The sequence below is a fragment of the Sparus aurata genome, chromosome 16, assembly GCF_900880675.1.
Source record: "Sparus aurata chromosome 16, fSpaAur1.1, whole genome shotgun sequence".
In the NCBI taxonomy this organism is placed as follows: Eukaryota; Metazoa; Chordata; class Actinopteri; order Spariformes; family Sparidae; genus Sparus; species Sparus aurata.
Genome location: NC_044202.1, coordinates 12954291 through 13026379, shown reverse-complemented (window position 1 = coordinate 13026379; position 72089 = coordinate 12954291). Strand labels below are relative to the sequence as shown.

The 72089-nt window shown below is 42.9% G+C and overlaps 1 protein-coding gene across 8 annotated transcripts; it reads left to right on the top strand.

Moving 5' to 3' along the window:
* Positions 1–20768: 20768 nt before the first annotated feature.
* esrrb (estrogen-related receptor beta) lies at positions 20769–68038 on the top strand. 8 transcript variants are annotated; one of them, XM_030392303.1, is made up of 9 exons: positions 20769–20969; positions 24665–24701; positions 28339–28407; positions 38287–38696; positions 44651–44776; positions 50765–50875; positions 51380–51541; positions 60842–61111; positions 64763–68038. In XM_030392303.1, the coding sequence occupies exons 1-9, from the start codon at positions 20957–20959 to the stop codon at positions 65005–65007; spliced, it is 1443 nt and encodes a 480-aa protein (XP_030248163.1). In that variant the 5' UTR covers positions 20769–20956; the 3' UTR covers positions 65008–68038. The 8 variants fall into 8 exon arrangements, with proteins under 8 accessions (XP_030248163.1, XP_030248168.1, XP_030248166.1 ...); XM_030392309.1 differs by lacking the exon at positions 20769–20969 and adding an exon at positions 22898–23015; XM_030392308.1 differs by lacking the exon at positions 24665–24701.
* Positions 68039–72089: the final 4051 nt, after the last annotated feature.

Here is a 72089-nt window from a genome sequence, read left to right as displayed (position 1 = left end):
ATTGAAAATCTTTAATATTCTTTAGACACACTTGATTGCATTACTTCAATTGGAAAAACAAACGTAACTTTTCCTTTACCAGCGTTGTTCATGGATAATTATAATTCAACTCTTTTTGGAAACAGAAAAAAGTTTGCATACTTTCAGAATATTTTTATATTCAACCACAGAGGAATTTGTTGAATAATCACAAAGGAAAAGGTTGCAGGTAATTCACTTAACGCTCCACAGTCTGAGTATCCATGTCATGCAGATGCTCTTTGTTAAATTTCTTTATCACTGATGGCTGCAGGCTGCCAGAGGAGCTGGTATTTTGGATATATCTCATGAGCTAGTGGAGTCGGATCACTCTGCTGGTTGACTCCTGGGACCCCGGGGAGCAAATTAACAGTATCGTGCTCTTAGCTTCCCCGTAACCTTTCCCCATCCTGACTGACATTTGTGTTTTCCTTTGCCTTGGGCCTGGGCGTATGGTGGCCAGTGAGAAGATGCACAGAGATGCTGCATATGTTAAAACAACCGCCTGCATGTGTTAGTGTAGGGTTATGTGTCTGTGTGTGATGTGAGAATGTGTAAATGTCTAAACATGTGTGTCTGTGTTTGTGTGTGTGAGCTGATGCAGCTGTTGCATGGGGAGGGGGGGCTTCCACTGCTGTGAAACTGAAACTGTGTGCAGGAGGCTGCTATAGTGGAGGGGTTGCGACCTCAGAACACGGCGCAGATTCACAAATCTGACTGGGACGTATCCAGAGACCGGCTGATGAAAACAAGGGAGCTGGGATATTGTTCTCGAGCTGAGAATCCTTGTCATGGTCTTGTCACATTATCATCACACTGCAGCTGGTACTGTGTATCAGGACTGTGTATTCTTGTTACTTGTACTTGATCTACATGTTATGCTACTTTATACCTCCACTCCTAGGCATTCATTTCTAACAAATGTCAGATATCGTACTTGGTAATTGCCTCCTACTTCCGATGAAATTTGTGGACATGTAAAATGATAATGTAACTGTACATTTTTTCATGTACAATGTAAATTTAACTGAATACATCTGTACATTTGCTTTCAAGTTAAATTCTAAATGCAGGACTTTTTCTTGCTGTGGTATTTTGCAATATCTACTTTTATTTAAAGGCCAAATCAGTTGGAACTCAGACAAAAGTGATCTCAGTCATCACTTATTAAGCACGTGCCATGACTGTATCATCTGTATCGTTTTCTGGCATTTTGCCAATAACAGCAAAACTGTGCTGTAGTCTGGTGGTACGGCTGTAAAACACAGTTCTTTGCTCCACCATCTTCATATTACTGTTATTGATCTTGCATCACAACAAACAGATGCATTACCACATTGAAAAGCATCCTGCAAACAGCTGTGGTTTAAAAAAAAACAATGGTATCAAAAATTCATTGTGTCTTTCTTTCACTCACTTTTAAATACATGCATGTGCTAGCCAGATCAAGAACTTTTTGAGGAGTGAAGGGGACGCTGTGGATTAAAGTTCCCCGGCCAGTTGAAGGGGTTTGGGAAAAGAGGGATGGAAATACAGTTGGGTATATGAACCTTACAGTGGAGCTGTCATGGTGCTAATGGAGGAAGTGGAGCAGAGGGTCAGGAGTCCTCAGCACCTGTGTGGAAGATTAATGACCACGGAGCCACGGGAGGCAAAGACGGACAGAAACAGAGAAACTCTGAAACAGGCCTATCTGCTACCTCAGAGGTCAGGCCTGCTTGAACTTTGCTCGGACGCTACGATATTAACTATGTGTGTGCTCCGCTGTCATTGGTGTTAATCTTTGAAAATTACATGAATATAATTCACTTCAACAGATACCAAAATGCGCCTTTGCAACATGTAAAGTCTATGATAGAGTGGTGCGATTCATATTCAGCACAAGCTGTTGTCCCTTTAGACCATAAAAAGGTGCTCTCAGGCAGTGATGACAGTAGAGACCTTTATGATTACCTCAGTAGCATGTAGCGCCACAGAAAAGAGATATCATCATTATCTCGACACAAAGGCGGCCCTCACATTGTTAAAACAATTTGCTGCTTGCTAATGTAGGCTGTCAGAGCGGCGCACAGGTCTAGTTCCAAGAGTTAAGTTGTAGGCTTTCTTTTTTTTCCTCCTCCCCGCCCGCCTGCCTGGGGAATCACGGCGGGTACGAGGCTCATTTCCTCATCAAACACAGGACGAGTGATTTGGAATATTTATGAGGCTCCCAATTTAAGTTAAACATTTAACAAAAAAGCATCCGATTAAAATGAGACAGCAGAAAGGGTTAAAGTCCCCGCGGGCAGCCAAGGCTAAAAATTAAACACGGGAATGCTGGAGATGAATTAAAGTAGCCAGTCTGGCACAGATTTCAGCTCAGTGGCATTACTGTATAGAAGCAGTGGTGATATGGTATATGTTGAAACAAGCTTTTCATTGACTGTGACCAGAATTCTAATTAGGTATGAAGTGATAATGCTTTGATAACGTGACTGCGAGATCATTTTTGAATAATCTGCATACTAATGTGAGAATTTCACATAAATGAGACGTCAGATGAAATATGTTCGGAAGTAAAACAAGAATCAAGTACCGAAAAAATACATTCATTCGTCTGTTTTATGATATTTGAAACAAGAAAGGACACTCTGCTGATCATTATGTGATACAGTCCAGTGCTAAACTTGGTTATTGATCTCAATCTCGCTCATCTGAACATTGCTGAATGAAAAAAAAAACCTGATAAGCACACAACATCTGATTGTCGCATACAGATGATTTACGACTGTTTCCTCCAGTAGTCCTGTCCCAATAAGGATATCAGAGCTAGTAACCCTGCTTAGGTCAGAGGGCACGTGTAACACAATGCCATATTGACTTTATTGATAATCTATGGCTCCCTTTCATTCTTTCCCTCCACTCGCACTTCTAGTCTCTGTAGCAGCACATCAGTGAGCTGCTGAGAAGGAGGGGTCAGCCAGCTTCTGCCCCGCTCAGTGACTCTCTCTACTTCCTGTTTAATCACCGCTCCCTCAGGGACATTCTGCCATCCATCTATCACACCAAGAAAAAGTTCAGGTGCTCTATATTTCCGAGAGATCAGGCCAGGTGTAAGTGTGTATAAGTGTATCTACAGTATGATTTGGAAACAATGCTTTCCCTGAGATGCATAAGATCGTGAAAAAAAACACTATATGTGTACAATATCTGCACGGTGCATTTATCTGTATTTCCGTGTGTGAGGTCACCGAACAGTTTGTTCACCGCTGTATTACTGTAAACAATGTCCATGTCAAAATGTTATACCAAACGAGTTTCCTCAAATGCTCCCCTGCAGAGGAGGAATGCTGTTTGTTTATGTTTTCAATGGCAGCCCTGAGGGAAGTGACTCATGCCTCAACCACTGAGACACCGCCTCAGGCCATCATATGTTGCCCTCCAAGGTTTCCCAATGCTATCACCATCCTCTAGTGTGTGTGTGTGTGTGTGTGTGTGTGTGTGTGTGTGTGTGAGAGAGAGAGAGTTTTCATGAAAGATTTTCCATCCATCTATCTGTTTGTCTGTTTGCCTGTCTGTCTCTCTTTTAACAGAGGCCACATATTGTTCCATTAATTACTGATTCAGGAGTCACAAACAGTAAAGTTACACAATTCTCAGAGGCACATTATTGACAAGGAACTAACATTGGCTGAAAAAAAACAGGGGTCCAACCCCTGCACCAGCACATAATTTAATATTTATATATTTTAATTTACTTTGCTAAACAAATGATAACAATGATTGTTAACAGGAATAGAGGGGGAAATAAATGTTGTTCTTCATTTAGATCAAAGCACACGCAACAAGAAATTGCGATAACCTCAACTGTTTAAAACCAGTTTGACTACTGAAAATGTTTAGTTGCAACCTGGAGCCCTGAATGCATACTTTTATTTTATCTTAACATCCCACCAACTGCAGTCTATATTTAACCAATAATTGGCAATCCTACAAAAAATCTAATCTAATTAGTATTTACGATTTCTGTATTCTATTGTAAGGTGATTCGATATTTTTTTTAATTTCAAGTTTGTATTCATGGAGCTGAATCCAAAGATGGTGTACCCTGGAGCAGCTAACAGTGCTAACGAATTTACTTTTTTCATAATACAACACAGAAGCCTCCTTTAGCTCGGTAGCTGCTGGTAAATGACAATAATTGACAGTCAGTTAACACCTGTTAGTGCCAGGCGTTAGGAGAATTTATCACGGTGTCTGATTTATTATAATGCCCCCTTGGTTGATGCAAATGGTTTTCTGCTATTATCTTGTAGCCTGGAATGAAGGTCTTCCAAAGGCAGCCCCCCTATTGTGGCGGTGTGATCTCATTTTCTCAGCGGTGAAGCAAACCGCTAGCCTCCCTCTGATCCACCTGGCAGGAGGGGAGTTTGGACTGAGACAGGCCGGCCAGCCTGCTGACCTCTGGGTAAAATCTGTAGCTGCGCTGGGCAGGCAGCCGGTGTGGGCCAACGATGGGGCATGAATGACTGAAGCAATAGGGCTGTGATTAGCTGACATGGCGGCTGGGTTTTGCAAGCTGTCCTATTCTTGGGCGTGGGTGGGCAAAGGGGCAGAGCGGCTAAAATGGGAATGAATGTATTGATCCTGCTGCCGTTATGAGAATGACATGCGCAAGCTAATTTTTACAGGATGGGGAACACATTGCTGGCGAAGGCAAACTGTCTGTGACGTAGATAAGCTCCTAAAGAGTAGATGGAGCCAGTGGATGGAAGAAAGATGTATCCCTGATTTAAAGGAATAGTCTGCCATTTTTACAGTATTTTTTTTTTTTTAAATGCCTGCCCTTTTCCTGACAATTTCCAGGGACAACTTCTCAGATGGTTCTGTATAACAAACCTACAAACATGAAGGGTTAGTAATATCCTGTACTTTTTGCTTATTGCCTGGCAACCTCAGCTCTTGCAGCCAAGAAACGTTAAACCTACTTAAAAAAAAAGAGGTGTTGGTAGCCAGATTTGGTGAATTTTTGAACAGAGCCAGGTTAGCCATTCCCCCCAAGTCATTTATGTTACAACAAGAAAGTAATTTAGCGTATTCCCCCAAAATGCCCAATGCCGATGTTTCTCGGGATACGACCATTAAGTATGAGCACAATCACAATAAATCTATGCAATTATGTAGTCGTTATATGGTAGTGCTATATGATGACTAAATGGCCGATGTCACAACAAGATCCCCGCCATAGTGCTACCAAGCTGTCCTCTGCCACCTCTCCTTGCTGCCCTTTAGTGCCCATGGGAAGTGAGCTGGTCCAATTGGAATGCTGCAGAGTTCAGAGGAGGCTTATTCTCACTCACGCCACTCACTGAACTCCTCCACTCTTTTTGCATAAAGTAATTGCTGTCAGGGAGTGTGCACTGCGGAGAGTTGCTTGGGCGCCACAAGCACAGAGGGTGAGATTAGGGAATAAAAGAGCTAAGTCAGTGCTACTTAGGCACTCCCAGATCCTGCGTCTGTCATTGTGCTGCCGTGGATGAGGGCTGACAGTGATGAATATTGGCCAAAAGTTGGTATTCCACATGATGATTTTCCCTAATGAGAATTGATGAATGCGGGAGGGAGGGACTCGGGATCTTGTGATGAGAGGAGGGACCACTCATTAGCAGCCAGTCATGCTAAGTTGAGCGGCTTTAAGGTGGGCAGGACTGCTGGGCTGAGCTATGCCACTCCAGCAGTTCTTCGGAAAACATCAGCTGATTTTATTGATCAGTGCTGCCTCACACAGAAGAGTGTCAAATGGGATATATCCATAAGAGGAAACAAAAATCAATAAGCAAACTCCCCCCTGTGCACAAATAGCATTCAGCAATACTGTCCACATAGCGGAGCGTTTATTAGTCGTGTGTCAGCTTCCACATAAGTTATCAGAGATCTATAGCAATCTCTGAATCCATATGCATGAAGCTGTGGTAAACACCTGGGTGTGGGACAGTCATGGGCCTCTGCTGTCCCAGCTGCGGCCACATCAGCCGGGGAAGGGGAAAAGGGCCGCTGGTCTAACAGATGGCAGCGTGGGCTTTGAAAAGCCATGGCCCTGAACGAGCCCCAGGCAGCCCCAGAGGCCAGCACTTAGCCAAAGCTCCACATGTGGCAAGCCAGGAAGGACATTAAGTGGATAATAGTTAATAGTGAACCAGGTCATTTACTATCATGTGCGCACTTTATGGAGCAAGACCACTAGTGTGTGCAGAAGGGGCTGTGGCTGAGCGAAGGTTTAACTTTTAGATGCAGATAAAAGTGCTAAATGATCACACAGAGCCATTTGCACACTGTCACATCCTTGGATAAACATTGTGCAATACTTCAGGTGCTTTAATGGCTTGTTGTTGGGTGGATGAGAAATGCATATTAGTGGAAAAGTTGTTCTTTCAGTCATATGACTGACCATGGTTTATGGCCTTGCTCATTTCACCATTTTCTACCCGATATGTTATTACCCCTCTCCCTTACAGGGCCCAGGGCCATGTGATGTCTCACTTCACTATGGTTAAGTATAGATGAAGAGATAGCCTCTTTAATATCCAGGAGCTCATTTCACAGTGGCTGGCAGGTCACAGCATGATGACAGCTAAACAAGCTAGTCTACAGGATGGAACATAAGCCACACAGAGCATGTGGACTGAGGCCTGAGTTTACAGGGGACACAATCAAGATGGATTGTTTTTAATATACAGCTAGTGGTGAAAGCATACATGCATTTGCCAGTTGCTCATGTAAACAAGATGCACCAAAATTGCATATTTTAAAGTATAATGGTCTCCGCCACGCAGAACATTTTAAGTTTCTCTGTATTTAACTTCACTGTTAAGGACAGTCTGAATGTTTTTTTCTTCCTCTGTCATTGGCAGATGCAAAGCAGGGATATCAGGGGACACATAATAGGATTGCCTTGTCTACATTGTATTTTCTCTCAAAAGTGAATTAGGATATCTCTTTTCGTCACATGGGGAAATAATGTATCCAGTAGTTGCATTCAAAAGCATTTAACCACTTTGTGCTGTACTCATAATTGGATTTTAACTGCAGGTTCCTTCAAACATCTAGCCATCACCATCTCCAATATTGGATTTTTCAAATACTTGTATTCATGAAGCCCTCTCTTTATTCCCTTCCTGTTGAAATGACATGATTTTTAATCAGCCAATGCACAAAATGTCTGACTGCACTGGAGTCATTAAACCTGCCTCTAGACAGACACATGCACATATCCCACTGACTGCAGAGCCCATTAGAGAGATGGAAGATTATGGACTAAATGAAGCCATTAGTTACGCAAACCTAATGATCATCTTATTTGTATGTATAACTCTGATCCATTTCCCCCGCTCAACTCAAATTTTTCTTCCCTCAAATGATTTTGGAGGAATTGAGTAAAAACAACAGCGGCGTCAACAACAAAAACAACATCAGGACCCGTAATGAAAGGAGCGGAGGCAAAGGCACTCAGGTGATTGCATCCATTACCCCTCTCCACTATATGGACCCCTTCATAGGGATTACCCCTGGTTCCAGAGAGGTTGATTATTAGACGCTCGCAAAGGTTTCGTTTGAATCGCCCCAGTTAAACGAGAAATTGCAGGCTGAGGAGAGAGGCTAATAACAGTTATTAACCCCGTGCGGGCGGCGGTGTAAAAGAGCGCCACAATAACGAGGTGCACCACCAAGGTTTGAGGCGCAGCGCAGCTAGCACACCCCCGAGGAGAAGCTAACTTATTAAAATAATGAATTAGCCGACCAGATTACTGCAGCCTGCGGCAAAGGCAATTATCCCCCTCCAAATCCCTGGACAGGGCTCCCTAGCGCCACCATAAAACAAGTGCTCAGAAAGCAGGAGCCCTCCGCTCCACACAAATGAATAGGCTGTTAATTAGGATCTCTCCCGCTGCGGGTAGCCTTCCCACTGCCATAACAGAAACCACTTCCCCGACAGGGAGAGGAGGAGGGGAAACAGTAATGGGAGGATACTGAGCGAGTGTGACTGCAAAAGATAGTGAAATATTTAAAGAGTGAGAAAAAGTGAGACTGCAAATAGTTTCAGTAGGAGGAAAAAGATCCATAGAATGACAATGCATGAGCTAATTGATGGAGAGACAGGTGGAGTAGTTGGTAGACCCAACTGAAAGCTATGTGTGAGGCCTCTTTGGAAACAAACAGGGTTAGGGTTAGCATTCATTCCCAGCCCAGAGCTGTGAACTTCGTTGAATATCAGAAGGCTTTATTGTCCAAGGTCAAGTTCCAGTCGGCCAGTATCAGTATCACAGCCGTCCTTCAGTAACTAAACCTCTGGAGTTGACATGTTATACACAACAGAAATTCTCCCAAGCTGCCTCTAAATCCCACACTTCAAAAACATTATCAGTGTGAAGACATCCATGTATTTGTGTTGCGGAGATGTCTGTTGAAGTTAGCATTCTAACCATCTAATCCTGGCCTGTCCTGCCTCTTAATGCCACTTGCCAATGCAAGTGGCGATAGTCCAGTTGCCCCGTAGTTTCAGATACACTGTAGCAGATGTATCCCAGCTGTTAGTGTACTAGATGAACTAAATAAACTCAACAAAATTTCAAGAAATGAAATGCTCCTACTTCTATTTTACTTACTGAATGAAAAGTCCAATCGTACGCCTTCTAAATTCAAGTTTCTCTTTTTACCTAACTAGACCTACCCACACTTTTTTTCCATGTCCATCTTCTCTCGTGTTTCGAGCAATGCGTTGGCAATCCAGTCAGCTTCTTTTTCACAGGAGATTGCGATATTGTATTATCAACGTTTACTTAATGATTTAAATAAATAAAAAAGTTAAAGCATGAAACATAAAGCATAAAACCTGTCTATTGCCAGTATAACAAGTAAACCAACTTTGTAGATTTTTGATATATTACAAGCAAGACACACCTTGTATATATTTTTCTGTTCTCTTTTTTTGCAGCAGTGCAACGTTTTTAAATAAAGCAAAAACTAATGAATATCACATAAAGCAGTTAGAATTCCCTTAAAATGAAGAGTTCAACTGTCCCCGCTGAAGAATCGGTCCTGCCACGAAGAAACGGTAGGGCAAGGATGGAAGGGAAGTAGGCCAGTGGCCACCCTGAAAAAGAGCCCGCTGTACTTCATGACATATATACAGCCCCTAATGGTTATAAATACTAAAGTACCACATGGTTGACATCATGAACCAAATATGGCCACCTTCTGCGATCACCTTCCAACTCCACATCAGTAGAAATCACAAAAAGTTTTGAAGGCTGGACTCACCTTGTCCTGCATAGCTACAGTTACACAAAGCGAGGGAGATAACTGTCAAAGTGGAAACTGTGCCAGAGGGATAACTGCTGCACATATTGTAGATCAGCTGCTGCTTTAGTGTGGATGATCTATTGTGCATTTCAGTTTTAAAGTCTGTGCAAAAGAGTCTTTAACATACTCATTCAGAAGTCCCATTTTTACTATGGCTAGAGATTAATTTACAGATATATTTGGATGCTTCAAGCAATGTGTAAAGTTATCTTCCAAGCAGCTTCTTTTACTGTATAATCAGTCTTTATTTGCAGTGATAATAACGTTGACTCCCTGTGGATTTTCATGTTTTCATGGGGAATACTAGATCTTGTTTTGCCTGACGCAAAAGTGGTTTGTTATGGAAATATTACTCTCTTGAGTATATCATGCCACTTTTAGAAAATATCGCTATATTTACATTACGCTAAAGTGAAATGCCTTTCCTTTGCACCATACAGCGCTATATTTACTGTATATAGTCATTTGAAAAATAAAACATTACCTATTAATAGTTTGTAAAGCATACTCTTTATAGTGTGATCTGCTCCCAAGGGGACGATTATATAGTCACACAGATATGCAGGGCACGAAACAAGACATTATGCCAGTGTACTGTATGAATATGCCTGCAAGGCTTGACATGAATGCAATTTCATGTAATTTGAATGCCTTTCATGAGGCAAGGACTCTTTTGAACTGTCTTAAAAAGCTCATCCACCATGGTAGCTGCCAGTGGCCCTGGGTACAGAGGAGTCATGTCGACAGGCCCAATTAATGATGGGGCGTCTGAGAGTGAATGAATGAGGAGCTTTGAGAGGATTCCTCCACCTTAAATCCCCCTGTGCTGCTGCTCCCAGACTGCCTGTGAAGAACAATCAAACGGCAGCAACCCCCTCCTATTTATCACTTTAAGACATTAGCCAGACATGGGCCTGAATATTAACCAGCTCCTTTTCCAGGAGAGTTCCACACCAAAGGCTGCGTGTGGCAACATACATTTTTAATCACAGGGGAAAACGAGGCCTCTCAATCGCTCTCATCTATTACTGTGTGCTTAACTCTCCGCATTTTTTCTCCAGGGCTCTCAAAACAGGAAACAAGCTGTCATTGTTGCTGCTGCTTTCCTTGTGGTTTCTGGTTAAATTTTAATATCCTTTAACAACATTTTATCAAAACTGCAATGATCATGATTTCATGTTGATGGATCCTTATCTGGTACGATTTGTTTGTAAAGCAGAATCTAACTCTCTCACTGCCTATCTTGACAATGCTGACAGAGTTCATTTCCCTGGGATGACTGTACGTCTTACTGCATAGGACATCTGGGCTGAGGCAGTGGAGCGTGAGCCAGGCCTCCACAGCTTAATTGGAGTCATGTTCTCCAGAGCCTGGAGCTGCTCCTCTCCCTGCACCGGCCGCTCTGGTTCTGGGCCTGTGGTGGGAGCAGGAAGGGTAGGGCACGGGTACCAGGCATGCAGGGAGGTGATCTGTTCACCCTATTCTCTCCCTCTGGGTCCCCCCCACTGTGACACATGGCACCCTGGTGACAAGGTCACTCCACTGTTGTGGCACCACAGGGGGAGCTTGCCTTATTATCAGGAGAGAAGACGTTCTTAAGAAGAATCTAGAGGAGAATCTGATCTCCAATCACACTTATTCACGCAAGACAAGGTTTTTTATATCCAGGAGGGTTCTTCAAGTTTTTCAAGGGTAGAAATTGATTTGAAATGAGTTAGAAGATATCATATTTTACATCTTGTTGAAAAATACTCAAATTGATATATTTCCTAAATTCATATTTATGTTTATACTCTATCTTTAAGATTAGTTTTAAATACATTTTAGATACAGCAGGGGAAGTCATTAGCAATCCAATAAAACAGCTGTCCGTTAAAATAACTTTTTTTAAGCTATATGTCCAAACATTTCTAAGAGTGGGTGGATTTCACATTTCGGTCGTTTTACAATGCAGCAAAACCCCAAATATTGTTGTACTGGCTTGTCTTAAATGGCCTACTGTTAAATCTTGACAAAACTAAAACTAAACGAAAATGTAGACTAAAGTAACATTTATTGCAGGGCATTGCAAGTGATCTTATTCATAATGACTATTCAGGCTCACTATGAAGGCCATAGCTCACTATGTATCAAGTACGTGCAATATGTCTATGTTATAAGGACTTTTATTTTGAAATATTTTGCTGATTTCTTTTTGCGTGCGTTATAGTTATAATTTGTAACATTTCTGCATTAAAATGTTTACTTTGCTACATATTTGGTTGTGTTACTAACATCCAAGTTGAAACATGACAAAATGTATAGGCAACTTTAAAACATCTCTCTATAAAAGCAAGGAATCTCTGTGTGTGTGTGTGTGTGTGTGTGTGTGTGTGCCTCAAATATCTCTGCAGATCAGGATCAGACTGACCTGAGAGTTTCAACATGGCTGCTGCATGGTTCAAGGGTGTGCAACGTCACATTTGTTTGGACTACAATGATACCGTGAATGAATTATTTCAGAAATGCTTTACGAATTCCGCTAGCATTGCTAACCATAGCCACCATAGTCACCTGCGCACCAGAGCCAATCACTGCATACCGTAGCCACGTGCGCACCAGAGCCAATCACTGCAGAGCTCAAGCCCACGACATACCTTAAGAAACAAGCGGATTTATACCTGCAGCGGCGCGAGCTGGACCGGGATTTTGCCGGCGGTTCGGTCCCATTCTGTTCTGCGCATCTAAACTGACTGTTGTGGATTAATGAGACTAAACGAGTCCGGACTGAGTCTGAGGAGATCCGGAGACCCGTGGGTAACAAAGTGGAATCGGAATATGTGGATGTTCGTGTGTAGCTAGCTGCTAGCCGCTTGCCCACCCACACCGCCCACCTCCCGAGTCGACGGACCGGACGCACTGGCACGTCCAAAACTCGACTTAGGGTAAATAATGTCCGCCACGCTTTTTCGAGAACATTGCCGTCACGTTTGCTTTGTGTCTGGTGCAGGAAGAAACGGTAAAAACGGGCTTTTGTCACAAAAGTGTCCTAGCAGCAAGTTTGGTTGTTGAGGAACGGGAGGGAGGGACGGAGGCAGATGAATGACAGGCAACGACAGTCGGTGCAGAGACAGCGATATTGAGAGTTGAGAGATTTGTGACATTTAGCGTGTTTGGAGTGTATAGTTAGTGTGTTATGTAGTGTTTGGTGTGTAGTGTGTTTAGTGTGTAGTGGAGTCGGTTTTTTGTTTAATGAGTCAGAACAATGAGGAGACGGCTGAATGTGGAGCAGGCAGTGCAGCTCTTCATTCAGCTGGAAGGAGCTCAGGCAGACCTGAGCATTGCCTGCATTTAAATGTAAATAGTTACATATAACTTTGTAAATTTTTAAAATGTATGCACATATTTAGCAAACAACAACTTATATTTGCATTATAAGTAATAAAAAATGGTTTGTTAAACATATTTTTGTTTTTCACAGTAAAAAAATCTAACTTTTTCTACTCGGATTTTATGTTTTTTGTGATTTTAGGTCCATTGTGGTAATACAGTATGTCAAAATAAAAAAATAACTGTACAGTCACACATGTGAGGTTGTGCTGAAAATAATACAAGTACATAGTTTTTAAGGTGAAATATAATGGCAAAATCAAAAATAGTCAAAAACGGCCAATTATACCCTGGAATATCGGATTTCACAACAAACCTAAATATCCCTGATGTCCCACCTTCAAACACAGCCTCATTTGGCCATCCATGAAAAAGCTACTTAACCTCCCACTTTTCTATAGGAATTAGGGGTGCACCGATCTGATATTAAGATCGGATATCGGCCCCGATATTGACAAAACGGCTGGATCGGGGATCGGTAAAATGAACAGATCCACGGACCGATCCAATTTATTTATTTTTTTCTCCGTCGCAGCACATCCTACGCCATTCGTCAGCGTTAAGAGGCGTTCAGACCGAACGCGATAGACGCGAATGGAGTGGCAACTCGCGATTCAGGCGGCAGTGGCGCGAATGAAGCATCTGAAGCATCTGGGGCGGCGTGTCTGAAGCGGCGCATCTGGAGCAGCGCGTCTGAAGCGACGCGAATAAAGTTGAAAATATCCAACTTTTCAGGCGGCATCGCGCCGCGACATCCAATCAACGACGAGCTCAAGCCAACGACGTCACTTTCCTCACGTACGGTTGTTTACGGTCGCTCAGAGCAACGATGGAGGAAAAGCTTATTGTAGCTGTATGTGAGCACCCGGTGCTGTACGACACCACTGCGGTGTTCTACCGGGACAAATTTAAAAAAGAGGAGGCGTTCAGACCACTCTCTTTCCACGTCGATCATGGCTGATGTCACCACCGTTGCTGCACTGTACTGCCCCGACCCGAGCTAACAGGTCCTCGAACTGGGCTCCGGTCAGCCTGAGATACCGCTGGAACCGGTCGTCATCCAGACGGAGCTCCTGGAGGAGACAATGAAATTCCCCCAGCTCCGTGCGTCTCCGGAGGACTTCATGAACCCAGACACGACGCCGGGTGGTTTTCCGGCGTTTCTGGGACTTGTACAGCAGGTACAGTGCAGCAACGGTGGTGATATCAGCCATGATCGACGTGGAAAAAGAGAGGGTTGAGAAATACCGGTTCAAAAATGGAGCAAATGACGCGTATAGTCCAAAATGATCAAGCGGCGTGATAGAAGCGTCTGAAGCGATTGTATTCCCGTCTGTCGCGTTCGGTCTGAATGCCCCATTGGTGTGTCGCATGCTGGAAGAGCACAAGTTGTTGTTTGACCAAATCTTTATTAGTTTATTCTCAGGTTCAGCTGCTATGTTTTATTTTGTATTCCTGTTTGCAGGACGTTACACTTACTCACGTCACATTTCTCCACTGATTAGCTGTTAGCCCCGCCATCAGTTGTTAGCCTCAATACTATGTAAGCTGTCCATCGTTGCTCCGTTGGTCCTCCTTCCACCACAACCTCAGGGTTATTCACCGCCGGGCTGCTTTGTCTCCTCCTCTGCTTCTGCGGTCTCCCCAGCTCGCAGCGAGGCTGGATGGTCGCTACTTCGCCATTGCTGGCGGGATCTTCAGGTGTTCAGCACAGGAGCACCTGGACCTCTGCTGTCACTTCACCCCAGGCTTCATCGCTTGGATTGGATCTCTTGGTCTCCTGCGTCGCCCCCGCTGTGTGCACGGAGCTTCCAGACGCTAGTTTGTACACGGACGGTGCTACTGACTTCGGTGCCAATGTTCCCTCCATGCTGACTGACAGGCGCTCCATTTATTCTTTGTTTTGTTTGTTCCACTTTGTTACGTGTGTCCTTGGGTACCCTGACAGGTGCTATATAAATTAAATGTATTATTATTATTATCATTATTAATTTTACACATGTTTACAATGTTCGGTAACTGTTTGATTATTTTGTCTTAGTTAGGAAAGTCTGGTGCCTTTAGTCCCTTTCACATGGTGGAAGGTATACGGTTTATTATTAATTCAACAACGGTATCGGATCGGTATCGGGTATCGGCCGATACGCTCAGCCCAGGTATCGGTATCAGGATTGGATCGGAAAAAACTGGATCGGTGCATCTCTAATAGGAATACATATTTCCTATGGGCACTGCACTAGTTTCTTTAAATACAGACATTAAAACATCAAAGAAAGACAAAACAAATGCATCATTTTGATTATGTGTGTGTTAAGAAAATAAAATGAAGTACTAATAGTGCCCTGAAAGGAACCATACTTTTGAACCTTCCAAAGGCTTGAACCAATTTAATGCTTATGAGACAAGCAATGAAGCAAATTTTTGGTTAAGAAGTTAAAAAGCTTTCTCTGCACTATTTTTCCAGTCTTCCATTTGTTTAGGTAACCATTTATTAATCACTGTTTAGTGAGGAAATTACCAAAATCAGTTAAATGAGGTAAACCATGCATGAGCTGGCAATGCACTGCCAGCATTTATCAATCACAATCTCTATCACAGTGTAAGAAAGTGGAAACTAAGGAAAGTCATTTTGTGCCCAATGAAAGTTTTCCTCTGGAAATTTTGCCTTCCATTAAGAATCGAATTAAGCACTGGACCAGTGCCTTCGACAAAGTCCACCCCCCTCGAAATACACACACTCACACACTTCTAATTTGTGATTTATTATGTTCTTGATGTGTTGGGAGCATTGGTGTGCTGTTGAGTGAGCGGTGGTTTATCCGCTCCACAGTGGGTATAGTATGTGTGTGTATGTGCATGTATTTGCCATTGCATATGTGTCACAGAGTGGGGGTGAAGCAGAGTATGCAGCCATCATTCACTGCTGTGGGTCAGCCCTCACACGCGACAGCAGGTGACCAGTGTCAGACAGGAAAGGTCACAGGCCTGCAGTCTGCACTCACTCCCAGTTAACAGAGCTTAAAAAAATCCCGCGGACATCCCGGCAAGATTTGACTTTATAAGACAGATTATCTGCCTCTCCTGCCGTCATGGTACTGTTCTGAGGTTTGGGTCACGATGAGATATTCGCTTGCTGGTGCGGCTAAATGTGCAAGCTCACTTAGTTGGAAGCCTCTTCGCCTGATGCGTTCTCTCTGTCCTGCTCTTCTCTGTCACTGTTTCACTTTATTGTCCCTTTGTCTCCAGAACTTAGACAGCACGTAGCCTTTCTTCCTCGCTCGTCTGTCTGCATGGACCCCGATGACAGTGAAGTCTGCAGGCAGTGTTTTTGAACATCTTTCAGCCTGGCTGCTCTCTGTGGGAGATCTCTGACTTGAAGGTACTACCTTATTTGTCTAATGCGTGATGCACATTTGACATTCACCTGCGTGTGCCTGTGTGTATGCATGTGTGTTTGTCTGGACCTTATTCTCGTGTTCACAGGCCCATTAGTTAAATAGATAAAATGGCATTGTTCCTCTTTCATCTCTGTACCGCCTGAGGGGTGTTTTTCCTTGATTGCATTACAATCACAGTAAGCTTTCCCTCATTAGTGGTAAGCATGTTTTAATTTCTTATTTTAGACAGGGAAACAGATGCATGCACATGCAAATACTCTTTTTGTTGGAAGTGCAAGAGGTTAGATTTTATTTTTCCTAGGTAAAATACTGGTTGTCTTGGTTTTATTTTTCAGGGAGGATAAAATCTGCCGGGTGAAGATTAGCTATGAAGTTTAACGTGGGAAACCTTTGTACTAGCCCCTCTATTGTGGGAAAAGGGCATTGATAGGAAGGCAGATAGAGCTGATCAATAGGTAGTGCAGTTTTCTCCCCAGGCCTTCTTTCATATCTCTCCCTTGTTTGTGTTTTGAAGGGGTCGGGGGTAGGGTCTGGTAAAGTGGTGGCGTGGGCGGGCTTCTGCCCCTTTATCAATCAGGATTTTAATTACACACGTCTAGGGCGACAGCTAGATTAGAAACCAATCGACGCTATCGGCCACAAAATCTAATTACTGTTTATTGACAGATAAGGGCAGGCCCCCTTCACTTTTCCAAATAAGATAAACCTCCCCCCTCGTACACAATGAAGAGCAGCGCATACTGTCCATGAAAGACTCTATGATAAGTAAACCCCCACCGCAGAATTCCTCTATGCTTATGGAGGGACGTTGCCTCTATGGGCTTCTCTGTTATAGATGATGCAGGATCAGTGCGAGGGAGCTAAATTACACACAGTTAAACTGCATAAGCTTTGTAATAGTAGAAGACTTTTTCCAATACAGCATACAGTGCTGAGGATTTGTTCCTGTAGAGCTCAGCTCTGCAACCTTTAACCTCATGTTTCATAAACTCTAGTTGCTCCTTTTTTTCCAAGTTTCTCATAAATCAATGGGGTCTTAATGATGAGTAATGAGTAACCCTTAACCCTGCTGAACACACACAGGTGAAGAATCCCGTCTCCTGTAGACACACATCTCCCCAGAGGACAGTCCATCCTCGCCCCCCTCGATGCCCTCCCCTCTGAGCTCGAAACACCCTCCTCACCCGTGGTTTTACAGCCTCCGTCACTGTGCAATGCACTTTGCCTTTAAAGCCGAGAATCTGCCTCAGGTAAATATGGAGTAAATGATTGGATTATTGTTCTTTCATTTGGCTGTGTAGTAATGGCTGGATTATAAACATTGCACAGTATAGATTTCCTGTCAGATCCTATGAATCAGACATCCTTATCTCATTTCCAGACTGCCGCTCCAGCGAGCGCTGCCATCTCCCAGCCAGGGAGTCTGGGAGAGCATGGGGAAGCCATAGACGTGCGTGCACACACATATGCAGACATGAACATAAACAGACAAAAACATAAACAGACAGACAACCAGACAAGCACACACAGCCACACACATTTGGGTTAGCGGGAGAGAGAGGGAGGGAGACAGAGAGACTGTTGTCACCCAGCACAGCACAGGCACTCCAAAGTCCATTCGAAGATTTCAAAAACCACTTAGGCCCCCTGTCCATATTTGTTAAGCAAGTAAATCTAAGGGCTACGGCGCACTGAATTCAAAGAGAGAGAAGAGACAGCGATGTAGAGAGCATGAGCGAGAAGGGGAAAGGGAGAAAGATGTCTCCTAAATGAAATTTAGGCGAGTGTGGGATGGAGGATGGCTGACAGCAGGTGGAGGGAGAGGGGCTTTGGACCCTCTGATTCAGTTTGAAAAATGTTTGGGTTTGAATTATGCTGCATTTTTGACCAGGACAGGAGATTGATGCCTGATTCGTCTGATGCTTGGACATCATATCAGTGGTTTTGTCTGATATGTTTCATGTTTTTCTGTCTCTGCCTGCCTCTCTGCCTCTTCACTGAATTTGTTTTCACTGGATTACAAACAGTGTAATTGGGTTATGGAGCTGTGTGGATCAGTAACTGCTGCACGAGCAAGCTTTTGTTGGAATTCATCAAAACTCACCGGAGAAGTACGGAAAGTCAACAAAACGACACTGGCGAAATTGATATTACAAAAATGTAGTGTATACCCTTATGTAAGAGCTGACATGTTTTCTAAAGCTTAAAACAAGAAAAATGTTGTCTTTCGTTCTTTTGAATTAAAAAGGGCTCGAGCTTGACTTGTGTCATGGACACACATTCCAGTTTAGCCATCAACGTCAGGCGCAAGAAACAGTGACTTTGGATATCAACATAATTTATTTAATAGTGACATTCAGAAAATCATAAGAAAAGCCCATGAAATTACATTTGACATGCAGGAGCAAGTCTGCCATCTTGGACAACTCGGTATGGCAACTCCCCTTGGACAAAGATGTGAACATCGAAATTTGATATGCTGTGACAGGCAACCACACACCGCTGTAATCATAATCATGAACTCATGTCAAGTTGGATCATTTTTCTCATAAGCTTACGTACAATTAGTGGAGGCTTCACTTTTTTTTTTTTTTTTTACATAAACCAACATTGATTAGTCTACCAATAGTTTTCTTGGTTAATTGACAATTTCAGAAAATATGCATTATAATTTCCTCATGCACAGGGTGACATCTTCAAAGTGCAAATTCTCACATTTGGGAAGATGTAACCAGAGAATGTAAAATTGTAAGTAAAAATAATTATCAAAACATTTCCCAGTTGATCAACTAATCATCTCATTGTTGAAATCATTGAGCAAAAATCTTGAGTGTAGACACTAAAGGAAGGATTTTAAAACTCCATGACATCACTATTTATCAGAATGATTGGTCGACATCTCATGGCTCTTGCTTTTAAGAGAGGACTGTTTAGGTAAGCCAATAAAAAAATTTAAAGTGATATTCTTCTTCATAGTCTGCATAATCTTTCTGCGGGTTGTTGAGAAGCGCTCACTGCTAGTTAATACACCTAACAGAGGGAACTGAACAGGGCCGCTGTTGTCACTCCTTAGTGCTGAAGCGCTGTGCCATTACATTTATAGATTTTCTCTTTGATGGGATAATTTGGTCTTTATATCTCTCACAAATGAAGTGATCCTCAGTGCTCCTTGCGCAGCTCAATGTGCAGGTCCCATTTTCAAATACAGTTAATTGCATTTGAAAAGAATCAATGATACTTTCAGGTGACAAAATCATTCTTTTAATGTCACTTAATTTCCTCAGTGAAATGATTACATCAATAGCCTGGAACCCATTTCTATCTTTCAGCATGAATTAATCTATTAAGGACAATAATTACACGTTTGTAATGGATATAGGTTTTTGTCCTCAGAAGTAAATGCAGTCGAGTCTTCATTGTGCGCCTGGTTGTTGGCACTGTCCTGACTGTCATTCATTCAGTTTATGAATTACACAATCACCCTGGAAAAAATAAATAAATAAAAGGTACCTCTGCTGCAGCTCCTTGGTGGCCTTGTTGTGAGATAGCCCTCCCTCTAGTGGAGATGATAGAGTTGGTTACTGCTGTCAGCTGGCTTAACGCTCCCTGGTCCACAGCTGAGGCAGTCAGTCAATGATGGAGAATGTAAAATGTGAGCAGGACAACCTTTCATGAGACAGGATAAAACAGAAAATATTGAACAATTTCAATTATTGCTTACCACAATACTTAAATAAAATGGGATCCAGAAGTTTGAGCGTTATGTCTACAGCTAAAATCTTAACATTGTTTTTACATCAGGATTTTTTCTGGCATGTGACATGTTTTTTCATAACAGTGTCAGTGGACCGCAAAATAAGGCCTGTGGACCCCCAGGGGTCATGCAGAGGGCGGATATACCTTTAATTTCACCCTTATGTTAAACAAATTAATCTTACTTTATTTTTCCTGTGATGGCTTTCACAGTATCCCACTTGCAGAAAACTACATATCAAATCCCACTGAAGAAAAGATACATTTAGATAAAATTAAATGGGGTTTGTAAACACATGGGTTATGTGATACAGCGTGTGTGATCTCTGCAACAGACGCAACCGTGCTATTGTCCTGTTACTTATTCATCAATTGTGGAAACCAACCGACTGCTGTGGTGTTGAACCGCCGTCACCTGCCGTTTTTCTCAGGTGGAAAAATTACCTGCAACCACACTTTAGGGCTTGAACCAAGTTTAGGGGCGGAGGGGAGTGTGTGTGTGTGTGTGTGTGGATGTGTGTTGGGGGGGGGGGGGGGGGGGGGGCAGACACGCTTGACTTAAATGAGTGGGTTTGGTGGCTGTAGTAATGCACACGAGCACAAGGTATGAATAAAATAACAAAGCTCGAATAAAACGCTCAAAATTCTGGGTCTTTTTTTTCTTTCATTTTTTAACACGCGCTATCAGAAACAAGTGTTATTTAAAGTCACGACACATAACGGAACTGTTACGTTTGTAACTTATTTCTCTCTCGCGCACACACACACACACACACACACACACACACACACTTTGAGTCACATTTGACCCCGCGCTCACCCGGGTCCTGCGGCCGGTGCTGGAGGTGTTTGGTTTAGCCACAGGGAGCGCGCCGGAGGAGGAGTTGATAGGGTAGCTGCGGTGCGTGACAGTTGAACGGCGCGCTCAGGCACACAGAGCCACACCACCAGCAGCACCAGCACCTCCACCACCACTACAACCTGGAGACACCCACCACCACCACTACAACCTGGAGTCAGCACCACCACCTGCACCGCCTGCACGTCTACCTTGCGCTGTGCTCAGACCGGGATGTGACATGACTTGTCCAAGTAAGGCACACTACACATGCATTATCCTATCTTCTTCCTCTTCTTCAATTTTGTTTTTCTGCATTGAAGAGTGTAAACATTTTTATTCTAATTTTAAATGTAGCTTCGACGCACCTGTAGCTCCTGTAAATGACATCAGTGTGCACGCGGTTTAGCGCTAATTGAGGCGTGTGCAGTGCAACACTGTACCCTGTCCTCTGGGAATGGTCACTGAATTACACTGCTGTGTGCATTAATAGGTTAAATATGGCGACTTTGAAGGCCTCGCTGCCTGGCTGTCTCGAGACAAATTCCGGGAGAACACTTTTTTTTTTTAAATGCAGGGAACTCATATTGAAGATTTATCTGCCAGTTCCTTGCAAAAGTTGTAGTTTAAGGGGAAGCTACAGTAGGTTGTGTTTAAGAGATGCTTTCTTCCGGGTCAAACTTGTTTACGTCACCAAAGTTTAGTGACATTTCGTATTAAATAATTAGAAAGCTGGTTGAGGCAAAATGATCATAGCAGCTTCATGTTTGCTGTGTTGTTATGTTTAAGTTCTGCATGAAAAACAAATTAAAGCATCAGAATTGTATGGCACTAATGGGTTCATTATTATAAGTCAGACAGTATTCAATTCACTGCTTAAAGTTGTTTACCTTGCTAAAAGGACTGTAACTGTAAGTTGATTTCAAGTAGAATGTTTTTTTTATTGCATCACCCAAACAGACAGTATAGGTAAACAAAGAGTGAATAAATGTGTGTTGATGCCATAAAAAAAAGAATAGAAAACAGAAATCTCAATCATCTAAACAAAACAAAACAAAAATTGATTTGTTATATAAATCAAGGCAGTCCTGCTCCCCGGTTGTCATACTCCACTAACTTTGTCATGCCATGTGTTGATCGAGTGTTTGCCTAGTGCAGCTCTATTCTTTATTTGTATCAGATCCCTTCCTGTCAAATCAACTGTCACATGCCTTGACTTTTTTCATACCTGGGCTGATAAGAAGCAGCGATAGCAGCAGCGGTGCTTGCATAGCTCACACTGCATGACAAAAGTCTCCGTGGTGTCAGTCGAAAAAACCTTGAGAGGCCAGAGGAGAATAGGCAGAAATGTGATTTATCAAGTGAAGGCAGTTATCAAGATGGAAGACAGTACACAGGTTAGATAGCAGGATAATGTGGCTGTTTGTGTTTGTTGTGTGGAGGCACCCTCCCCCTGTGATTATCTATCCAGTAGTCAGTAGGTCTTTTGACTTACATAATTCTGAATTTGCAATTTAGACTACTTGTTTTGCTTTTTTGACAGTTTTAGTTTCTTTAACTGAGCTTTTGTATTTGAAATCATTTAAAAGATTTTACTTGCCAAAGGAGATAGATAAGAGAAAGACAACTTGAATAGATTGCTGAAATTAAATGTTTTGAATTGTCTTTAAAATAGAGAATACGTTGTTTCTTGTCTGTACCATGTGAGGTACGCAGACATGTTTAATTTTCCTCTTTGTCCCATATGTAGTTCGGTGTCTTGAAGTCTGCGAGCTTTTTGATCGTGATTTTACTCCTCTTCAAGGAATTAAACTGACAGGTGTTTGATTTGGCATCAATCTTAATTGGATTTTCATTTATTTGGTCGTTTGTTTTTGTCACAAAAAGGGACCAGATGCTGTGTGATCTGTGCCACTGTGGAGGCACTATTGCTGCACATCAATAGGCCTGTGATGATCAATAGGGATTGCGTGATGTTTTTGCATTGATTATAGAAACGTGAGCCGATGAATGGAACTGGAGTCCTCTCCGAGGGTTATACTGTTCCTGTTCAGCAGAGAAAACTGGAGCGCAGCAGAGCGACCTAACACACCTTTTTTTTTTTCTTTTTTTGCATGAATCTGCTGGTAGATCTCGACTCCTCCTCACTCACTCACTCTTATTTTTACTGAAGTAGCTGTAGACCGTTGTCAGAGAGTTGTGAGAGTTAAAGAAGTGTCCCAAGCTGCTGTTTCTTTCTGCTTGACTCAGCCAAGTGTCAGCCATTGCCGGACTGCTCATTTCTCCAATAAGATGCCATGGTAAGCTCTGTTCTTATAATGTGGGGATACAGTAACATGGAGAACCTCACTGACTGTGAAATGGTATCTGCATTCTCTGCATTCTTACAGAGCTTGATCAACAGTGAAACACAGGCGCTTCTAAAGCTGGGGTTAGAGAAGACAGGGCTGGATTTTCCGCTGCTTTAGAAGCTGATGGGCTTCCAGAATATGAGTTATGGCTTGAGATCATCTCTCACAGGTGGTGAAAGGTTTCACAATGGTACCTCACATGTAACACCGGCAAATGGAGCTAGCGACACAGCTCAATAAATACATTTACTGTCCTTAGTGGTTTGAAAGCTATTGCTTTTTGAAAGTGAAGTGCTGCAGATGCACTCGACTGCTTGCTGGAGCTTCTATAGTGTGGTTTAGGCTGGTGTCACTTTATGGTGCATTATATAATGGTGCATTTTGATATCTTGAAAATGCACAGAGTGGATTTCAGTACTTTTTTTGGGATAGTCAAGTTCTGAAATGTCAGCTGCTTGGTAAAGTTCGCTGTTGTTGCTGTTGTGTGATCGCCTTTGGCTTTTCCCTCGACTTTGATATTATTGCAATTCATATTGATGCGAGCGTGAAAAAAAAATGTGGAGACAAAATGCTTTTATTTGAAAATTAATCAGAGATGGATCACAAAATGTAAAGAGAAAAAAAGTCAAGATTTTGCATAACTTTGTTTACTATTAAATACAATAAATGTTCCTTTTTCTTAAAATCAACACAGAAACAGACAAATAAATCTGGATTTTCTTAAATATTCCACAAATGCAAGACAGACAATCTAATACTTCTATTTACTATCTTCAATCATGCTTGAATCTTTAAGCATCCAGAACATAAAACTTATTTGAATGAAAACTTTGTGTGTTGACTGTTCTCCTAGTCGCATCTTTGTTGTTCATGTGATAGGTTGTTTTGTCTGCGTGCGTGCGAGCCATGTGTGGTGCGTGTGTGTGTGTGTGTTGCACTTGTGCATAGCGGAGAGTGTGCGAGTGAGCGAGCGAGCGTTTGGATCCCTCCTCCTTGGTGCTCCGCCGGCCCCTCTGTCGCTTTAAGTCCTGCCCCTCGGAGCCAGCCAACAGCAGCTGTTCCATATTCATCAAGCCCTTGAGTCTTAAAGAGCCCTATCCCGACCATGGAAAGAGTCATTCCTCTCGCTCGCGCTCTCATGCTCTCTCCATCTTAGCGCTCATCCCACTGCTGCTGCCTGCGCTTCTCTCGCTCTCTCTCTCTCTCTCTCTCTCGCTCGCTCTCTCTCTCACCCCCCTTTACCTCTCTTGTCTATCTGTCCCTCCCCCCTTCACTCTCTCCCTCTCTCCCTCTCTGTCACACACACACACACACACATTCACTTACATACACTCAGACACTTTCTCTCTCTCACACATATATACATAAACACACACACACAACACACACATGCTCACACACACGCGCGCCCACTCAATCCATCAGAGTCCAGCATACCTGTGCAGGCTGGGGGGAGCGGTGCTGGAGGGGGTTTTTCGCCAGCGTTGTCTCTGAGGGTGCTGTGCCATCATTTGGGGAAGAAGCGGGGTCTCAATTGTTTTCTCTTTCCTCTTCTTCTCATTCCTGGAATGCTAAAACTGGACTGATGGACATTTCAGAACTTTGTCTTCCAGACCCTCTCAGCTATCATAACCAGTAGGTGCACCTTGTTTCTTAATTTCCTTCTGTCACTTTTTCCTTTTAACCGCTCTGTTGTGATGCAGTTTTGTTTCTTCACTGTCTTGTCTTTTTTTATTCTCATTTACTCTTTTAACACAGTCTGCTCTAGTTTTGTTTCTTGAATGCTACTACTCTAGGAACTGAACTTTTTCTTGTTTTGGCAGCACTTTCCCTCTCGCACCCACTCACACTCTTAAACATGCACTTTCTCTAGTTCATTGTTTTAAGGGCTCTTAAATCACGCAGGACTTGACAGTAGAGAGCAACAAGGCAGGTGCAACTATGTATGTGCATGTAGATTTACTGTTTGAGCACATCATGTATGCCAGTCTTTATAAATTTAATTCAGAGCATGGCTGATTGATTTAGCTTGCCCCTCAGCAAACTGTGTGTTTTCTCTAAAAGAATTTGGGGGGTACCTGTCCGCTCGGGTTAGAAGGTTGTTTGCTGATGGCTTTGATCCTAGATCGGGCCGCCCAGGGAGAACAAGAATAATATTTTTAAGGAGATGAGATTAGCGCGAATCCGTGGAATTGGAGGGGATAAATTACACACTGTAATATTTGTAGCCAAAGAAAGACGAATGAAAAGGACCCTGTAACCTCAGTGAGCTGGCAGGTCTGTCCCAGCCAGCGGCACGCGAGGCAAGCTGCCGTCTTAACAGCTCCTGGTTGCTGGGACAGTCTGAGCTCACAGGAGCTGCCACAGTTAGACTTTTTAAATCCATTGAGAGCACACATTTAATGCAAAATAAACTTCAGTCTTCAATCTTCAGTTGTAGAACATATTAATATGTTGTTTCAATTTTATTGGAAACAGTTTTATGGTCCTATATTGATGTATTTACATCACACACACAACTGTTAATGGATGAAAAACCCAGACTAAAACATATGGCTTGTTTAAAGTTTTGTTTTAATTCGTAGACAATTTTTATGTCAGTCTTTATTATATTACATGTTGTAGAATATTTTTATTTGAAATGTTAAAATAGAATATGAGCAAAAGTGGTGATTTGGGGAGGACCAGTTCCATGTTTTTAAGACATTTCAATGACATGTAACAGTCGTCTCACACCTCAGTGTATTTTGACATTAATGCATTTATTTAAATTGTAAACTCATTCTGTTACTACTTGAAAAATGTCCAGAACAGTCTAATTTAAATTGTGCATTCTTATCATATGCCAAGATTGAGTTGTCTTGTAACTTTCCTTACACTGAACATTATTTAATGATACCACAATTTAGTTTTTTTATGTTACACATAATTAATAATAAAGTGTAAAGTTAGAGAGCTGATTTCTGTCAGTGTTTATTGCATTACATGTATTCTTTGCTTTAGGCTTCAAAGAGTTAATCTGAAAGCCAATTGAGAAAAAAAAAAAAAGATATCTTAGACATGCAAGCAATCATCTCCTCTGTAATTCCACTAAGATGAATTATAAAATGTTGCTTCCCTCTCAGATGCACCTTAATGCAGAATGACACAAACAGCAGTATCAGGCATTATATGTGTAATTATATTTTTCATTGTAGTAAACCCTGGTATTGGTAAAGTACTGTAGGGTAAAACTACAACAATATGTATTTAGTTTTTAAGCAGATCTTTACACCACCACATGTATATCAAAAAATGTTCATATAAGAGATGTTTTCAATTTTTCAAATTATTTTACCTACAGATGCACTTTCCAACACATTTTGAAATGTATTAACTGCAATAAAGAGAAACATTAAACATGAAAACGGTTGACATTTTCAGTTTAATCATTTGTTTAAAATGTTCTTTCAGTTGAATTTGACTTTGTCTCCTTTCAAATTATCTGGCAAAATTCAGAAATGTATAATTGCACTTAATGAAATTATTAAACATGAAATAAAATGTTCTTAAATATGTACACTAAATATTTTTCAGTAATAGAATACAAGTAATGTTTCTGTTTCTTAATTTGTGAGTTTTTTCTAAAGCATACAATATCATCACAGATTTAGATATGGTGTGCACTGATTCGAAATTTGTGTATAATAAAATAAAAAAATAGTTCACATCTAATGTCACTTGGCACAAGAAAGCAGTTACATTTCTATGTGTAACATTTAAAATAACAGTGAAAAGAGCGTTTACTCTGAACAGCAGAGTTGTGAACAGGTGTTTGATATATAAACCTCAGTAACCCTAGATTTGTTGAGAAATTACTTGTGAGGATGTTTTTAGTAAGCTTAAAATCTGTCATAATATCATGTAGAATTGATGACAGTAAATTACCATTTTCCTGATTACATGTCCGCCTACCAACAGTCAGTTATTTGTGGGATTCTCTCCAGCGCTGGCCTGAGTGTACTGCTGTTCATTTTGCTTCAGCAGTGTCTCTCTGCTGCTAATTGTGCAGCGGTATTCGCAGCCCCTCACTGTGGGCTGGATGTGGCCGTGCTGCTTGGGTGAGAGGATTAGTGGGACGTATGTGCTCCATGTAATTAGCGCAGCACTGTTGTGGAATCACTGTAGTAATACACTCTATAGATTGACCCGAGGGCATTGCCACTGAGTGGGAATTTGATGGAAACAGAGTTTCGCTACTCTTTTCTTTCTGCACATTGGAGATATTTAAAAGCGCCATGACTACGTATTTTGATAGCACAGGTTTTACTAAGAGTTTCATTCCCTATGAAGCCCGTTGCACTCGTCTTGTTTTTCACTTTTTCTTGACTTTGTTCGAGTCTAGATATCCCTTGACTCGTGTAGTGAGATGAATCATTTATTGTACAGGTCTGACCATCTTGTTGTTGATCTTGTATTGCAGTAGCAGTTTTGTGCCACTCAGAAGTCATCCAGCACTAAGGATTTTCAGTCTGAGTTTCCTCGCGCTTACTAGAAAACACACACACACATTCTGAGCGGCAGTGAATTGAGATGTGACTTCTCTCTGCTTCTAAACGTTCCATCAACACCCTCGCTTTCCTTAAGCCCTGGCAGAGCCACTGCTATAAACTAACAAGGCTATCCAATTTCCCTTCATGAAATAAGAGCTTTTAATGTATTTTTTTAGAGAAAGAAGTTAGCACACAATGATGAATTAGATTTCAATTTATTTGACTTCATTCCCAGCTTGCTGCATTAGAGCCTGCAAACACCCATCTGTAGCAGTCCGTCCGCTTGATTCTTATTAGGTTTCAGAAAACAAGGCGAGGGAATTGCATTAGTGTATCTTAAGTTAAAAGCTCTTTGCTCTTTGACCAAGTGTTTCATTGTTATTGGGTTAATCAGATTTTTGCTGTCTTCATGGAGATGCTATCACAGGCTAGAGGCAGTGGTGGGTAACCAAAGCAGCCGTGCACAGACACTATCCAGATGGGATCAGCTTACGGTAATTTGGTTTCAGAATACATTACCAGAAGAGGCTCCTGGCCGAGAATGGCCACCCCGCTGTGAGCCAGGAGCTGGTGGCCTCTGTAGCCACAGCGTTCAGCCAGACCCACCTGTCCCACTCCCACCCTCCTCATCTCCCAGAGCTTTTAGGAGGTGTTGGGGATGTGAGCCTCTAAAAGAAAATCTCATGTTTTAAAATTCAGTCTGTCGCCCAATTCTAAATACTTCTTCCTTGTACCAACAGGGCTTTGTTGTCCAATTCATTAGAGAGATTCCTGAGTCCACTGGCCACGCTGGAGCCCTCTCATTTCTGGTATCTAGTATCATTACTTTCACTGTAAATATGTCACTCAGCTCAGGCTGAGCGGGGGGAGGGTGGAGCATGTTGTCCCTCTCCAGGCCAAATGGGGATGCAGAGTGTATTGACACTCTCTGGATGTTCACTGTTCTGTAGCTTCAGAGGTATTCGGGTTCATACTTGTTAGCGCTTAGGCTGGCTTTTAAGCTTCTACATTAAACACTCCCATTTGTGTGTAGTGGTGCTTTACTCCCCAGGCAATCCATTGGGGAATTAAAAGTAAGAAAAGCATGCAATATCAAGACTTTTTCTGAAACTATGTCTTTATTTTTTAATATTTATTCATCTGGATTCCCTATTCCCTATTGGACTCTCTATTTAATATTATGCACAAAAAATGTCATATTACAAAATAACTTTGTGTTTTTATAACAACCAACATGTACAGTATTGAATTATATTATATTGAATATTTTTGGTGAAATTGTCCAGTTATGGAAGGTTATTATGACATGCAGTCCCTTGAGACCCCATCTCATATCGGACCTTTACACCTGTCACTGATCAGCTTCCATGCCTCTTTGGCTACCACACCCACCCGCACAGAAACCACCAGCCGTCACTGCACGCATCCCTCCTGATTTTTTCATCCATTGTAACCTTGGACACCTCCACCGCAGTGTGAGAATCTGTTTAAAAATAACCAGCTCCATTAGTCTAGAAGGATAATGCTAGCCTACGTGGGCTCTCATGCCCTTGTGGCAGCAGAGTGCTATCACTGACACGGTGCGTCAGCACTTCTTCCTGTTGCTCAAACATTGAAGGACTCCTCCTCATTTATGCACGTATACACGCATGCATGTACACACACACACACACACACACACACACACACCATACACACACACACACCATCTAGAAAACAGAAGTTGAGAAGAATAACTGAGTCACAGAAAGATGGAGGGAAAAATAATGAGAACAGTGGAGTGTTAAATTAGTTACAAGAAAGTTTTCTGTTTGCCGTGTTTCGTATGGCTCTCTCCGTTAATATTGCGTTACGTGCATCCCTATAGATATGAATGCTCACTAAAACACTGCTGCTTTTAAGCCACTCTGTTCTAAATGCAGTGGAGGGAAAACTGCAGGCCCACTAATTCACACTCGGTAAGAAAATGTGATGTAAGGTGGGTAACTATATGGGTGTTTATCAGTGAAGGCTATTGGTATTGAACGGCGAGTTGTTTGAAGGTTATGTTTCGGAGCAGTAATTGAAATGCAAAATAACGTTAGGATCGATGCTTAGCTTTGTTTATTTATGAAATCAATATTGAAACCGTCCGTCACAGTAGCAGCTCTGATTCCCTCTGACAGCTTCACCAAGTCTTCTCTACATGGCTCTCTACATTACAGCTTTTAGACCAAGCCCCTTTTTTTTTATTTCTCCCTCGTCTCTCTTTGGAAAGCTGTGATAAAATGTTTCAGACGCATGTGTTAAAATACACGGTCTGTTATTTGAAGGAGATCTGTGTTTTGTATCATCATCAGCTGTTAATATAAAAAGTTTGATTCAGTTTGCAAACTTACAGAAGCTCTGTTATGGGTGTGTCTTAGAGAGACAGAGTGCCACTATCTCTCACTCTGATTTGCCCAGGGGAAGTAGATGTGACCAATAATCAGCCATTGACATGGCAGTGTGTAAATGGCCAGCCACTATAGGCCTAGTTTATCTGTACTGAACAGGAATTCCTATTTACGTATTTGTAAATAACAAATAACAAAACCCTTTCATTTGAGTTTTAAAGCGGCTCAAACATTAAATTATACAAAAACACAGTCCCCAAAATCCTCTTGTTAGCAATCAGAACTGGAGTCTCAACAAAACTTATCATAAATAATAAATATGTGATCATGTGATATAATAATCTGTTTTGTAAAGGCCTTTGAATTCCTCGCGGTCTCTCACATAGAATATAAATCTTAAAACATGAATTCAGAATCACAGTTTTCCTTTTCTGTTTTGACTTCAATTCTTATCAATGATTCAAATATCAAAGTTAAATGAAACCAAAACAGCAGTTCAGTCCGATTCTTATAAACTTTATCTTATAAGACATTAATTTCATCTAATAACTAATATGTGTGTGTGTGTGTGTGTGTGTGTGTGTGTGTGTGTGTATATGTGTGTTTTGTCTGCCCTCACATCATACAACTCTGTTTGTTTGTTCATATTTGCCTGTCGGTCACAAAACATGTTCACGTTAAATCTCCTTATGAGACTACCCCTACAGCGCTAAGTGCAGTCCGATGGTCACATTGAGTGGCTGGTTGTTGAACCTGCCACTTGGAGACTCCCTCCTTCCCGTTACGTCGGGCAACACCAGACGTGGTGAACACTGAAATGCGTGTTTAGATTGCCCCCTGAAGGAAACGCATTAATTCAGGAAGTATCCCCAAAGTTTAATTATTCCTGAATGGTGTGGTGGTGGACACCACCGTATAAATCAGTTAGGCCCACCCGCCTTTTTATTACCAGCACTATTTATGGGGAATGTGTGGCAGCTGGTAGAGATGAGCCTGTAAAAAGCTAGAGGCTATTGCTATGACTATGTCTGCTGCTGTGGCAGACAGTCATAGCAATAGTGTTTTTGAGCAGCATCAGTTCAGCTCGGAACTGTTTGAATTGTGCGGCACAAAAGACAATTGAAATGTGAATGTTGTCGATTTTGACACGATCATGTTGTATAATAAATGTTGTTTTAATCTTGACTTTGTGCCATGATGATGACACATTTACACATCTGATTGTGTATTTAAATGATCCTGGAAACCTGATAAACCTGATAATTCTGGCCTGCTTATCATCACTTGTGTGCATGCATGTACATTTGTATCTTTATATTTGGCTCTTCTTTTTATAAAGAGGAAAATTTATGACAGAGGCAGGGTAGGCTCTTTGTTTTAAGCAGGTAGAGTTCCCCCCTAAACAAGGACGGCCTATCAGAAGAAGATTAATGAAGTAATTTCATGCATGGCTCTATGCCTCTGTCCTCCTGTACGCACAGTCACTGTGTCTAAACCTGTGATTTACACTGGACTGTGTTAAATAGCCCTAACCCTTTATAATAATATGTCTCTCTGTTTGTGATGCACACAGAATCACGCATTGCAAAGAAACTTGAAGCACAATCAGAAATGCCCTTCACCTTTCGGATCAAAATTAACCAGCCTCTTTGACATCTTTTCTCTCACAGTTTGTACCACAAATATCTGGACAGTGATCATGACTTGCACTCATTTAATTTTTTTTTTCTTTTTTGCTCCAATTTCCATCATTCATATTTTATAATCCCCTGTCTTTATTTTACATAAGGAACCCTCGCTGGGAGTACGTGTGAGGTGTGCTGTGGTTGATATCTGCTGGCTTTCCACATAATTTATGGCGGTAAAACAAAAGCTAGCCTTTTGTAGCGTAAAACTGTTTTTTCATGACTCGTTCCTGCAATATTAGTCTCGGCAGGTCAGTCATTTTAGTTCAGATTTTTAACTTTCTCTACAAGAGTGCAGACATGTTGGTCATACTAAATCTTTTTACTTGAATTTGAGTCATCTTATTATCATGTCACACACAGAAAACTACACTGTTTATGATGGGGGGAGAACTCATGATATACTGTCACGATATGTTAAAGATGGCTTCATGATGCAAGAGATTCGGTGATAAACGATACCTTGCAGAAATCTAATTTATAATAGGTCATATGACAGCAGCTGTGTATCTGAAGAGGAAAACAGACTGTTCCACTAAAATGTGAAGACATTAAAAAAAATTAAATATACAGTGTTTTTACTTTTATGTATTAGTCGTACAGTCCAACAAGATGAAACATGGTGTAAGATGTGTTTCATCATTTACATGTTAAAAAGAGCTGCAGTAATGATTATTTGTTATTTTTAACTAATCTGTTGATTAATTCCTTGATTAATCAATTAGTTGTTTGATCTGTAATTGGCAGAAAATGGTGAATAATGTCGACCCCTGCTTTCCAAAGGCCGAGATGAATAAAAACAAATTTTTTTTGTTTTCCAGAACATTTGGCGATTAATGTAGTAGTCGACAGCCAGTTTAATTGTTGCAGATCTAATTTAGACTGAAAGCATGGAGCATTGCAGGAGAGCATGTTGTGATTTTGGCGTCAGTGTATCAGCAACGTATCACACAACACCAGGTTGTGTCTGATGTCATTAACCACACCAGTCTTTGAAGGAGACTTTTAATATACTAAATGTTCAATAATCAGAAACTGTGTTTAAGGGTGATTTTTGCCAGTAGTGGACTATAATTACTTTTTCTACTTATCACGAGCCATTGTAAATGTATGTTGTTAAATTATACCATGGCCATGCCACATAATGGGTGTAATGGAAACTAATCTTTTCTAATGAAAAGGCAGAATTAGAAATTTGATCCCAAATGTGCTGTGCGGCCGGCTAGACTTATCATTGAACTTCTTTTTCACACACAGTATGATGAGCTGTCCAATTCTGCAGGGAGCTCCCCCGCTGGGTCCGCACAGACGACTGTTAACTCTTTGCTCTCCTTAGCGGGAAGTTTAGACGACCGACAACTCTCTCACATCCTCCACTGACAGCAGCTCCATCATTAGCCATATCCTGAACTCAGCCCCTTATAAGAACAGGATCTGCCCAGTGCGGCCCAGACAGTTTACGTCAGACAAACAGCAGCGCCTGTATCACAAGAGGCCCTCTCTTTCCTGCCAGCAGCATCTCTAGAACAGGAAGGAGCAAGCGGGGGGGGATCAATAGATGTGATCTGCTTCTTGGCCAGCACTATCTTGTGGTGCCGCTGGAGCATGGGGCTCATGTTGTCGTAGTGGAGTGAGCTCATGGCTTTATAAAGACTACAATGACATCGCTGTGGAGCAGCTAAATATAATCCTCTGCTGGAGACTGAAAAACTTAATTGCCCAGGCCACAGAGCAGCCCCCCCCCTTCCCCCCAGTGGTAACCCTGCACGAGCCCCTAGCCTACGGACTATTGATCCGGGGCCCTCGCTCTCCATCGGTACGATAAACACAGCTCTCTCTCTGTCTCTTTTCTCCCTTACCCTCATGTATCGCTTACTTCGTCTTTTCCTGTTTTTCGGTCTCCTCGACTTCCCTTTTGTTTGCCTCCATAGATCTGCACATCATAAATCTCTGTCAGCTTCTCCTGAGTGTCTGGCATATCCGCTAATAAAGAGGCCCCTCCCCTCCCTTCAGGTCCACCTCCTCCCTCAGCCGGGGTAGGACTAATGAATGAGAAACTCCAAAATTAGGGGCCTCTCCCTCATAGATTAGAATGGGTCCCTATGGAGCGCCGGGCTTGCCTCCAACCAAACCACAGCCATCAACCAACTCCCCCCTCCCTTCCTGCCATATTTCCATCTTTCATATTCTGCCTGCAACACAAACACACACTCAGACCAATGGGCACATAAGCACAGACACACATCGCCCCAAGAGACTTTTAGCCCCTTATTCCCCTGATGGTCATTAACCTGGAGCCAGTTGGACAGAAAGGCGTCCTCCATATTTCAACTAAGTGTGTTTTGGAATCTCCATTCCCCTTCTTCTCTCCCAAGGGCCACCCTCAACCCCTCCCTGAGCCCCAAGTCCTTTTTTGTTTACATTTTCCCCTGCGAGAACACACAGTGAACGAGCACCCTTGGTGGCGTAAACTGCTGCATGTATTTCTGAGACTTTAAGTTGGGCTGTGCAGAATTGCAGCGCGGTGTCCGCTCTCCCAAAAATGAATCCCTGGCTGTTTGTTGGAGCGGTAAGAGGTGGCAGTGGCCCCTGGAGGAGAGGTCAGCGTGGCAGCTGCCAGTGGGTTCTGGCTGTGGCGGGGAGGCTGAGAGGAGGTCTGTCAGGAGCTAATTGAGTTCGTCCTACCAGCGCTGACTCTGGGGCCAGTGGCTTATCAGGCCACATCGCCTGGGGCCCACCAGACAGATCTGCCCCTACCGGGGCATCTGATATTACCATCACCCTGCCTGCAGATGTCAACTCCCACCTCCCCCACGCACCCCTTCCCATCCACCTACCCAGTCTGGTCAGGTAGCAGGGATGTGACACTCTGGGATGAGGTTAGAAAATGTTATAAAATTGTGTTTTTGGCCTTGAGAGTGAAAAGGACATCAAGAATTTACTCACTGTTTAAGTTGAGCCCCTAGCATGGGTCTGTGCTCGTGATTTACACATGAAACAGGAAGAGAGCTGTAGTCACCCAGAGAACAGTGGAGGATGTCAGTATCTTCCTGAAGTGAGCAGGAAGCTCTCAGCAGGAATACTTACAAATTGGCTCAATTAGATCCCGAATGTACTGTGTTCTTACGCCGGTGTCATCCAGTGTTCAGAGTGTCGCTTGCAGGCGAGGGAAGAGAGAGAATGAGCGCTCCTCAGTTCCCCTCTCGGAAGTGGAGGAACAGCGAGTGCAAGACGAGATGCCAGATCATTAGGCCAGCTAATCCTGGTCACAGCAGCACCAGTGGAATGATATTAGGGATCTGAAATACTGTTAGAGGGGCCAGGTGGAATCAGATTAAAACCAAACTGCGCAGTGTGCGTTTGCGGGCCCATAACCCACTACTCAGCATGAATTTTGATCGGTACAAAGGGAACAAAAGGAGGCGGAACAGAGAGAGAAAAGGAGAGAGGGAGAGATAGTGTATCTTAGACGAGCACTGCTCCTTTGGGCAGCCAGGCAGCAGAATTTGAAATGCTCTTACCTTGAGGAAGGAAGTAAGACAGAACTATAGATTTTATAGCATCAAACCTCAGCTAGTCCGGCAAATCCTTTCCTGTCTGCTCTGTCTGTGTAGCACACAAGCTAATTAGCACCTGCCCCACATACTGAATTATTTATTACAACTATTGCTGCTGTCAAACTATTTAATGTTCATAATTCATTTTCTCCATACAATGGTATTTATAGATTTAAATTGGACCTGTCCCATTAGAGATTACTAATATTTATAGAAATATTTTAGACTGTTTGATTAATACGCCAGGTTCAAGTGGTTAGTATTCCCTCAGTATCATTAATCAATATATGCAGCCTTGTTAAAAACATAAGCATAGCAGTGGTATAATGTGTCATAGCAGAATGAGTTAAGGGGATTCCAGCCAGAACATTTATTATAAATGACCACATTGAGCTGGAGGGGAAACAGTTAAGACACTTATGCAATTATGCTAAGTGTCACCCTGAAGGTGGCCTTTGAACCGAGGTTAAGCTTACTCTGAATTTGTGAAATAAAAGCTAAATGGAGCCATCTTGTGCGCCTGCGTTTTAATATATAGCCTTTAATAAGCCAAGTGCAGGTGCCCTATCGCACAGGTGCACATATCCATCTGAAACAGAGAACATAAAGCAGATGAACACAGAGCCGTGCATTAATTTATGGCGATGCAATCTGCATTCATTATCAAGAGCGGCAAGTTCTATTTAAGAAAGGCATGAAATGGATTCACATTTTCAATTTCTGTCTGCAAGGGCATTTAAGAGTACAAGTGGATCATTTTTGAAAAAAGAAAATCTGAATAACCGCTCCTAATGCAAAGTATGAAATGAATTTTTTCACTGATTAAACTGAGAGTAGCTGAAAGAAATACTTTAAATTAGACAGCGTTTTCTTCAGCACAGTGGTAGTTGTGTATCAGTTTTATATAGCGAAGGCATTATATTGCAAGAAGAATTCCAGGAGTGCTCAGGCAAAGGGCTTATTCCACAAGGTCAACGGTTTTAACAGGGGGCATTTTTTATTATTTATTTTAGCAGTTAACCTTTTTGTGAATTTCCAGAAGTGGTAGGCACCTGGAGCTCCGATGAATATACATGACAGCAGGGAGGGAAACCTGGGAATGAGATTTAATTTGACACGCTGACCCCCATCTCCACGGGCCCAGGAAGCCAGGGTGAGAAAATAAGGTTGACCCACTGACCCGTGGGCCTGAACCCCTCCGTCACCCCACCCTCACAATTAAATCAGCCTCAGAGAGCAAGAGGCAGTCCAGCCGACCGGTAGGGGACACAGCGGAGGCCTCTTGTTTCCTGTTTCCTCTGAAGCACTGTGAGACAGACAGCTATCGTCCAATCAGCCAGATAGGGGAAAACCCCCACCAGCCTTCTCGCGCTGATGGTAAACTGACATGTCAAATATGTAAACATTACCATTAGTTGGCAATATGCTAATGGAACTAATGTGCTAAGGCACAACTTGGGCTGTCTAGCTGCCACTCACTAGGAGCCCCTGTGTCTGAATTTGCATAAGCCATGCAAGGCTCAATTTTGTTAATGCAGGCAAGTGCAGGTGACCTTTTACCCCCCTCCATGGTACCTAATGCAAAGAGATGTGTGTGTATGTAAGTGTGTGACCTCGCCTTGACCCTAAGAGGTCACTATGTCTACACTGCATCCCCAATACATTGAGTTATCCATCTCCTCCACCAGTCCTCCATCAGAATAGTTCACTCCGATCTGCCGACCAAAAAATGAGTCGAACATGCCAAGGCTAAGTTTTTCCCCCCATTGTTCTCCCAGTGCAATTTCAAGCTAAAGGTTATAGAGCGGGACTGAAATAGATTTATATGGGCAGGAAAGGCTTCAGAGTGCATTTTGTGGCCACAGCCAAAAGGCTGCACTTTAGTCTGCACACGTTACAGCATCATATTGCATGTACTCCAAAACACAGTTATTAGGCAGACAGTGAAAAAGTCAATATCTTGCCATCATGTTTCCTTTTGGTTGACTGCTGACTCAAGGAGACAAGCCAAGGTCCACTCTGCTCTCTAAACTATGGAGATGCTCCTGACTCGATGTGCTCTTTTTGTGTGTGTGTATGTGTGTGTGTGTGCGCACTTGCGTGTTAAGTTGAGTGCTCCCTCTCGCCCTCTTTCTATCTCTCTTTCACTTTCTTTCAGTCTGGGGTGTGTTTGTATTGTGTGGGCATTGTGTGCGCACCTGAGTGTGTTGTAGTTGTGTATATTTGTACACCAAGCGCTTTGCCGTGGTGTGTGGCTAATGAAGCACTTAAGATCCTCCCTCTGGTTGACTGGTTTATAGGGAAGGTTAGGACACGCTGTGATACGGAGAACTGACTATTGGAAAGACTTTAAAAAACAGATGTGACAAAAGTCGATATGTAGTACATTTAAATCTATGGCTACTAAATTACTACGTTAAATCCAGTCTCCTTTGTTTTCTGCCTCTTATTCTACATGTAGAAATGGCATCTTAATATTCAGAAACACATCTTTTTGTTAATTAGTTGTTTATTATCTCCTCTAGGAGAGCACAAACTGTGTAGTCTGCTGTAAGGTTGCAATGGTGAGAGATTTTCGCAGCATGATAACTATCTCAGAAAATATCACAGTATCATGAATACAGTAAAACACATATTATTATCAGTTACAATAACCCTTAACCGAATGAAAACAGAAGGGTTTTTCATTTAAAAAAGAGGCTCTTTTATAATTAAATAAATATTGTGTCCTGACAAACTTTATATAAATTTGAAATATTGTTATTTTTTATTATGATCTATATAATCAATTATTATGTAGTAGATAAACAGATGTACACTGTGTGATAATCATCAACCTGCTTATCAAACACTTACACATTTTAGTTTAAGAATAAACTTTATTGTCTAAAATAACATCAGTACACTGGAACAGTAAACTTCACTGGGAATTTGATAATTATAAAATGCTCCAAGCATCTTTTTTTCTGCATTATTACTTCTGAAAAAACCTCTAATTATTTTCTTCTTCTCCTCTTTCCTTTCCCATCCACCCCCTCTCCCCAACTCTCCCCTTTCCATACCTCCCCCAGGCTGCTGAATAGAATGGCCGCTGATGACCGGCACCTACCTTCTAGTTGTGGGTCCTACATCAAGACTGAGCCGTCCAGTCCCTCCTCGGTCATCGACACGGTCAGCCACCACAGTCCAAGCGGCAACTCAGACGCAAGCGGTGGCTATGTCAGCACCATGAACAGCCACTCCAACGGCCTGGACTCTCCACCTATGTTCACCCCCAGCGGGCTTGGGGCCGGCACCTGCCGCAAGCGCTACGACGACTGCTCCAGCACCATTATGGAGGACTCGTCCATAAAGTGCGAATACATGTTGAACTCCCTCCCCAAGAGGCTGTGCCTGGTCTGTGGAGATATAGCCTCGGGGTATCACTATGGGGTGGCCTCTTGTGAGGCCTGCAAAGCCTTTTTTAAAAGGACAATACAAGGTATTTTTTCTCCTCTCACCTCCCCCCCAACAAACACTCAGTACAAGTTATTTCATCCCATGACGCCACATCACACCCGCCATACAAGACACCTTTGGCCTCACAACAACACTGAAACATACTCAGTCCAAGCGATTTACTATGTAAAAAAAAAATCACTGGAGTGTGGAAGATGTTTTCCCTTCCTCCTGAGACCAACAACAGCAATAAAAAAATCTTTGTTTTTGATATCATTAAAGCATACAATACCTGACTACTGTAGGATAACAACAAAAAACGTGCACACTTATTGATTGAAAACAGAAAAACAAAGAAAATTTGGACATGTGACAGAATAGCATAGGTATGATTACATCATCGGTCATAGTTGGTGGTGGGTGGCGGACATGACATCATCACTCAGAGGTCAGATTTGGTGCAGTGGGGGGGCAGCATTTGCCCAGATGCCTGGGGGGGTTCAGAGAACGTGCTTTATTATTCCTATCCTGTTTTGTGTTTGTGTGTGCGAGCCTGGGGACTAGGGTGCGATTGGCTATCTGCGAGGCATGATGTATCACAGCTTCTCATTAGAGAGGCAATGAAAGGCCCCCCACTGCGAAAAGGTGCGCTCTGCTCCAGATTAATCAGGAAGACGGAGATATTGTTGAGCCTGAAAAAAAAGAAAATCTGCACAACAGGCACAGCTGCCCAGGTCTAAGCCTTGCCGGCTTAGTAGTGCAATACATGCAGTGGAGGAAAAAGAGATGAAATAGGTAAAATGATCCAAATGTATGGTGAAATGCGATGGGTTAGAGTGGGGGAAAAAATAGAAATCTGATATTTAAAACGAATGAGTCTGACATATTTTATCCATTCTTTCACTACATTTTCATCAAGTAATGATTGCAGGGGAGCAGGCTGTCTGTCTGGATGATAGGTGTTGATTTTGGACCTTACAGCCATATCAGCTTTAGACAGTCTATGTACCTTTTGCAGGCAAACAAAAGCATTAGGCCAAATCCTCCTGTTTACCCATGCTGCCATCAGCAATCCTGTCTATTGACAAAAGATGAACATTTTCTCTCAAGTAACATAACTGGGCTTTTGTCCCCTCACTAAAAGTACACTGACGGCAACACAATGGAACAGAAAAGAGGCATCGGGGAAGAAAGAGACGTCTTAAGTAGAGCAATGGCCCAAACAATTAAGAGAAAGGTACATGGAGAAAAAAAAAATTGAAAGCCCCTCTTTTTTCCCCCCTCACTTTGCATTGTCGATTTGAAATCCCTCTCTTTCTCTTCTTGGAGGGCTGCCTGTAATGGAGCTAATCTGCCGTCGTTTGTCCGAGCCACAGGAGTTTTGTCAATAACAATCAGCGTTTGGAAAGTGTAATTAAGGCCGAGGCTTTTCATTAGGAAGAAGGGAGGGGGCCGTCTCCAGGGATGGGCATGCCAATTAGAAACTCAGGCACGCGTCGCCGGGTAATTTCAGGGAAAGGAGGGGAAAAAAACCCAGGACTTCTTTAGATTGGAGAGGGACCCTGCTGCTCTTTCAGAGGAGAGGAGGAGAGGCTTAATGGCATAATAATCAGACAGGGGTCCCAGGCAGAGAAGGCAGGGAGGACATAGGGACTTTTTGGGGGAGGTGAAATCCTTCTGAAATGATAATAGAAACACATGCAGGATCGCTGGAGGAAAATAGAGGCAGTAAATAGCGGGATGTAGAGCCCTTGAAAGAACGAGAGGGTGCCGTTGATGAGAACTGATTAATTAAAGGAATAACGAGGCAGTCAAGGGTGGAGTGTGAGACGGCCCTCTCTAATGAGAGGAAAACAAAGGAGCTGTCTTTTCCAGCGCTTTATCACATTGTTCTATAGCACTTAGGGCAAACAACATGCTAAGTTAATGTTAACCATGTACATGACAGTTTCTTTATCACCTTGTGCTCACCTTGTGTATTATCATGTGATACAGCAGCTAATTCTCAATAGGAAATTTGGAGTTGTTTTTAAATGTAATAGTATATAATCTTTAAATGTAGTTGAGTTTAAGATATTTTGACAAAAATTCAGACATTTATTCAGTGAGCACCACACCATCTTCTGTTCACTTTCCACTCTGGCCCCCTCTTCTCCAGCTGATGCCCTTACCTTTTCAACAAAAGCGGATGGAAAATCCATCTTCTGTCACCTATTCATCCAGTGAAAAGCCCCTTGAACTCCTACGTGGAGATAGTTACATTAGTCAAGGCCAGGCCCGAATTAATGTCAACCTGGATCTCCATCCATCCCAGAAATACCCCTGTTCTCATTGCTTCCTAATCACCCCCCCATTCCTGCACCTCACGTGCCCCACCAATCAAAAACATAAATCTCTTATTGAACCGTGTTTTCTTCCCATTTTGAACCCAAGTGTAAAATTGCTTGAAAACCAACTGAACTCAGTGGCCCCCTTTTTATATGAAGTAATAGACCTTGACAGTAAGCCTGTAAAAGTCAGTTTAGATTTTGATGAGAAATACCTGCCATTTTACTGTAATTTACTTACAAGACCTGACTTTCCCCTCTGTGCCCTGGCATGGGTCCTGAAAAGCCATAAAATAGATTGAGACAGATACTTATCAAGAGAAGAAGGAGGGAAATCTTTTTCTTCTCCCTTCACTCTGTAATGTTATTGGTAACCATACCATAACCTCTCTAAAGACAGATAAACCCGAGCATGGCCCTCGGGTTAAAGGGGTTCCCGCCAGCATGCTTCATCTCTGAAAGTGTAAGTGGCCGTACTATTACTCTACAGGCCAGGATTTCCAGGCATCATTTCTGAATGACAAGCTTACTGTAAAATATTTAATAGATGCACCCTTTTAAGTCAATTTTGAATCTACTGTTACCAGAATCAAAACTTACGTGACACTTTTTTTAATAGTGTTCAGGGTACATTAATGCTTCCTTTACTCACTTATGTTGTTCAGAGTCACAAACTGAGTTAAAATCTAGTTGCTACAAACAATATAATTTAGACACATAAAGACATTGATCATCTTAAAGCTATAGTCCCTCTCCTTTTCAAATTGAAACAGCTAAAAGCATAAACATGAATATCAAAGATTACATTTTATTCAACAATTACAAGTTTGTTCAAAACACAATCTATTTAACAAAAATTAGGATTGAGGCGATTATAGAAATGTTCCAAAAGCAGGCCAAAAATTTATCAGGACAATAAATATTGTGCCTCCATAATTTTTCAAAAACTATACATAAAGTGTTTGACTTGATATGAACAAATTGACAAACAATTGAATTAGAGGCTTGTCACCACTGTAGTTTCCATCAGCATCAGATGTTATAGACGTAGCTGTTGTCATGTTTATTAAAAGACCTGAAAATCAATTTGGGAGCAAGAGCAAATATTGTGATTAATTCTTTGATGCTGGAGCTAAACTTTTGTTCGCACTTATATGACGGATTGTGCCTTCAGCATTAACATTTCTCTGATATTTTTATCGTCCTGTTTTGAATAGGTACTGTACTGATACTAAAACCCTCCCTCTCCTAAATATAAACCAAATGTAGAGATGAAGAATTAGTTAATCCACCCCTCTCCCCGCATTGAGCTGAGAGAAGCCCCCGCCGATCAGACACACAAAGGGCTTGACAGGACAGGTGGACAGGGCAGTACGTGAGCGTGTGTTTGTTTTTGTTTCTGGGGTGTGTGATATCAAAGGGGCTAACTCTCTTTGTTAGCCACCAGGTGTGGTTTGTGCACGTGTCCCCTCAGAAAGCAGAGGGAGGGGAGCAGGAGAAAAATACCCCTATAAACAAAGCGTCCTCTGGGACACACAGGGTCAATTGTGGCGGGTTGAGCCGTGCAAGCAAACCTGCAACAGAGCAGGCGCATGTGGGAATACGTTGTGTTTTTATAGGATATAATGAAGTGAACAAAGATTTGATCAGATTTTTTTAATGTATTTAGTATTTTACGTCCCTGAAATTTGCTGATTGGTTAGTGTATAATGGGAACGCAAACCAAAAAGACCTCCATGAATTGATTCCGGCGCAGCTTGGCACTGATTGCCTCCTCCCAGCATATGGGAAATGGATAGGATTATTATGGTCTGTTTCTGCTATGACAACAGAGAAAACAGACAGAGGGAAAGACAATCAGAGCTCATCAGCCGCTTTCCTCACACCTTTATTTACCCCAATCCCAAAGAGATGAGGAAAATTAGCATAATGATTTCTAACCCAGATATAAGGAGGAATTTCTAATTATTTATAACATCTTGGGACCCTCTACTTGATCTGTCCAATAATGTTAACATAATTGCATAAGTTGTCAAAGGATGTTGGAGGGCTAGTGGAGGAACGCCAGTGGAATATTACACAGCTTTCTGTTTCTCTGTACAGAAATGTGCAAGAGTGAGGGTCAGAGCTATGGAGCAGCTGCAGGATGTTGGGATGCAATCCTAATGTGTCTGTGTGTCAGTTAAAATACTTCCTCTGTTAAAGGTGTTTCTGTACAGTATGTGTGTATGTAGCAGTTTCAACAAAAAGCATTTGCTGATAAATTGCATACTTACATGTATTGGAGTGGATGAGGGGAAAATATTGAGGTAATTCTAATGATTAAATTCTTTTTTAGTACTCTACATTTTATTTCACTGTACTAACATACTATAACATAAACCTGAGGTTAAAAGAAAAGTTTAGAAAAATACCAATGTCAAAAGCTTTAAAGCTGAAAGCCCGCTCAAAATGAGCATGATTCAAATTCCTAGGCTGCAGTGACCATTATATTGAAACCCTTTATTGAAAACCCCCCGAATACAGTAAAATGTAGGGAATCAGACAGAAGCGGAGGAATTGCCTCACATATCCTGCCCTTTCTTTTGCTAATGCTAGAGTAGAGAAGAGCCGGCTCTTTTATTGTGCAGCAGTGAAACTCTTTTTCATTGCTCCATCCTGGAATCAGACGCTGCGGTTGAATAATGCATAAGGCCTCTTGCCTGTACACTATGTAAATAGTCAACAATGGCAACAGTGGTAACAACAGGTTTGGGTCTGCAGGAGTATTATGTAAAGTGGTCAGGGGCAGCATGTCTGGCTCTCTAGCCTGCTATTGAGGCAGTGGCAGGCCCCTCTGAGCACAGGGGGACATGGCCTGCGCCCGGGGCCCGGAGGGGACACGCGCAGAATTAATGAGGCCAATTTAGTGTTGGACCAGGGTGGCGTCTACCGATGGTTCCTCAAGGACTATTGTAGCTTTACCTCCACCCTACACCCTCACTCTTTACCTCTTACCCCAGCTTCTCCTCCTGTCGTGGCCCCCAGTGCTGGAAGGTTTTGTTTCTCGCGGGAAGAACACCTGAACCACCTGCACACTACAGAAATGAATTCTATAGGAATCCATGTGATATACAAGTGCCCATGCCTGGATGGCAAAATATGATTTATTATAGACCATCTGATAGCACAGAGTACACACTGTATCAGAGGCAGCACTCAGTTTACCATTAGTTTCTCATTAATGCCTGTGACATGCTTCCACCTAGGGCTCAATATATGGCCTTATAAAAATATTGCAATATTTTTAGGCTATATCAAGAAACACAATATATATGTATCTCATGTTTTGAAAAGCATTTTGAAAATGCCAGGACTGGGTGACAACTTTTTTTGTCCAAATACCTGCAGATATTGTGGGGCCAGAATAATGGTAGTCTGGTAAATTCAGGCAATATAATCTCTTTACTGTAACGCAGCCTTTAAAACCAGGAAACAGACATTAGATCACATTATAATGATATCCAAAATCAAAGATGATATATTGTCTCATATCACAATAACAGATACTTCCTCCTCTTATTCCACCCAGTATTTGAATATCTGCCCAAACATTTGGTTTTGCATTATAATGAATCAATCAACTACGGTTTGGTCATTGTTAACCTGCTCTCATTTTCCTTCTCCTCAGGTAACATAGAATACAGCTGTCCCGCCACAAACGAGTGCGAGATCACAAAACGGAGACGCAAATCATGTCAGGCTTGTCGCTTCATGAAATGCCTCAAAGTGGGGATGCTCAAAGAAGGTAAGAAGAGTAAGAGAATTTTTTTATTATTCTTACACCCACAGAAACACACACTTGCACGTATGTTGGTTCATAGCTATCAACAATCCAAAAAAAAAAAAAGAAAAGTGCCATTGATCTGATGATAAATTATTAGAGCATCACACCCTGGTTCTCACACTGAAGTCCCAGACTGCTTCAGTATTTTTCATCTACCAGCCCAGAGTAAGAGATGCTTACAGTTTAACTAGTCGGCCCTAGACAACAGTTCCCAGCCCCCTTGTCCTCCCCCTCGCTACACAGCAGTAAATAATGTGCAGTCGAGCTGGGGACAGAAATATGCTGAATAGGTTGATCCTGCCGTCTGAGTAATAGAAATGTAACAGTATTCCGCCTGGAAAGGCTCAGGCCAGGTCCCTGAGCACACACTCGGCACAGTCTCAGCTCTCCCCGGCATATTGATCCACTAAATGTTTTCCGAACATCTCAGCTCTCTTCCTGTGGATGGTTTTTTTTAAAGTCACGCCATCAGGGAATTCAGTGACAATTAAACATGCTTCCGATGGATTTGTCTGGCCGGGTTTCTACCCCCCTCCCTTTGGCCACTGACTCAGTCCCCTGAGACCCAGAGACTTGGCTGCTCTTCCGGGGGGAGACACCTATCCCTTCTCCCTTTACCCCATTGCATTAGTGGACACGCTCTCACCTGCCTCTCTCTTTCTCACTTGTTGGTTGCCCGAGACAAAATGAATAATGAAAGATATGTGGCTTGGGGGTGAAGTGGCGGTGTTATATTTATTCTAGCGTCCTCTGGGAGCCGCTCAGGGACTCTGAGGAAACGTGTTTTCCTCAAGTGCTGATGAGTATGGGTCAGGTAGCACTTGTGTTGTGCAAAGTATGATTGTCCCTTATGGTTATACAGTGGTATAAATACTCTGCCAGAAAGAGGCTCTGATAAATGGAATTCTGTGAAAACTTACACTTTTAGGTCCTTCGTCAAACTATGTGCAATAAATATATCCCACCATTATTCCTCCCACTATTCATTGTATAGTGGGATTTATGGATGCATTTAATCCAGTTGCCACCTGAAGCCAGAGTCATAGCCCATATGGATCTCCTCACAGTAACAGAATCCCCTGGACTGCATGCAGCCAGATAAAACCTCAGTGCCAGAAAGACAGAGTAATCGCATTACTATCTGATGAAAAATTTATGCCAATATATCATCTTGGAGAATAAGAGACTACAAAAATATGTAGCTGTGGCTATAAATGAATGACCAGTGTCAGGTCAGGAGTAAAAAGAGTGTAAAACTCAAATATGCAGACTTTGGTTAAGCCTGAGGTTCTAATGCACACTTCTGTGTGTTCAGCACATTCCCAGAATAAGAATGATCCTTCTTTTGACTCAGCGGCTGTCGTCACCACACTGCAACTATTGTCACTGCCTTATTGAAGTCTTGCATTGCATAGATCTCTCTCAAATAACTTATATCTGTCACCGTCAAGATTACTCAACATTCGTCATGATTAGCTGAGAGACAGGAAGTGCATTTATAGCGTAAGCTCTTCCTTGTGGTCCGGCACTTTAAAGTGTCACCAAGATGAAATGGAAAGAGAGACACATGGTCTGTGTCCACTGTAAGCTCTATGAAGCCGTCGGCTCAACGCCATGCTGGTGTAGAGATGGCCACCGCTCATGTGACTGAGGCTGCCACTTACTTTCATTACTGCAGAAAGGTCACATTGTGTCTCAATGGAAAATCACCTAATTATAACTTTACAGCTCCTACAAAGTACAGTGCTGCCCCCCAATGAATCAGAAGATTAAATCTGTCTCTGTCTCTGAAACAATAACAATATTAGGCATTTTCTGAAGTAATTAGAGGTAGATATTTATACTCTGAATGATACACTTCGTAGGATATCAGTACTAAGCAGGCACTGAAGCTAGAATCAGACCATTCGTCTCAGGAAAAATGGTCTTTGGAGATCAGCAGGCTGATTACAGGAGACCTGCCTAAACCCTGTGTTGAGTCTGTACTTTCCGTTGACTGTATAAAGGAGGAAGTGATCAATAGAAGAATCAAATGTCTGGGGCAACAGGTTTTTCCTCTGATCAATGAAAACGGATCAGAGCTTAGAGCAGGAGAGAAGACAAGATACTATTGAGAGATTACATTGACATCATTCAGTGGCACTTGCTCTCTCTCGGCACAGACTTCCTATCTTCCTCGCTTGTGACCCACAGATTCCCGAAGAAGAACGCTTTGCATCTGTTGAAAGTTCAGCATACATACCAAAGTATGCTGAACAAAGGAGCAAAGTACATCTGTGTTGATATACAATACACTGCTTGTTGTTCAGCAGACTGGCGTGCATAGAACAACCACATCCCACAATAGCCCCTGTCATTGTCACATAGAGAACATACACATAAACCACACTCCATTCACATGTATGGCCCCTGAAATACTAGACATGTAAATGTCCACACGTTTGTCAGGCCGTCCATGTCAGGAGGACGTATGTCAATGTAATGTCAGGAGCCTGCTTCAAATACGCAGAATTGGCGGTAGTAAAGTCAAACATTGCTTAAATTTTTTTTTAACATACTGCCATTTAGAGCAGTCTGAAGTTTAGTTTCAGTACCATTTGGTCTGCAACTAACGATTATTGTGTCCATTATTTTCTCAATTTATTGATTAGTTGTTTGGTCTTTGAATTAGTTTACATTCTAAAAAAAGTAGTGTCAGTCAGTGTTTCTCAAAGTTCATGATGACAATATCAAATGTCTCGTTTTGCTTACAAGGAGTAGTGTAGCTAACCTGTAAATGTGACAAGGGTGTCAGCATGGCAGCTCCTGGGTTCGGTGTACGTGTGGGGGGTGATGCGTGACAATTTTTCCGCTACCCTCGCTCATCACCATTCGCGATTAAAAATGCTGCAACACACTTACAAGTATGCAAGGCTGGCAACAGGGGCCCTTTGAAATAGTGCTGACGGCAGTTTAGCGGGACGGCTTCCTTGAAAGGCAAGGTTCACCATGCCTTGCCATGTGGCCTTCTGATTTTCCCAGCTAAAATAGGGTCCGCCTAAGCCCCCCTTGGCATTGCCAACCATCCCAGACATCCTGACAGTTTCCCCAGGGAGAGACACCCAGAACAGGTGAGGGACTCAAAATAAGGGCCCCAACCATGGCCGGCCACACAAAGTGAGTGAAGACAGGCCCTTTTGTAGGAGTGTGCTCTGAAGGGGATTATTATTGTTTTTGGAGAGAAAGAAGAGCCCTAGGTCAGCTGGCCCCAGCCCCCACCCCGAGGCCCTGCGCTAATCCGTGCACAAATGCCAGCCGCCTTGGCCAAAAGCCCTCTCCCCCTGCACCCTGCTTTGAAGAGATGATACCCGAGCTCACCCGCTGCTACCCTCACTGCACTGTGTAGTGAGCCATAAAACAGCAAGATGACTTTGGATGAGGTGGTACTCAACTCTCTTCACACATTTATAACACACCTACTGTTTACTTTGGAGGCAGCACAACAGAGCGATCAGAGTCAGACCACTTAAAGCTTTGGGTGCCACCAAAGGGATATTTGAACCTCACAAAGGCCCCTATAAAGTCCTGGCCACGGTGCCCAACAGGCAGCATGAGTGAATGAATCCGTCTAGCTGCTCTTAATCACTCTCTCTTCCTCTCTGCCTGTATCTGGACAGTAAAATGAGACAGGTTAGTGCCAAGCTTTAATTCCTGTCAGCATCTGTTAATTATGGCCAGGACTGTTCTAATTAAAAGAGGCACCCATCTTACCTTCGTTGCTGGCTTTACACCGGCTGACACTGCCACATGACTCAACCGGCAGAGACGCAGCCACCTGGCAGCGGCCGAGGCTCATCGGGAGAGCCGGAAGAAACCGTAGAAAGGGGTGACATCACGTTTAACAATGAGAGGAATTTTCCATCCCTACAGTAGAAACGCTACCATCTGAGTTGAAGAGGAAGAAAGTTTTAAGCACTTAGTAGACACGAGTTTATGAAAACTATTCTCAAGGCGCCTTCACAGAAAAAAAAAAATGTCTTTTTATGTTGCTCATAAAAATGAAATTGTCATGGTGTGTGCGTGCATGCATGTGTGTAAAGCAGAGGTAGTTGCCTTCAGATGATTCCCTGGTGCTTGCTGGGAAGGATGAGGCTCTGTTGGGAATTGGGGGTAATTAGGTTAGTGGGTTGTCAGTGTCAGGAAATTGAAAGACAATCCTAATCAGATTTGTGTTTCTAGGGAATCAAATCATTTATATAAGTAGAAGAAATCTCTATTCTACATTTACATGATGATACAGTTTACTGGACACTTCCTTCTCAGATGTGAGGGATAAAGGGGCTTCAGCCATGTCAGATAAGAAGTGAAAATCAGGCATATTATATTTTGCAGAAATCCACTGTTGAATTCCTCTTTGTTAAATGAAGGCCACCGCTTCTACCTTACATCATCTGATTTTGCGCTCCCCCCTCTCCGTTCACCAAGCGACCTCCGATCACCGCGCATGGGACACATCCAAACTCATCCCCTCCAAGAGCACTCGCTGATGGGCAAATTGTATTAGGCTCATTTGCAGTGGCCACACAATGCCCAGGTTTGACACCGTCCTCCCTGTTATAAAGTGATGAAATCATCAAGGAAGTGCTCTGGCTGCGGGTGTCGTTCGCCCAGAGGACGCGGGCAGCTGACAAATTAACTCCTCCTCCACCGCAAGCTTTTCATTGAGCCTTTTCTCATCTGCCCTTTAATATTAAATTTGTTTGGTGGGGGTTACATTATGCATATAAGTTAAATTGAAGGGATTCTCCCTCTTGACAGGATTAAGATATCAGGGATATTTAGGCTGTACGGTCGCAGTGACATGCCCGGACAAATATGAGGAATGCAAGATATAAATGTTTGCATACAATTGCATTAAATAACCAAATACCTGCCTGCTGGTATCAAATAAATAGAACAGCACAGATGAAATATTTTAACTATGTTGAAAATTAATAGAATAGAAAAGACATCCAAATGGAAACATTCTTATCAAATAATGAGATAATAAATAACTTATGTTATGATGAGGCCGGCTTGACATTTACAGTATCAGTGCGCAACCTGGCCCCCTAGCTGTGGCTGGGGGTGATAAGGCCTCAGTGCTACTCCAGTGAAAGAGGGGTGAAATAAGGGTCTTTTATGGGAAAGCAATACCTAGTTATCTATCTGCAGTATGACAGCGGATGTTTTGTACAGTGTGTGCGGGACTGTTGTCTCCGCTTGTTCTTTTTCTGGATACCGACGAGCATATCACCTGAGCTCACACACACAGAAGCAAAGAGGCATGTAGCTGGCAGCTAATTAGTATGCAGTCTGCCTCAACCCCAAAAGCTAAATAATTAGAGGGCCAGTCTGTGAGATCATTGACCCCGCGTTAAATATTCATATGTTTAGACCTGCTCTGGGCTCAGCTGTGTCACAGTAGACCAGCCAGGCATGGACCACATATGGGAAGGCAGCCGTGCCTCTGACACATCCACACACCCACACACACGCGCACACACACATACAGGAGTGAATGCTCACACACGCAAACACACACTTCTAGCCGCTCTGCAGACCTTTTAAAATACTACATAGAGCTGCAACTAATGATTATTTCCATTATAAAAAATTGTGAAAATTGGTCATCATAATTTTTGAGTTTATTTCATCCAACCATCAGTCTATAACCCAAACTAATTCACGATCATAAATGCCTGAAAAGCAGCATATTCTCACATTTACACTCACATGACGACTTTCACACCTGATCTTATACAGAACATGTTATTTTCTGATCATCGCCCCACATTTCTAGTGTAATGGACTGAGGATTTATTATGTGTATCTTTTTTCTGAGCCTGTTATTTCCATGTATTTGATATCCCTCAAAATCTGATCTGGAAAAAATACCCTTCTTCATCTCATTTCCCCTCTTGTCGTTTTTTAACCCAGGGGTTCGTCTGGACCGCGTGCGAGGAGGCAGACAGAAGTACAAGCGGAGGTTGGACGCAGAAAACAACCCGTACCTGGGCCTGACGCTCCCCCCTCCCACCAAAAAGCCTCGTGAGTACTGCTCCGTCACTAACCCACTGTCTTGCTCCTCTGCCAACATGCAGGAAAAAAACTGGTAAAACTGCATGTCCCATGTTTGAACTGTTGACAGATCACTGGTCAGGCATATAGGTCAGCTATTGTTGTGGTCCGTGCCGGAAAATGGGTCTGATAAGTCTATGAGCGGATGAACAATAGTAAACGACGACACTGACGACACAGTGCTAGAGGACACTCACGGTCTCACACATACATTTCACTCCACTCACATGCATTCTGTAGGGATAAGAGCTTTCAGTGCCCCCGTTTCACTCATACAAATTCAAGCTCCATCCATTAATTTGCATAATGGGACGAGAAGGAAAGCGAGACCACCCCTCTACCATGTGTTAGAATTTCACAGATGTTTATCTGCGCGGTGCATCTTTGTGCCTCGCTGAGCATTGCGATGTTATGACCTTTGACCTCTGCTTTGCTTTGACACCACCTCACCCCTCCTTCCTCCTCTATCCTCAGTCACAAAGATAGTGTCTCACCTGTTGGTGGCGGAGCCAGAGAAGATCTATGCCATGCCTGACCCCACCATGCCGGAGAGTGACATCAAGGCTTTGACCACGCTGTGCGACTTGGCTGACCGCGAGCTGGTGGTCATCATCGGCTGGGCCAAACACATCCCAGGTATAAAACAAATTATTTTCGCTTCCTCTCTCAGTTTTTTTAAAGGCGTTTTTCTGCTGTCCACACACTCGCGCACGCAAACGTAGATAATTAATGACAGCAGCTCATCCAGCCTCGGGGTGTGTGCAGGATGGAGGGGGGTGCAAAATGGACAAAGCTCTGTAAGGAACAAATCAATAGAGTGCATCTAAAAAACCCGGCATTGAATGGAGAGGGGGACACTGAGCCGGTGCCAATGCATGTTGTAATCACCAGGGAGATTTAGAACAAAGTTGGGACCCTGCCCAATCCAACAAGACATCATATCACACACAGACAACCACATATATGCACACACGAATGCACAAAAGCACACATACATTGAATTATTGATGGGCATAATCATGTTTCTTCCTCGCCCCATAGGCATTCTGATAGACGAGGTGTTAGGTTATAAGAGGCTGTTGAATTAAGGATACAGCACCTCACGTCAGCAGAGATTTTGCTTCCTTCAAGAGTTTTCCCTCTGATTTTGACAGAGAACACATTGTTTAGCTGCTCTTTTTTTTTGCAACCGAGGCAGATTCTCCTTGATCTTGAGCGTGACCCCCATAACTCTATAACATTACAGTGCTGTAGGCATCGGGGGGGGGGGCAAACTAAATGAATGTGTCCCTCAGCGGCACCTCCATAACCTCTTCTTCTCATCAGCATAACTTGGACAGGCAACGGAGCTGTCAGCATGCAGGAAATGTGCGACACTACAGCACTGACGAATACTCACAGTCTGCCTCTCTCACACACACATACATAGATACAAGTATAGGCTTCATGTCAAATCAGGTAATCAGAAGATACATTTCTGTCCTAATTCATAGATTCAGAAGGGTCAATTATTTTCCGTGATGTGGACTCCACCTGACCTCAGCCAGGTGCATTTTGTTCTGAAAAGGTATTAGAGTACTTCTCAGAAGGAGGGGTATTAATCAGGTACAGATCTGATAGTAAGGAGATTAGAGATGGATATGCTCTCAGCCCCTGGCCTCAGCCCCGGCCCCTTGCGCGTCTAAACTGTTTGGATCACTCCCCACAGGCCCTGCGTGGTCAGCACACTGAGAGTTTAACAAGGAGCTTAGTCAGGACTGGATCACAACTGACCTGATAACACACTCTCATCGTTGTGACCCAAAAATTACACCAGCGTCACAGACACATGCACTAAAAAAAAAACTTCAAAATTCCTGTGCTGGCTGCTGGAGGCATCGCTCACCGGGACGCACATATGTACAGATACAGCAGAAAGAGTCTGTCATCTTCTTTATCTTTTACTGTGGAAAAATACAATACATACTTCACAGGTCATCTGAGGCCACTGAGTGAGCTGGAGCAGGTGTAGTTAATACTGTAGTCATCACACTAACCCCATGAATCATACTCTTAACGCACCATTTTTTTGTAGGTTTTAACTTTGTATCCTCGAGTGCATCATCATTTTAATATCTGTACACACCAGCTCGGATTTTGTGTGTCATCGCGTTGAAGTCCAGTTAATCAGATTATACTAACACGTATTGTACAGTGGATAGATTCATATTGTTAATGGGATTTGCCCCCACAGACTGCGGCAGAGGACTTTCGTCATTCCAAATGTGTCGATAATGATCATTTAACCCAAAACCTGAGGCAGTAAGCCATGTCAATCTGATCCAACTGTGACAAGTACCTGGAACTGAATGGATGCGATACAAATGTGCTGCACCTGCGAGATGGTAGACTTTAAGTAGATTATTCAGATCTGTCTCTGTAGAAACTTTGCACTTGTGCTTTTGTTGCCCATTTTAATCTTTTTGGATTTATATAATATACTGATTTTATATCATGACTTGATACAAGGCTTTATCATTATATTCTGATGTCTTTTCTTGGTTTTAAAGGGCTGCATTCAAGTGAAGTGATGTAGTTTTCTCAATTTACCAGATAGTTTGACCTGCTCTAACACTTAATTCCCACTTAGTCATTATATTCATATTACTGATGATTATTTATCAGAATGAAAGTACCAGTAATCATCCTTTTATTTACATTCCTTTTGGGTTTTTTTCTCAGAAATATCATGAATAGCTGATTTTGAGGCGATTTCAAAATATCCGGATATATATATCGTGTATAACTCTATAGCCTTAAAATACCACAGTTTTATTTTAAGACCATATCGCTGCAGTCTAGATTAAAAAGAAAATTTGACAGGATAAAGACTTCCACTTCAGCTGACTGCTTGGTCTGTGTCCGTCCCTTTGGTGGTGTCTGTATTAGGACAGTGGGTGTCCTCTGGCCATGAAATGGCTGCATAATTGAGTTGTACATGGCTGAACCTGATCAGAGACGGTTCACTGGTTGAGCGAGACTCCATGCACTAACACTCCATGCAACAACGGTACCCCAGGGCAGCCTACCATGCGCGGCTCCTACAATATTTCTCCCTCCATCCGCTGCGGGACAAGAAAGGAACAGGGGGAAAAAAAACTGCTGATTGCATTCTGATAGATTTTTGCAGCCTTAGGCAATGGAATTAAAAAGATTAACAGTTCATTATGAAGTAGACCACATTGATTAGGCCATTGACAGATGGGCCAATAACCAAAGTCCAAATGTAACAATTTAAATGTCATGAAAATTGGCACTTACCTTCTCCCAATTGATTTTTAATTTCCCCTATTCTCAGCTAACATTTGAAAATGCGTTTCAAAAGTGGCATAATGTGGAGTCGAGTGGCCCTATTGAGTTTTAATTGGAGGGCGATTGGAGGATATCAAAGCCCTGTCATTAGTGTAGATGGTATCTTTGTCCTACAGGGTCCAATGTCAACTTTGTCACCCTGGCTCTATTTAGCACACCATGAAAGGTCAGTTTGCACACATGAAGTACTTTTTGGATTTTACAGTGTTTTTAGATGAAATAAAAATCAATTAGATTTGGTGAACTTGCTACCTGAGTTTAATGAGGAAGATATTGAAGGCTGGTGTCACATATCAAAAGCCTTTTCACAGGTTTGAATTGCCCAACTGCAGCCTTGCCCTCACTCTGAATCTGCCTTTGATTAATTGATAATCACTGCGGAGCTTTCGGACACTAGTGTCACGGCTCCAAATAGCACCATGAAGCAGAGTCAAAAGCGGCTGTTGCCTGCGGGTGGTAGGGTCATTAGGAGCAGTGTTAGGGGGATGCTGACAGATGGCTTGTTGCTCCTAAGGTGCTAACAACCTTTGACACACATAGCAGTCCAATGTCCACCCCTCTGGCCCCCTTCCATCCCGTTAAAAGCTGCATTTCACTCCGTCCAACAGGTTTAGGGAGGAACTAACTTTACTGACAGCTTCAGTACACTCAAACCTGTTTACCACTTTGACATCACTGACTACTTCAGGATAACAGCTTGACCCCCATGGCACCCCACATCCTTTCCCACCCGTGGTGGGAATGTCATGTGCTCATATGTAAAAAAGGCCATGCACGCTGCTTATACAAGCGGTGCTCGTTGTTTGGTGTTTGTCAGCTCCCATCCCAGCTTCCCCGGCCTGAATGTTTTCAGCTGGGAATTCTCAGAAGGCTAAAGGGCCAAGCAAACATTGACTCTCTGCTTCTGCTGCTGCTGCTGCTGCTTTACTCCTACACAATAAAACATATTTTTACTCTTGCATGTCACCCCGAGAATGTAAAATATTTAAACAGCATTCAGAGGTTGTGTTTATCCTTAAATTAATTTAGATTTTTTAATTGAGCTTTAGAAAGAAGATAAACATCCTCCTTGTGTGTGATTGCATCTTTCCTTGTTAGATTCAGACCAGATGAATCTGATGAAATGATCTTGTTTGCATTGTATTCTATTCATTACTGGTGTTTTGGGAATATTCATCATCTGTGCTTTATTGGATTCCAGCTCATCAGCTCCGCTTTTGACAGACAACCGCCTGGCGTGCTGGTTGTTAGCATGGAGGCGGCGATGTTAAAAAGAGATCGCGCCTCTTGTATGTTGTCGTGTTTGTGTCAGCTCAGCCCTCCACCATAATCACCCACCCCATCCACCCATCAGCCCACCCTCCTCCAGCCCCCTCCGGGCTCCTGTTTTCTCTTTGCCATTAAATTGTGAAATCTACTTACTGTGTTGCCAGCCTGATCCCACTCAAGCTGCGTAATCTCCTTGTAATAGAGTGTGAATACTGCCCGGCAATAAATCAGCACCTCATCAGTGCACTTTATTAAATATAGACACCAACAGACAGCTCTTAGTATATTCAATTTACCCTCTGACGTAGGCTTCAACACAGGAGATAAAGATAGATTGAGCAATCAGGTGGATGCTGAGGCCTGAACCCCAGGCAGGAGAGCGGGAGGAAGGCGGAAAAGCTGCGGGGAGATTGAGATGGGGGCGTATTGGAGGCAGACAGGCAGTCAGGAGTGTGCAGGGCCAGGAAAGGGACATCTGCCAGGCAGGGTGGGGGAGGGCTTTGTTTGGTTACTGTGACACATGAGCAGGTACATCCAGCTTCGTAATTGTGCATTTGCACTGTTCGTATTGTCACCAAGTTGAATCTGTATCAAACACTGCGCGTGAAGTTGTAGCATCAATGTAAAAATCTGCGTCAAATTTATGTAAAATGTCCTGCAGGAAATCTTATATGCTGATGTGCCTTTAAGTAATCGTCAGCAGAGCTCCATCCCTCATTAAGCAATGTTGCTTGATGGCAGCAAAGATAAATTATGTGTAATTACGGGCAATGATTAAAGCCTGATTCGTCCTGTTCTTTGGGGCTACACAGATATATGTAACGTCAGGATTGGGCAGTGGGACCCTGGGGAGGGCTAAAGACTCCTCCGTCAGGGTCAGGAGGTCATAGGGTGCAGATTAAAACAAGGGGATTACTGTATTTAACGTTCTTCAACCTCATAACGTTCACAGGCTACTGGTCAAATCACCCATTCCCTAGCTACTTACCACGGGATAATGGGCTGGTTATCACGTCGAAGAAGGCAGATAGGCCACTCTCCTGAAAGCGAGCGCCGGAGCAGAAAAAAACAAGATTAATTTTCTTTTTCACCGAGTCGATTTAGTTTGTATTGACATGATTTTGTCCAATAAAAAAATCAGCCTTTGTGTCGTCAAATCAGCAAGAGAGGCTCGCAGCAAAGTGAGCTGTTTGTGTTGTACATGTCGCCGGACTTCAGGTCAAATTATTTATGTCAAGCGCAGCAATTTATTACCAAGCTGCTATTGATTGGGTCCTCCTGACACTGTCATGTAAATTCAAGAAGAATCATGGTCGGCAGCTGCACATAAACACACCCAGATACACACAAACAGGCGTGCACACACACACACCATTATGAAGCTGCTCAAAATTGCCCTTCATTCACGTATTGGTTGTACATCTTACATCTTACACCGTAGCGTGTCACTCTGCCAGATCAGAGGAATCTATACAAATCAGAGGTGCATACATTTTCTTCTTGTCTTTGTCTTTTTTCTTTTTTTAACTCCGATCTTGAATAAAAAGCTTTGATAAAGAATAAGCTTATGGCAGCATGATCATTCAGCTCAGTTTGAGGTAAGGGAGAAAAAAAAAAGACGTGCTGAACCCCTGGGGTCCTGTTAGGGGCAGTTTTACTCCAACTGGAGCCCGGAGAGCACTTGACTTGGCTGAGGTGAGATTGCCGCTGGGCAGGAGTCTTCAGGGCCTGCTTGTCCTTCTGATAGCCAGCCATGATAGATCAGCCCCTGTCCAGCCAGAATTACTCTCTTTCCTCTTTCTATCTCCTTTTTCCTTTTTCCCCTCGTGCTCCGGTCGCCTTTTCGCTCACCGACGCTCTTCTCTCTTTCTTATCTCTCTTCCTCTCTGGCTCATATCTTCTCCTCTCTTTTATCCTCCATTTCTCTCTCTCTCTCTTGCCATTTTTCCCCTTCTCTCTCCCTCCCTCTGTCTGCTCTGTTGTCTGATTGAGGGTGAGTTACGAGGGGGCTGCAGCTGGAGGGGGCCACCGTGCCTCGTAATTACATCTCTTTTTATTACCCGCGCTAATGGCCCTCGGGGAGAGGGAAACAATAATAAATTAATAGAATATGAACTCCGGCTCAACAGAAATCTCCAGCATTTCATTTTGGACCGTCCTGTGCTCTGGCAGATGAAACGGCGCTCTGATTAATCTCCGCAAGGGGTTTTGAAGCAGCCGTGTGCGGGTTCGGGCTGCCCCCTCCTGCCCACAGCCGAGGGCTTTTGGGGAGATAAAGGGAGAGATGATGGTTCTGGCTTCTGTTGTTGGTCTTTGGTGGTCTTGTTTTCACCATTTGAGCTTTGAATGATGGTGTGCTGATGAAGTTAGTGGTCAGTGGGCTGATCTGTAGTGTTTGTCACCTGATTATATTTTTGTTCCTTTTTCTAGATTGAACTGATTTTACATAAAACGTATTTTACATCTAGTAATTTTGAAAGTGAAAATCCCTTTGAAAGGTTCAAACTGGAATATATTGTTATCTCAGTGTTGTCTCCTCCTAGTTTAAAGGGCTCCGTTATAGTAGTGGTTAATTTTTTGAACTTACCAGACTGTTTTACAGTTATACACTTTGTCATTATATTGACATTTCTGATCATTATTTATCAAAAATCTCATTCTTGCAATTGAGGTATTTGGTAAAAACATTGGGTGATATTTGATTGTGTTGCCTAGTCCTAACAATTATAAAGTAAGGTGCCTTAAGGAGATTTTAAATACCTATATATATGGCTTAAAATGTTTCAATATTATTTAAAGGCCATATCACCCAGCCCTTGGACATATGATTGCTGTACCAGCAGGGTGCTTAAATCAAAGTGGACAAAGAAAATTGTTGAAAACGTTGTTATTTCTGTATTCCTGCCACAAAGACTTTCAGACAAAAGTCTGCCGGTGCACTCAGCAGTGGAGTGGAAAAGGCCCTTCAAGCGCGCAGACAGGCCTCTCTGATTTGGTCAATATTGTGTCATGTTTGGTCAAACCCCGCCAATGCAGTGGGCTGGAAATGAAGATGTAAATATTGATATTTCATTAGAGGAAATCACCCACTCCGACGGCACTTAACCGGGCCACCTTCAGAGTGCGGCGGCCGGAGCGCAGTGTGACCTGCGGAGTCGGGAAGTCACTTCATTACTCGATTAAATTGAGTGGAAAAAGGCGAGGCAACGACACGAGATCCCATTTGGAGCGATAATTTAGGCCCTGAAGAGAGGGGATGGAGCAGGGGAAAAACACTACCTCTCCATCTCACAACACTGGATTAAATTCAAGGACTTTTAGCGTCAAAGGTAATTGTAGGCTGCTGGGCTGCATGTGTGCATATGGCTGAGAGGTGTCTGCTGTATCAGAACAACTCTGAAGCCTCTCCAACAAGCCCTGAACGAGGCCTTCACACGGGCTGTCACATTGGGAGCAGCGCTTTAGTTCCGCTTCAGTCCTCCTTGGCATTAAAAGGCTCAACAAAGCCTTGTCTGTGATTGTGATGCCAAACCTGATGCGGCAATCAAGACCGCGTCCATGCTTGCATGACAATTTCCCTCCGGCCAGACCACATTCTGTCCGACTTAATGGCCATGTATGCAGACAAGGAAATAACACAACAAAACATTTTAAGATGCAGTCTGGATATGTGTAATGGCAGAGGCCCTTACAAAATATGGCTTATTGCCTCCACTGATAATAGTCAAGTGTTTTGAGTGCTTTCGGCAGTTTGCTCTGTTGGGTCTAATTTAGGGCTCTTCAGACCTCTGACCGGTCCAGCCGGGCGCCAGCACCTTTCTGTTAGCACTCTATTCTACTGACTATTGATTCCCCTTCAAAATGTGAAGGCCCTCACATTCTGATCACAATCTGTTAATTAATGTATCCTGCAGCTCTTCCCCTGCAGTGGTCATCACCACGATAAGGGAAATTGAACACTCTGGTACTACTCTCTCCCTGGCTCTTCTTTTCTCTCTGCCTGTCTCTCTCTCTCTCCCTCTCCATCCTCTTTCTTTTTCACTTTCTCTCACACTTCCTCATCACGCCTCTTGTTCTTCTCACATGTATGTGTGTGTGCGTGTGTGTGCTCGTGGTGTCCTGGCAGGAGGAGATAAACATCAGACTGGTGGCTGCACCCCAGTGAGATCATTTATATTTAAGAGAAAATGTGGGGCATAGGTGCGGCGAGCGCCCTGGTCAATACTGTAATCTGTCGCCTCTTAATCACGCCGTGGCAGGTAGCGTGGCAGCAGCAAACTTGTAAAAGCAATCATATTAATCAGGGGTGGGGCTGAGGAGCCTAATGTGCTGTCAGAATGAGCCGCCTGCAGGCATGCCGTGCAGGAGGAGGGGAGGTGGGAGATGAAGGGGGGGCTCATGCAGTTTATTGACATCTGAAGGGTAGTACGAAGGGAACAGGGATGAGATGGCTATCTCTCGCTTCCTTTCTCTTTTTGCCTTTCCCCTCTTTAATTTGTTTGAGTTTCTCACAGCTCATCTTTTGGGGATCTAGCAGTTTGTTTGATTTAATGTTCTATTCTGAGCATATGTAGAGGTGCTGAAGGCGAAGTGACAGCGATGTGACGCGCCCGAGCTCATCAGCTCTTCCAGCTGATGTTGGAGAGCGAAGCCTTGGGTTTAAGCAGGTCTTCAGAATGGGCCTGAACCAAGTGACCCCCTTGCTCTATTTATGTGGGCACATTTATGTGCATAGATGTCATGACCAGTGTGGGTATATGTGTGTGTTTATTTTCCTGGTTGACACATGTTTTGTGTGTCTTTGTATGTTGCTGTGTGTGGGTGCGTGTTCGTCCTCGTCACCTCCTCCCGCTACACAGTGCATGTCATGTCCTCAACCCCTCCAATGAGAATGTGTCTCAGTGCTAATCCGCCTCACACCAATAGAAGTGTGACAGGATACAAGGGGGTAACCACATGGCTTTGTGTGCCCCGGACCTTTGCACCGATTTACTGTCCTCACTTACAGTAAAGCCCACTCAAGTGCTCTGACACCGGCTTCAAAGAGCACCTTCCACTGTGCATTTAAAATTAAACACCAGTCGCTAACATGTGCCTCGGCATGCACTCCGGGCTACCGGGAGTTGACAGGTCATGTTTGGTTTACTGATCAACTCCAAGTGCTGTCTGTTCTTTTACTTTGAAATACTTTATTGTTCTTTTCTTATTATAAAAGAGGACTACTGCCTGAATCATGAAAGAGGCACAAACATACACACATATATTTTATTCTTTGGTCCTCTTGTCCTCATCCACTTTCTCCCTCTGTCCTTGTAGGCTTCTCCTCTCTCTCTCTGGGAGACCAGATGAGCTTACTGCAGAGCGCCTGGATGGAGATCCTCATCCTCAGCATAGTATTCCGCTCGCTGCCGTACGAGGACGAGCTGGTTTACGCCGAGGACTACATCATGGACGAGGAGCACTCGCGGTTGACGGGCCTGCTCGACCTCTACGTCTCCATCCTGCAACTCGTCCGCAAGTGCAAGAAGCTCAAAGTGGAGAAGGAGGAGTTCGTCACCCTCAAGGCCATCGCTCTCGCCAACTCAGGTGAGGCGTCTTCAGCACACTGACGCATCACAAATAGTGTTCGGCCGTCGTGATTTTTAATTGAGGCAAATTTTATGTGCATTTTAATGAAAAGTGCATTATTTTAAAATAAGCATGACAAAAGTTAGAGAATAACCTTGATGGAAAGGGTATTATTTATTGTAGTTATTTTAGTTTTTAGTATTTGATAACAATTGTTTTAAAAATATCAAATCAGCAGAAATAATGCAGTGAGCAAACTTAGTTTATATTTTAGAAAAAATCTTTAAAGAATATCTATAATCATATAATATAAGTGTTATCATTTGAGGAACAGACACTTTGGTTTTGAAAAAAAAATTTTTTATATATGTATATATATATATATATATATATATATATATATATATATATATATATATATATATATATATATATATATATACATATAATTCCCTTATATATATTCATATAATTCCCTTTATACCCCTCTATTTTTGAATCTGTATTTGATTCTACAATGCAATTTATTTTTGTTTTTAAAACATTCTTATTATTCCCACCCTTTTTCCAGTTCATGTTGTAAAAGTAATGTACTACATAAAAAAACTGCTGAAACAACAAATGAAAAAGCACACAATACATTAAAAATACTCAGAATTTGTAGCTTTATTTTTTTTAAATCAAGACATTCAGAATATTTCACCTCTTCCTTACTGGACCTCTGAGTAATGCGCACTAGATGGTATAATATCCAGAAACAGCCAGTTATTGTCTGACACAGTTTCAGAAATGACATTTCTTAGTTTTTCAGGAGTTTTTCAGTGTAACCTTTAGTTTGGAGCGTGAGATGGAGAGATGGAGGGAAGATAAGGGCAGTGTTACAGGAAAGAGGGATGGAGGAGTGGGGCTTTTTTTTTTTTTTTTAATTGAACACCCTCCATGTTGTGGTATTTCTCCAGCGCTGCCTCTCCCCTCTCTTCCTCTATCTCCATAACAGTAGCTGCGGGGCACAGCAGCCACGGGAGATAAATTTAGCATTTCATTAGGAGCACAGGGGCTGTCAATAAAATGTGTTAAGTCGAATGGAATGAGTATCAAGGAGTGATAGGCCTCGTTTGTTCCAATGCCGAGACGGCACGCCGCTATTGACAGGCTCCTTTTTGAGGAGGCAGGACCTGTCCCCGCTCTGATCAATGCACGCCTGGGTCACTGGGCCGCTTTTCCCTTGTTTTGTCCGCGGCTGAAAAATGAAAATGCTGATGGTGGGCCTTTGCTTTCAGACAACAGAGCTTTAGGGAGGTGGGGGAGAGGAGAGCTGGGGGTCGAGGAGCACGAGGAGGAGGAGGAGAAGGAGGGTGTCCGGAATGTTGGAACAAGGTCTCTGGGAGATCACTCTCCCGGGAGCCCCTCTGTCTGACAGCTGTGAAAATTCATAGCGATTGATTTTGTAATTAGCAGTTTATCAATCGGATCGACGTGGGCTCACTGATGGATTGCGAGGAAATTGTTTCTTCAAAGTTGTTTTTTTAAGACCGCCCCTCCTCCAAGGACTACAAGCTGTGTGCTCTCCTGCCCTTTTTTTCCTGCCCATCTGTTGAGATGTCTCTATCGCTTCTTTTATTCTCTCCTTCTTTCCCCCCTCGCCACAAAACATTCAATTATGGCAAGGTTCGGATCAGGTTTATGGCTAAAATGTGCATGTGTTTGCTGGTGTGGAAAAAAGGAACAAAATATTGCTTTGAATTGTTAAAAATGAAGCTTGTTAGACTGTGAATTCAGCCTCTGTGAAAAGAACAAGAGATAATTATGTCACACCACATCCTCATTTGAGAGTATTTTTTTTCTCCTTTTTTGCCTTTTGTTCTTCCATCCTCCCCCCCTTCTCGCCTCCCTCCCTCCCTCCCACATTCACTTTACAAAACGACCTACTTCATTTTACCACTGTGGATTTGAAAACCGTCAGGGTGAGAAATGTCTCAAGGTCTTGGGAATACAGTTGTTCCAGTCAATGAATTTGGGGCGAAGTCTGAAATCTGTTTTGCCTTTTATTGTCCCGTGTGGTAAAATATGCGCCACCAAGGTGAGACGAGTCAGGCAGCCAATGACATGCCGCCTCCGGAGTGCCAGACACCGGTTAACCAGTGAGAGAAAGCGCGACCCTGGACTGTCCCTGAGAGAGGCTGTGAGATAAAGACAGAGGCAGGAAAAAGGCGAGAATGAGAGGGGAGTGCTGTAACATGATGTACAGTAGGATCAGAAAAAAAAGTGTGTGGGGGGCAACGGCGTAGCGAAACATTATAGGAGCGGAGAACACTGGAGAGAAGCCAGACTGAAACTGTAGACTGATCTAAAACTGGCCTGGAGGGGAGAGAGATTTGGGCTGACTGAAGCTGAGAGAGTCACAGTTTTTGTTGTTCAGAGGACAATATAATTGGAAAGGTATAGTGTTACTTTGGTAGAAGTTAACGTCAACCATACAATTAATACTTGAATAAAAGTCTTAAAGTATTCCATATCAAATACATTTTGATATCAAAAGTGAAAGTATAATGTAATTGTGTACTACTGGTTGACCAGTTATCAACATTTTTTGGATTATCAGATTTGTTTGGTTTGCCGTTTTTAGTATATAAAAAACATAGCTCTGATGTATATGAAGTATAGAGTAGCAGATAACGGATACACTCAAATAAAGTACAAGTACCTCAAAATTGTACTTAAAGGGTTACTTTTAAAAAAAACATGTTTACACATTAAAGTATGTTTACAGGCCTTGAGGAGTACTACTGTAAACTGCACAGGTGCCTATATTACCCACAGTGATAAAGAGAATTTATCGGATTACATGCAGCTTTCTCTGGAGCTACAAACGGCTTCATTTTACTTTTTTACGTATGCAGTTGTACAACAAAAAAACCTTTCACACACTTAAAAGTTTAAAATTGGTGAAGTTATCCTTTAAGTAAATGTCTTTAGTTACATCCCATTGCTGCAAATAATAAAAGAAATGCTCAGGAAATTTTTCTATTTAGATAACTGGTTTTGTTGTTTGCAAAATAAGCTCATTAGAGTCTGTTTCCCTTCCAATCTGATGGTCAGAAGCCCCTCTGAGAGCAAGAAGGAAATTAATTGAAAGGAGGTGTTGTATTCAGCTCAGGCTCGTTTATGGCCTCCAATTCTCTAATGGAGCCCCCTTTTTTTCCTTGTTTTGTCGCTCGAAAACAATCTGTCCTCTGGAACAGTGAGGTGTTTAATGTGTACTCACTCAGCAGAGATTGGGTGCTATTCATGCCATTGTTACTGGAGGATAACATTGATTTTCAGTCCCGCTGGTCAAGGGCCATATGAATGTCCCGCCCAGTCCACCAAAGATTAAATATATAAATAAATAAATGAAATAAAGCAGATGTTTTTTTTCCTTCCTTTTTTATGATCTATTCTTTATCTTGTCTGGGTGTGAGTTACACTGATAGTGTGTTCCCTTCCCTTACTGCTACTGGCAGAGCAGTAAAGATCAATCATGAGATTTAATTTTGTTTTTAGAAAAATCCATTTCCCATCACTGCTGTTATATTACCATTGTCTCAAAGTGCAAACTACATTTCATAGTTTCAGTTGTTTTTTTCTTTTCAAATTGGAAAATCTTCATGTTTCTTTCTCTCCTTTCAGACTCCATGCACATAGAGGACATGGAGGCGGTCCAGAAGCTCCAGGACTCTCTGCACGAGGCCCTGCAGGACTACGAGAGCAGCCAGCACCAAGAGGACCCCCGGAGGGCGGGCAAGCTGCTCATGACCCTGCCTCTGCTGCGACAGACGGCCACCAAGGCCGTGCAGCACTTTTACAGTATCAAGGTGCAGGGAAAGGTGCCCATGCACAAACTCTTCCTGGAGATGCTGGAGGCCAAGGTCTGATCGGGGGGCAGCTGATTGGCCAAGCCGAGCTGAGGGCTGCATCAGCGAAACGGAAAGAGACTTGAACCAAGACTGAGGGTACTCAGGAGAAGGAGACCCCCCACGGACTGCGCTAGGCAGGACAGAGACTGACCTCTCTCACTCCTCCTCCTGGAGCCCTGGGACACTAAATAAAAAGAACAAATGCAAAACTTGGTTATTAGTATAAATATAAAGATGATGCAGATTAATTTAAAATATATAAGAAATACTATGTACAGTAATAATTTTTTTGGTTTTTGTTAATTGTCAGTGGTCATACTGTATATGAAAAGGACCCTTCTGCCCCTCAGCATCTTCAGAACAAGTAGTTGCCAGATCTTGATAACAAGATAGAGGATTCTTTTTTTTTCATAAAACTAAAAGTTCCTTGAATTGGTTCTGAAGAAAGCAGAGGCGTCAACAACCATAAACACTTGTCTCACACATGTGTTTTTTTTTTTGTTTCTTTGCCTGGACTTGACCAGGACATGTATATATTTATTATTGGAAGACTGAGTGTACAGTTCAAAGTCTGGTGACCTCGGTGGCCATTTTCTCTTGTTCCCCTTCTGGAAAAAAAAAAGAAAATGAACTAAAATTGTTACCTAAATGTGAACTCTTATCAGTTTAAATGTACTTGGATATACCTCTCCAGAGCAGTAAGCCGTGTGATCTTTGTGGATCTGTCCTCAGAGTGGAAGACTTGCTGGTCCCATTTTTAACCAGACTAGCATAGGCAGGTACAAGTAGTCAGTCGTCTTATTCTGTAGTAACTCAGCAATAAAGGGAGCTGTAGGGAAGCCAGGCTAAACCTCCTATCTGTCATGTGCTTTTCAATGCTGCTTTAGCTAAAACAACATCTCTGTGCATCTCAGTCCCAACAGTTGGACAGACCACTGTTGCGCACTAGTGTTCCTCCTCCCTCTCGTGTGGTGGTTTGTGTCGGTGCTTGTTCATGCAACCCATTGAACCCCAAATTTGGTCATTGTTTTAAGCCGTGGAAATTGCCTCTTGGCATGCAAATAGATGACCTGATTCGAGCTAGGTGAAAGATGATCAGTGGGTTCAGTGTGGCAGTATCAAAGGATTTATGCCGGGTGGCAGAAGTCCAGGAGATTCCATGTTCAAACAATCAGAGGCCCATATGTCAAACACTCTATTCTGGGCCCCTTTAAGCCTGTGGCAGAGTCATCCCACACACAGGGAGCAAGGTGCCCAGCATCTGCTCTCGCCATTTTAGACACCTCCCGTCTTTTAATAGCCGCGCCTGCATTTACAGAGCTTCAACCAAACGGAGGTAAATGGCAGGTGCAGAGCGGGAGCAGTGGCACTTCACACTGGGTTTATTTTTAACCCAGCAGGAGGTTGTTGTCTGCGCGGCATCCCTCCAGGAGTACATCAGACACGTGGAACACTTCTTGACCTCATGTTGACACAGTGGCCAGTGAGGAGTAACACCCTTCCCACTGGCCAGGAGGCAGGCATCTGCGAGGAGAGCTCGGGATGCACAAGCATGCACATGTGAATAGCTATGCAAGAAACAAAGTGTCAGCATGCTTTAAAGGGTAACAGCAACCCAACAGTGTGTCAGTACAAGGTGTGATCTCTGGTGGGAGGAAGAGATCTTGGGCTCCCTTCTCCCTGTGTTTAGCTACATGTCCGTTACACTGGATGTGAGTGATACTGTAGTCCAGTCCAGCAGAGAGAACGTGTTGGAGGCAAATGCTTATACTACTGAAGGATTTTATGTGATGCGATAAATTGTGGCGCTGTCACAACAATATGATACTGTGATCAAAGGAATCCCTGACATTGCAGTAGGGTAGAGTTGCCGCCATGCTTGCGATATCAATGGCTAGCGCTGCTCCAGCAGCCGGCAGGCCCTTTTTTTACAGCAGCCTGATTGGCCGCGTAATGGAGGATGCCTTCCCTCTCCAGCACCCAATCATCCCAACGTAAACTAGCCGCTGTCCAGTTAACAAGCTCCATTGTAGAGGGTGACAATATAACTTGAGTTATTTTACTGTTGTGCAATACAACAGGGACCAATTCTGACTGAAACCATGCTAAAAGCATGCTTTTACTTAGATTTGGGAGAATTTGTATGCTGTTAAGTAACATATTCTAAATCCCTCTAATCAGAAACATGTATCCTGTATATCAGAAGAACTATATTTGATTTGCTCCTCTGATTAAAAAAAACAAAAACTTTTGTGCTTGTTTCAATAAAAGTGCAGTAATAAATGAAAACTTTTGCAGAAAATCTTTACAACTGGAATTTTGTAGTGGCCCAAGATGATCAGCCATAAGAATCACAACAATGGGAGTCCTCTCGTCTCCCTGGTTTTCTTTTTACCTTGCAATATGGCACTGTGTTAAGTAAAAGAGAACATGTCTTACATTACAAGCTGTGTCTAAGTGTGTAAATATATTAGCGTCAATACAGTAGGTTGCCGAAATACCATTGAAAATAAAGTATGCAGCGCCCTGCTGACTACTACCTCATTATCTTATTGTCAATATTTCTCTGATTGAACACTTTCTGCTCTTTATCATCCTCACATGTCTGTGACAGACCTGAGCCATCCATTTTTTAAATCACAAAACTGTTCCTCCCTCAGTGCTCCTGCCAAAATATTTGTAATTGTAGTTATTGATCTTCTCTCCCCATTCATTCTTCATAGATTTGTTTGTAAAGGTAAAGCATGCTTCACGTCGACCACGTGACTGGGCCATCAGTGGGTGTGACCCCCATTTTGGTTACGAAGCGGGTATGTGTTTTTATGAACATCAATGTGTCAGAATTGGTCCCTTGATGATAAATTGCGGACAGGGGCAGGTGACTGATTTCCTGCTTCTGTGCTCTGAGTATTTATGGTGTGAAATATATCATTTGGCGATGGTGTACATTGATATCTCTGATCGTTAAATCACCAATATCTGTGTAACTTTTATGTTTTGATTTTCAAAAAGGTAAAGGATCAATGAATTAAATACTCCCTGAACTCTGTGATTCTTTTGTGATCTAACTAAAAGAAACTGTTGTAAAGCAAACTTTGAACAGTTTCATAAGTTGCATTCAGCCAGCGCAAGCTCAAGGTTACCGCTTTTTAAACAAAGAGTCCATGCTCTCGGCTCTGTGAGGCTGCTCACTCAGGTGAACAGAGTGACAGCGCAAACATGGGTGAGTTTAACGGGTATAATGTTCATCACGTTTTCTGTCTTGGTTTGGCGTGTTAGCATGACAACGTTTAAAACACAGTAATGTAATGTACAGCTGATGCTTATGGGAATGTCATGGCTTATGCAGGTATGTGGTCATAAACTAAAAGAACTAAAAAGGGAAAGGTCCAGAAACCAAACACTGGCTCTAGAGAAGGCCATTCACAGATTAATGGGGAGGATGTGATGGGGGGTATTCAGTTGGTTGCAGTCAGCAACTCAATCTCTAGATGCCACTAAGTCCTACACACTGGACCTTTAAGAAGTCACCAAACAATGCAGACAGTGCACAACAGGAATATGTCTCCAATTTTATTGCAATCCATCTAGTAGTCTGAGCTATTTTGCCAAAGCCCAGATTACACATCTTCTGGGAACCATGAATGACCTACTTAATGGAGAGACAAAGTCCTGAGGGACCTTGTTTCAAGACAAAGTAAAACATACAAATCTTGAATTTAGCCATGAATTAAAGAATATGAAAAAATCTCAAGTCTACTGACAGCTGCAGTTATACAAAAGGTTAGTTAGTTAGTTCTGTTAGCCAACTAATATACGGCTTGCTCTTTAAGGTTTCAGTGAGTGTTAAACATTAAAAACATTAAAAACTGCAACTTTTTCTGGTCCTGGCCATTAACTTTGTGTAACCATTTTTAGTTGTTTACATGTATTAATTATGTAAGCGGATTGTGACGAGACGTGAAAAATGAGAATGAGGGAACATGAGTAGGGAAAACGGTTGGTAAACTAACAAAAAGGCTTGGCAAGAAATAACGACTGTACAGCAGACACTTGCTGGATGCTGTGTTTACAGTCTGCTTAGCCATTCACCCAGTAGATTGACATCTACGCTAACCTTGCCCTCTGCTCGGTGTATTTACCCAATCTACTACTGACAGGGAGTTCAGCGAAAGGACAGAACAAAGAGCAGACCACAGCTCCCAGCAGACCACAGATGGGCGGCAGCGAGAGGGGCAAGCCAGTCAGATATTCACGTGGGGGCCACCCAACCATTCATCCCGCCATCCACTGCAGCCCACTGCAGGGCCAGGAGCTGTTGAAAATGGATCCGTCACAGGAAACAGGCAGACAGACACGCTAACGCTGATGGAGGTGGGGGGGGGAGGTGGCGTCAGGCTGTAGCACCATTATTTCAGGAAGCTGATATTCCAGGGAGTTAAAGTATTCCCTTCTCTATATAATTATAAGAGCCAATTTCCCTTTTTGAAATAATGTCTTGCTAACCAATTAATTGTAATAATCCTCTTCGTGGAAACAATGGCGTCACAAGGCGAGATGACTCGAGGATGAAAGGGGTTGAAAAAAAATAGGGCCCCACACAAATAAAATGTAGAGCACGGGGCGCCGAGTGCTGTGTTTTTAAAAGCAATGTGCCGCTCGTTTCTCATGCAAATCACCCAGTTGGACCGGATATTGCCATCAATAAGTTTCCCACAGATACAGTAGCAGGGCAATCATTTACCTCCATTGACAGGTCAAAACACCTTTCATTAGAGTTACGAGGCATCTCATCAAGATGCGGCCGCGCTCGCAGCTGTATGACTGCTGTGTATTGCTTAAGTGTGTTTCATTATTCCCAAAGCAACGTTGATGATGGTGAGGGAAAGGATTACACGTCAGGGTGAGTGATTGGGTTTGAACAGAGCTGCTGCATACACTTTGTATCAACCCAGGGCTCAAATTACACTTAGGTTGAAAACGGAGCACGCAAATGCCCAGGAGAGCTTGTGGCACAGAAATGAAGAGTGGGCCACCATCTCTCTCTCTCTCTCCCTCTCTCTCTCTCTCTCTCTCTCGCTCTCTGTTTCCCTCACACATACACACACTTTTCATCTCTTTCCTTTGTCAAATTTTCCTTCTGCCCCCTCCTCTTCCCCTCTTCCCCTCTTCCTCCTCGCCGCCACGCGCTCTCCTCCTTGTTTTTTGAGGCACAACCATCCTTTATGGGCATTCTTATTGTTCCACTGATTCTGTTATGTGTATTTATTGCTCCATTTGTGAAATTGGAGGCACCGGCCGACAAGCCTATTACTATTCAATAACAGGAGCTGGGCATTTTCACAACCGTGGGCTATCAATGTCCCAGACAGAAACGTTACGTCACATCAATTTCAGACAACAGACGGATTGCTATATTGTTGTTGTGTATTATATTGGAGGAGAAATTTCAACCATCTCCACAGAGGGGGAAACTGTGAGTGCCAGCAGTCGACAACACGTCCGATCCTCGACAAAAAGGACAACGTAACTGGCTCGAAGAGTAGATCTATTTCCTAATAGATCCTGGTTACTGCTGTCCTGTACCTGTCCCACTAGCAGTATCTGAGCCATGACTGAGCTCTGACCCTGCCCAAGACTCTCTTTGGCTGATCAATAGGCTGTCAAAGTGCCTAGCAGGCACACACACCGGGGCCATCTGAGATTTCGCCCTCTCATTGTCCATCTTCACTGTTTTAAGTGCATTTATCAGGTTACACGCCTGCTCTGCTCACCACTTAATGCATGGCTGAGCTGCTGTCCTAAAAAAATCTAATGGCCATCAGCGGACCTTTGTCCTAGTTTGTCAAATTACTCTGGTTACAATTTTTTCAGCCCGTCGTTATGCAATTTTACAGTGAAAGGTGAGACTTTGGGGGGGGGGGGTGGAACAGTTTAAACACCCATTTTGATCTGCTGCCTGGACCAAAAACTGAAATATTATGTCAGGCCTTATCAGTAGGCGATTTGTCCATTTCTAACAAAGGGGACGGACCCGGTTCATTCCACTCACCAATGACTAGTGAACTGACTCTGTTGGTTCTTCTGGTTTCAGAGCCATAGACCGCAATCACACGGCTGCCATTTTCCATGACATCACGCTTAGGGTGGGAAGCTCAAATGTTGCAATGTTGCACTACTGGTGGAAGCCATGTAAACGAAGGCAGCCTGACCAGTTGTTATGATTTCAATGTTTCCTGGTTTGATCAGCAATGCAAAGCCAACGGATAGTAAAATCTGGAGGGACGTCAGACCATATTTCCAGATTGATACGATATGGTTTTGATGCCAACACGACTAGGAAAGACGTAGATTGATTCAGAAATATCAACACACATCTTGGAGATATTCCTCTAAATGCATAATGTAACGAAACGGAAGTTAGGAAGTTGTTGAATGCCTCAAGGTTTTCATCATCCATCACTTTTTTCAGTTGCCGATCAATTGGGCAGCTGTAAAATGACATGTTGACAACGTTGCCTGTGTTTATATGAATTTGGTGGAAAATGGCTGCCGTGTGAATGAGGTCTATAGTCGGGAAAGAAGATTCTAAGTTGCGCAAACCTCAGTCAGATAAAGAATCAATAAGTCAGGCACCAAAATAACCTTTCCCCTCCTGCACTCTGCTCTTCTATCTGCTGTTAGGGGATGGAGAGGGGGATGCATTTTGGTAACAAAGGGGGTGGCACCCCTCCCCACAGCCTACTCCGTCTTACATTCTGTCTTTACGTTTCTGGGCCAAGCCGAAGATCTGCCCCTTCAGAGAGAGCTACACGAAGGAGCTTCACTACTACAGCCGATAAGCGCCATAGAAATTAAGCGAAACCCACAAAAATCCCCTGAGAACCCGAGTCCCTAAGGATGAAGAGAGAAGTGCGCCACCGCCGCTACCAACCCGGAACCGCCACACAGGACGCCTGTTAGGATGAGACCACACTGACCCTTCAGCTCTGCACAGAAAATAGGGCTTTTAGTTAAATAAATAAAAAAATCAGCGCACTTGCGTTCTCTAACACTCGAAACATTGTAGAAACACAGGAGAACGGGCAGGTAATAAACAC

What these genes read in the sequence shown, in the direction of transcription:
- esrrb (XM_030392303.1), top strand. An exon ending in CCCTCCCACCAAAAAGCCTC is followed by an intron (nt 50,876 to 51,379) that starts GTGAGTACTGCT and finishes CTCTATCCTCAG; the next exon opens with TCACAAAGATAGTGTCTCAC. An exon ending in CATCGCTCTCGCCAACTCAG is followed by an intron (nt 61,112 to 64,762) that starts GTGAGGCGTCTT and finishes CTCTCCTTTCAG; the next exon opens with ACTCCATGCACATAGAGGAC.